The sequence below is a fragment of the Saccoglossus kowalevskii genome, chromosome 22, assembly GCF_978046115.1.
Source record: "Saccoglossus kowalevskii chromosome 22, keSacKowa6.1, whole genome shotgun sequence".
NCBI classification, from domain to species: domain Eukaryota; kingdom Metazoa; phylum Hemichordata; class Enteropneusta; family Harrimaniidae; genus Saccoglossus; species Saccoglossus kowalevskii.
The window spans coordinates 23,300,308-23,361,255 of NC_140662.1; the positions used below are offsets into that span (position 1 = coordinate 23,300,308).

Sequence of the window (60,948 nt, forward strand, 5' to 3'; positions counted from 1 at the left end):
CATCTTTTCAATACGCGTAACTATGAGTCCCAAAACCCATGCGTGTTCAATCTTGTGTTAAACCGTTCTAAACTGTCAGAGATGCACAATTCGAATAGTGATCAACAGTAATGAAGTTAGTAATTCTACCAAAGATACGATACAACAGAGTAAGGAAAATTGTTGTACCATACATATATAGTTCCAGAGTTTCAACTTTTACTCATGCTTGTTAAGTGGTTCTTGAGATACATATGGAGCAACTACTAATTGCTTATTAATATACGTAATTAAATTATTGACTTACATTAATAATTAACTAGTTCCACATGGCATTTATTGACCAAAATGTCTTTGACAACCACCTAATAAATTTCGAATTAACTGTTAACTGAACTTCCAGTTACGGAAAACATAACACATTAAACAAAATAAAAAATCTATGTCACCCGTAACTCGAAGTTACAATGCCTGTGTGGCACCAGTAGTTACTAAATTATAATAATGGTCAGCATTATATAATTAAATTGAATACTCTTCCTAATAATGCATGTAATACAAATACATTGATGAAACCAATATATTGTTTTACTATCATACCTGTACATGTTCATGTTCATGTTACTGATACATCTCTAATAATCAGAAGATACATGCACTGTAATTTACATATCAAGTATAGTTCTCTGCATCATATATCTCATATTGCTGTCATCTCATTTTTACAGGCGACTTGTGTGGCATCCAAATAATAACACATGGTAGTTTTGTATTTTCATGACTCGTTCATACAGGATCGCATTGAATACTTGGAGAAAGGGTAACACTATCGAGTATAGTATTTGCAACAAAGAAATAGCTATTGCATTGCATAATCTAGTGTTGGTGTTTCATGTTCCCATACACGATCTTGCAATTCTGTTGCAGGTAATATTTCTGTTTATAAGCTTGTGTAGCCTAGTGTGTTGCTATGATAGGTTCGAGCACATGAACATTGCTATGTTATGACATTAAATAGCATTCTTAAATGTGTTTTATGACGAACTTTCTTTAATTATAAAATAACAGCCAAATATGTCAAAGAGCATACATGGACAACACTTAGGTATTGTGCTATGTTGTGTATTTCCGGTGTTAATTACAGTTTATACATTAACATGTGGCTCTCAATAGTATGAGATGGATATATACATAGCACAGATGATAAGTATCAACTGCCGATACATTATACATGTACATCTATTTAGCTTTACATTCATCACTGCTTGTAGCGTAATGATTTAATATTTCTTTACATGAGAAGTTGAGATATGCTGATGCTGGATCACTTCTTCTTCATGACTTATCTCTTCATGGGTGTACCTACATCCAATAATACAAATTTTGTGGCTATGTGTATAATATTGGAAGAATTTTCGATGAATCTACTGCGGAATATGGATAAATTATCTATCTTTAATTCACAAAAACTGATGCCCATATATGGTCCTTTAGGTTAGGTTAAGTTAAAGTTCGCAAACATAGCATGTCAACACAAAATGCTACTACCACCACAACTGAAAAGGAGAACGTTTTCACTTGCAAGCTCTTGTGATGAAACATGTATTTAAGTATGGTACACCGGCACTACATATTATACTTCACTGTTGAATGTGTGATGAAATTACTAAGTCTTACTAATACTTGATGAGCGGTGCGTGTTCCAATATAGTATTTCATTTCATATAGCTATTCATGTGAGAGTATCCTGTACCAAAAATGCATGACTGTATAAAGTAAAATGACTACCATGTATTATATGTGAATGTCACATAGAAGATTGTTACAACAAGATCAGCTAGCTGTGCACTAGCATGTATTTAGTTTTTATTGTTTGAACCAGTATATTTTGTTATTATAATATGTTATTGATTGCTTATTATATATTTATGCTAATAGTCATGATTTCTACAAAGAACATGCCTGTGACTGTGAAATGCCAAACCACACATTTACCGTTTTGTGTTTGTGTTCCACTGAAATAGACAATTATTGACTTTTTTGGTTGAAAATGATTATTCGTATCTGAGTAAATTTGAGATATTTCTCTTGTTGTAGCCATGCCCACCGATCCTGAAACAGTCGACTGTTTTCGGCTTTCCGACTCTAGCCGAATTAAAAGTGCTCCATCAAACGCCAAAATATGAGAGGAAGCCATGCTCTTGTACTATAATTTTATAATACTGCGTCATTTAACAATAATATTAACGATATATATTTTTCGGTCAGCGTTTTTTTAAACGTTATAGTTTTGGCGTAATGGTGTGCGAATTTACGCGTTTTCAAACGATCCAAAGTTGTAACATCAGTATACGAAAACCCTAAAATCAATGAGAAAAAGTTGGGATGGACATTCTCTTTATACCGTCATACCATAAACCCCCACGCGAAACAATTGCCCCCATTTATAAAAGAACAACTTGGACAAATGTTTTGGGATTTTGGATAACATTTTGAAGAGACCATATAGTCTGGAAGCTAAGGCCAAGAATTTGGAGTTTAACTGCACCCCACGTCAAACATTGTGGAAACAGACTTTTCTTATGCAAGATGTTCTGACTTTTTCAAAAATGTTTGTTTCCAGAACAGAAATGTCCTGAAAAGCTATGTAGCTATGGCTACATGAAAATATCATGAAATCGTTAAAAGATCTATATTTTCAATACATATGAAAATACAGAAGTAAGGTTGGTATCAAAATGTTGATCGTGGATTGGCCCGATCATTTAAGACATCATATATGCTAATTAGGTAATTTGCATATTCAGAAATTACCAACAAACCTGTTTTTTCAACGAAAATTGTATATATTGCGTGTTTTGTTTTTTCAGGAACATATAGTCTTCACAACACTATTTTTGCTCAATATTATTCTGAAGGTTATCATTTTATTTTCTATAATTATAACATGTTATAAATAAGACAATACAACTATGAACATGGCAATCAGATTTGAAAAAAATAAAATCTTTATTTATACAAATTATTTGCATACAGAACTAAGCACAATTATGCGAAATGAACAAGCTTTATAGCAAACTATTCACCATATCATGTGTCTTGGTTTTACATGAAAACAGTAATGATAACTCTGAAGAAAGTGTGCATCTGCACTGCAGCAAATTGTACAAATACTTCAAATTTATGTTCTGTTACTTTACAAAACTAGTTTTGGGAAATCATACAAAACCTTCTAAGATTAATACATGTCCAATGTTTTCAAGGTGTTTTAAATCATCATTAGTCATAATCACTGTCTGCATCTGCCCTGAAATAGGTGAAGCTCTCGTGACCTTGCAAAAAACACCAATTTGCAGAAAAATTAATGTTCTGCCTTGATGATTAAATTTCGCCCCGTAACTTTAAGTTTACGTTTAAAGCTTCTGTTTCGATAGCGTTTCAAAAATGTATGCTTCAGCAGACTCTGATGATTCAGCTTTGATCAGTCGACATTCCACAAACTCTTTACAAAGTTGATCACCATTCTGTTGAGTAGTAGAAACTTCTCTGTTTTATCTTCTGCTGCTACCCCTGTTGAAATTGAAGTTAACTTCTCTGATTTAGAAAATGGATTCAACATGCTGGCAAGGACCTTGACTACACGTCTCACATCTTTCTCATCTTTTTTTTTATCCGGGAGGGTCCTGCCTCTTTGTAGAGCCACTTGCATTCATCTGACATACCAGCATATCTTCTGATGTTTTCAGTTATCTATGATCGGTCATCTGTTATTTCAATCCATTTCCCAACTGCATCTTGATTTCTGCTTTTTCCAAGAATTCCTCCTGGTATTTTGCTCCTCTTGTTTATTGTTTCCTCAATAGATCCTCTGGAATCTTCGCAAATGGATTTTACTTTGATAGTTGAAAACCAAACTGACCATTTAGTTAGTATTCCCCACACCTCGCATAATGGTCTACAATCACTTTCAGCTTAGACTGTAATCATATGAATGGCATTTGGATCCCTGGTAATAAACATGATTTGATTTTATTATTTACCAGGGATGCAAATGTCATAATCGTGATCACACTCTAAGCTGAAAGTGACAATAGAATGTTTCTGAACAATTTTGCGTAAGGAACAACTGTTTATGAAATGTTTAGTATCAATGAGACAAGGGTACATAATTAAGTGTTAGTAAGTTGTAAGTCATGAAACCAAGATCCCATGAAAACATTCTCTCGTATTTTGACATGTAAAAGAACTGAATGATTTGGCGATTATCAATCCTGTTGGACATTAAATATCAAAATCTATGGTTTGAATATTTCACTGAAATATATACCTTGTTTGGTTAAAGAAACAACTTCTCCCAAAGCGGAAATTGTATCAATCGCATTGTTGTTAAAGCGTCCCGGGTTCTTTCACATTCCAAATATCGCAGTGTACGAGACGAGATTTCCGTGGGATCTTAGCTTCATGACTACACACAATCCTATGGATTTCGATAACCCCTAGTTATCTATTTCCGATAAGATAAATGCTTGTACATGGTTAACTTAATTGCAATGCTATTTAAGTAATATGCAAATTAGCTAATATGCAAATTAGCTTAGATGATGTCATAAATAATTGGGCAAATAGTGTTGTGAAGACTGTATCTTCCTGAAAAACCAATCACGCAATATATATAATTTTCTTTAAAAAGACAGTGTTGTTGCAAATGAGCTAATTAGCATATATGATGTCATAAATAATTGGGCCAATCCACGATCTACATTTTGGTACCAACTTTACTTCTATATCTTGATATGTATTGAAAATATAGATCTTTTAAGGATTTCATAATATTTTCAGGTTGCCATAACAACATGTCAATTTTCACCACTTTTAGGGCATTTTCCGCCCTGGAAACAGGCATTTTTGAAAATGTCAGATCATTTTGCGTAAGAAAAGTCTGTTTCCACAATGTTTGACGTGGGGTACAGTTAAAACCGTTTTTAGAAGGCTTTTGAGAAGTAGCTTCCAGACTAATATAGTTCGTGTTATGTAAAAGGTAGCAATGACGTGACGCGAAAACCGGTGCGTCAACAGTAAATCACGCAGAATTCACACGCAATTGTTTTTAATTATGCTGTCTAAAATTTTCTGAATTGTTTTGTGATTGGTGTTGATTTCACACTTCTGTGATCTTTTCTTGCAATTTGATCTGCGTAATAAGTGGACTGTCAATATTTTGCGTCCACGTATTCTTTAATGTGATGTCGTAATTATGACAATCGCGATAACTCAAGTCGACATAGACATGGCGACCGTTGAGAGTTGTACGGCAATAGTAGTCGACACTTCAATCGACTTCATCGACCACAATGCAATTGACTGTGATTGTACAGTACACGGTTGATCGCGGCGACCAGGCGCGTCAGAAAGGATATATTTTGTATCTAACTCAACCCTGTACGATAAACTTATAACGATAATATGTGGTCTATATGGTCCACTCATCCTCGAGAAACAAATACCTGAGTAGCAATTCAGTCAAAGACAAGAAAATTGAATAAGAAATGCGTCTTACATAGATTAATGGCAATGTACGCTGACCAGCAAGTTATCATTCATATGTCAAAAAGGATATTTGAGTACTAGTATGCAAATGAGGAGTTAATGAAGAGCCTCGTTTTAAGATACATTAAAATAACATTTTAAACCTACATTTGAAACCAATTTTTTCACTTTGAAATTTATATTATACTTAATAACGTAAAAAATACTGATATTGATGCACCAATAAATGATTTTGGCCAAAAAATAGCAGGCATTTCACAAGCACTTTAATGTTATTATATGCGTATATTATAGCCATTCAAATTATAAAAATCACGCAGGAATTAAACATACCAATGATACAGATTCTTCTCTTATCTGACAAATACTAGACTAATTTTTGAACTAAACACAATTCTAATGGAGAAATTAATAGTATAATACTAAGGCGGTTATCTTGGAGTTATGCAAATAAGGAATGTTAAAATGATCACATGATTCGCTCAAGAGACATTCTAGTACCTTTTAACAAGAATGTCGCTTTTTAAATCACAAACAAATATTAATTGGAGGTGTTGATATGCCGTGTTATGGTATCGTGATGACCATTTCGGATTTATGCAAAATTAGAAAAAAATACCCAAGGATGATGTCATGCCACCATACCGATTCATCACGTCTATCGTCCCAGGAAACAAAATGCATCAAAATATTTTGTATTGACTCCAAATACAGGTCCAGCTCAAAAACCCATTTGCCTGCCGGGCGATATATGTCATTGAATAAATTAGACGACCACCGAAGATGACGTAATTCATCGCCTAATGAGATGGATTTAACGTCGCTATAATCAGGAAATAGTTTTATGTATATGATGTTTAGACATCATTCATTCAGTTAGCAACTGAATAGCAACTGAATCAGCAATAGCCTTTGTGCGTACTTCAAACAATGAAAATCGTTTGGCGAATAAATAATTGAAATTTACTACATATATTCTTCATCTCCTATGTAAAATAAAATAAATACAGTGACGTAGAGAGTGGTTTCTGCCATAGTGGGCTCTAAATAATGAGGAGAGACTTGTCTATAATGGAATGACAAGATCACTTGGCCAATTAAATAATTGAAACATTCAAAACTGTTTGAATATATTGTATTAATTATATTTAATAGCTCCCATGTCAATTCAAGTAAATAGAGCGACGTTAGAGGGTGGTTTTGGTCATACCGTCCTGTAATGGAATGAAGACCGACTCGTCTGTAATGGAATGACACGATCGCTTGGCCAATTAAATAATTAAAATGTTCAAAACTGTTTGAATATATTGTATTAAATATATTTAACAGCTCCCATATCAATCAATTCAAGTAAATAGAGCGACGTTAAAGGGTGGTTTTGGTTATACCGTCCTGTAATGGAATGAAGAGCGACTCGTCTGTAATGGAATGACACGATCGCTTGGCCACTTAAATAATTGAAATGTTCAAAACTGTTTGAATATATTGTATTAAATATATTTAACAGCTCCCATATCAATTCAAGTAAATAGAGCGACGTTAAAGGGTGGTTTTGGTTATACCGTCCTGTAATGGAATGAAGAGCGACTCGTCTGTAATGGAATGACACGATCGCTTGGCCAATTGAATAACTGAAATGTTGAAAACTGTTTGAATATATTGTATTAAATATATTTAATTGCTCCCATATCAAATCGAGTAAATAGAGCGAGGTTAAAGGGTGGTTTGGGTCAAACCGTCCTGTAATGGAATGAAGAGCGACTCGTCTGTAATGGAATGATATGATCGCTTGGCCAATTAAATAATTGAAATGTTCAAAACTGTTTGAATATATTTTACTAATTGTATTTAATAGCTCCCATGTCAATTCAAGTAAATACAGCTACGTTAGAGGGTGGTTTTGGTCATACCGTCCTGTAATGGAATGAAGAGCGACTCGTCTGTAATGGAATGACACGATCGCTTGGCCACTTAAATAATTGAAATGTTCAAAACTGTTTGAATATATTTTAATAATTATATTTAATAGCTCCCATATCAATTCAAGTAAATACAGCTACGTTAGAGGGTGGTTTTGGTCATACCGTCCTGTAATAGAATGAAGAGCGACTCGTCTGTAATGGAATGACACGATCGCTTGGCCAATTAAATAATTGAAATGTTCAAAACTGTTTGAATATATTGTATTAAATATATTTAATTGCTCCCATATCAAATCGAGTAAATAGAGCGAGGTTAAAGAGTGGTTTGAGTCAAACCGTCCTGTAATGGAATGAAGAGCGACTCGTCTGTAATGGAATGACACGATCGCTTGGCCAATTAAATAACTGAAATGTTGAAAACTGTTTGAATATATTGTATTAAATATATTTAATTGCTCCCATATCAAATCGAGTAAATAGAGCGAGGTTAAAGAGTGGTTTGGGTCAAACCGTCCTGTAATGGAATGAAGAGCGACTCGTCTGTAATGGAATGATACGATCGCTTGGCCAATTAAATAATTGAAATGTTCAAAACTGTTTGAATATATTTTACTAATTGTATTTAATAGCTCCCATGTCAATTCAAGTAAATACAGCTACGTTAGAGGGTGGTTTTGGTCATACCGTCCTGTAATGGAATGAAGAGCGACTCGTCTGTAATGGAATGACACGATCGCTTGGCCACTTAAATAATTGAAATGTTCAAAACTGTTTGAATATATTTTAATAATTATATTTAATAGCTCCCATATCAATTCAAGTAAATACAGCTACGTTAGAGGGTGGTTTTGGTCATACCGTCCTGTAATAGAATGAAGAGCGACTCGTCTGTAATGGAATGACACGATCGCTTGGCCAATTAAATAATTGAAATGTTCAAAACTGTTTGAATATATTGTATTAAATATATTTAATTGCTCCCATATCAAATCGAGTAAATAGAGCGAGGTTAAAGAGTGGTTTGAGTCAAACCGTCCTGTAATGGAATGAAGAGCGACTCGTCTGTAATGGAATGACACGATCGCTTGGCCAATTAAATAACTGAAATGTTGAAAACTGTTTGAATATATTGTATTAAATATATTTAATTGCTCCCATATCAAATCGAGTAAATAGAGCGAGGTTAAAGAGTGGTTTGGGTCAAACCGTCCTGTAATGGAATGAAGAGCGACTCGTCTGTAATGGAATGATACGATCGCTTGGCCAATTAAATAATTGAAATGTTCAAAACTGTTTGAATATATTTTACTAATTGTATTTAATAGCTCCCATGTCAATTCAAGTAAATACAGCTACGTTAGAGGGTGGTTTTGGTCATACCGTCCTGTAATGGAATGAAGAGCGACTCGTCTGTAATGGAATGACACGATCGCTTGGCCACTTAAATAATTGAAATGTTCAAAACTGTTTGAATATATTTTAATAATTATATTTAATAGCTCCCATGTCAATTCAAGTAAATACAGCTACGTTAGAGGGTGGTTTTGGTCATACCGTCCTGTAATGAAATGAAGAGCGACTCGTCTGTAATGGAATGACACGATCGCTTGGCCAATTAAATAATTGAAATGTTCAAAACTGTTTGAATATATTGTATTAAATATATTTAATAGCTCCCATATCAAAACAAGTAAATAGAGCGAGGTTAAAGAGTGGTTTGGGTCAAACCGTCCTGTAATGGAATGAAGAGCGACTCGTCTGTAATGGAATGACAATATCGCTTGGCCAATTAAATAATTGAAACATTCAAAACTGTTAGAATATATTGTATTAAATATATTTAATAGCTCCCATATCAATTCAAGTAAATGGAGCGACGTTAGAGGGTGGTTTGGGTCATACCGTTCTGTAATGGAACGAAGAGCGACTCGTCTGTAATGGAATGACACGATCGCTTGGCCAATTAAATAATTAAAATGTTCAAAACTGTTTGAATATATTGTATTAAATATATTTAATAGCTCCCATATCAATTCAAGTAAATAGAGCGACGTTAGAGGGTGGTTTGGGTCATACCGTCCTGTAATGAAATGAAGAGCGACTCGTCTCCAATGGAATGAAAAAAAAACGCTAGACTAGTTAAATATTTGAAATGTTCAAACGATAGCAAGGCATTGTATTTTATATATTTTATAGCTTTCATGCCAAAGACATGAAATACATAGACGTCAGTAATCGGTTAATGGCATGACATGGGCGCGTTTCACTCCGCCGCTAACAGTGTGAGTGCGTATGGTGCCAGGAAAGATTGTGTAAATGAACAGTGTATTGACCAAGGCTGTCGCTTTTACAAAAACGGTCTTCGAACGAGCAAACTCTTTCGTAACGGTTCGTAAATTCTCTAAACATAACGATATTTTCCGTTAGAGCGTGTATCCAGCACTTGTCAGGTGATCACACGTCACGTGACCGCTCTCTAATGGAACGCTCTCTAATGGAACGGACGCGCTCTAATGGAATGGCTCGAGCTAGGTCTATTCGGGCTAAGACGAAAAACATGTGACAGTACGATTATGTTCGTCTACTACATGCCCCGGGACTACACGTTCAAGTATCCAACTTCCCAATACAATTTTTTTTTAGTATCAGCAATAATTTCTAGTACTGCCTGGATAATTGCGTATTATTAGTTTACATCAGACATAACCCTGTACAGGATTTTTTAACAATGTCTCAAATTTCCGAAAGAATATTCAAATAAGTTGGGATGAATATGAATTGAATGTCCATCTTTTACAAATCAGCTATTAAAACAGTTCACCACCACGATTATGGTGAATTGGCGAGTTATCAACGAAGACGACGGGACGTCTCCAATCATGAGCTGGCTGGTTCGAATTTATCCACTTTTACAGTGATGAATATTGCATTCGAGTTGAGTTACTTGTAATTACAAGCTTGATTTACATTTTTCTTGGGGTGTTTTTTGTCAATGTATTAAATATAAGTGCGTTGGGAAATAGCATAATTATATTGCGTCAGTGAAAGAGGCTGGTGAGACTGTGTCACAACGCGTTCTATTTATTGCCAACGCGCGTGGTCGGCGCCTCTGATTGCGTTTATTTTGTATTTTTATTTTCAAAATGTATCACTGGCTGCATTTTTTTTTGTTACGTCTCGCAACTGAACGTCCAAGCTGACTTTGTATTGGCTGTAAGAGCAATCCCAGTGGAGCGGATCGCCAATACCATGTTCATTTGCATATCGACCGTGAAAATACCGAAAACATTATTGCATGGGTGATATGCAAATTTAATAGTTTTAGTCAAAATAAGTGACTGCCTAGAAGTACCATTATTCTTGTTCAAATTTCATTTCACTCGGCAAGTATATCCATGTACCCAAGCGTAAAATATCGTACTTCTAAATATTGTTTATTTCTGCTATGTTTCGAAAAACGCTACTCTTGAAAGGACTAATTTGTTTGCTCCAAGACCTCATTTGCATATGTGGTGTGGAAATACCGATTTTGATTTCAGGGACGAATCAAAATAAACTGCAGTACATATGTAATAATTCACATTATTACATATGTACTGCAGTTTATTTTGATTCGTCCCTGAAATCAAAATCGGTATTTCCACAACCCATATGCAAATGAGGTCTGAGAGCAAACAAAGTAGTCCCTTCAGGAGTACAGTTTTTCGAAATAAATAATATTTAGAAGTATGATAATTTCCCCTTGGGGTACATGAATATACTTGCCGAGTGAAATGAAATTTGAACAACAGTAATGGTACTTTTAGGCAGTCACATATTTTGGCCCAAACTAATTTGCATATCACCCATGCAATAATGTTTTCGGTATTTTCACGGTCGATATGCAAATGAACATGGTATTTTCATTGGCTACCGAACTATTTTTATTTTGTAAACACATTTTCGTCTGCTATTTTTATCAGATTGCGGCTGGCGACGTTGCGGCGTTACTCAGTTCCAAATAAAAAATACCAACGCCAAAAGAGCAACATTTTAACCGGTAATCAAGACTCAGTCAATCCACGACCAGCAAGCAACATCACACACGAATTTGTAGCGTGCAGCTCAGCGACAACCGCTGTCAACGAAAGTCATCTCGTCAGTGGAGTACCGCAGTTGCACGGCATGTTTGCCAATGCACAATTCTGTGGCGGTACTTTTAACTTCAACATAAACTGTGTATCATAGTCGTCCAGTTCAAGTTCTGGTTCTGCCGTGGTCCCAACTAAACGTCAACGAGTTATTTATTCGGACAGTGACTCAGATTAGACGTCTGATTTTAATTTAAAACAAACAGTGACACGCGTTCTCCGGGCGCGTTCTACACTGACACGCGCTGCAAGGGCGTAACACTTATATTGGAACATATTAATGGGCAATGGGGTTCCCCGACCTAAATTCCATCGATATCCCGGTTTGCACGTTCTTTCTTTAATACGAAATAATCAAGTATGGAACATATGTAATAATAACAGAACCCCACACCCTCCCCGTGGCTTTCGTTGCGTATTGAAGTTATTTTCACTCGAGATGCGGTGTATTCTGCTGTACTTTCACTCGCTTCGCTCGTGAAAGTACGGCCGCAGGATACACCGCATCACTCGTGAAAATAACTTCCATACGCAACGAAAGCCACGGGCAGGGTGTGGGGTTCTGTCATAATACTTCATTTTCACTGTAAACATTTTTCCGCTAAAATAAATTCCAGTGAAAATGCCATTTCCTACATACCCCATTGAGACTTGACACAGCACAGTGAAAATTGGATTCACACGTGATGTTTGAAAACGAAAATAATTAAGTGAAATTCTATGTGACTTCATGAGAGTTGGAAATGAACAAATTATATGACACCCAACCCTACCATTCCATACACAGTGTAAACTACACCCCCAAAACATCCATTCACCGATGTATTCTATTTGACTTCTCAGGAGAAATTGAAATAAACAAATTATATGACAACGAACTTAATTATAATTTCAGCTTCTAGTTCAGCACTGGTTAAATAAACTATGTCGTCTCTATGCCAACTTGAAGTTATTCATTGCTTACACCATTGACTTCAAAGTCTACGTTTCAATCCGAGGATTAATTGCATTGAAGTGCCAGTCTTTTATTTTTCTATTGTAATGTCAATTTCTTGCGATTACTCGGAACATGAAGCTGTAACCAGACTGTCTATGTTCTGTAGCTAAATCCTGGTATAAGTACCGGTTAGGCAGGCTTGAACTATGTATTTGAAGCCAGCTGAGAGGTAAATCCAATCCAATAGATTTCTCATTGTTTGGTAACTATTTGCTGCAAATGCAACAAAAATCAATATAAAAATATTACCCACACAGCCTTCCACAGGTTACTTGTCCTTACTTGACTTTGACTCATTTGACCCCCCCTAAGGCAACACTCGGAATGACCTATTCAAAAATAGGGGTGTGAAATTAAGCTTATGGAAGGCATTGAAGTACGTTGGAGATTTGGTTGTGAGACTCATAACTGCATGGTGTTTGGGTAAATAACAATCTGATTAAAATAAGATCCTAGTTTTTTGTTTGTTTTTTCGTATATTTATTATATTTTATTTTGATCTAGTACTTATGTTTTGAAGTTTTGGTAATTGTGAAAAGCCAAAAAAAATCACAAAATCAAAATCAAAATCAAAGTAAAATAATAAAATAAAAAGGCATTAATTACAGAGTAATGAAAAATTAAATAAAAATAAGTTTATGGCCAAAATAATTAAAGCCCGTACACTACATCAGATTTTAATCAGATTGGGTAAACCAAAGACAATAATGTCTAATGTCTTTGGGTAAACATTTAATTAACAGTTGCCGAAATAGGGGTTCAAAGTTGTAAGCTCACGCTACTACTTTAACAATTGCTCATTTGTCACCCCAGGCTCATGTAGTCAAGTTTGGTGAGGGAGTTTGTGATGTAGGTTTGTCTTGGACCAGTAGATTTGTTCGGTATCCAGATATTTTCTTGGATGTAGAAAATCTAGGTTTTCCACACACATCTGTACACGTTCGAAATTTACTTTGCAATATCGCAAGCATGCCGCGAACCACGTTAGTACTATTTTTAGTAAAATCGTGTAATTTTAAAGATATATGGGTTACAATATACTGTGTCACTACTGACGTCATTTGAATGACATATCGTTGTAATTTGCATAAAATGAATGAGTGTGGCGTCGTGATTTCTTTACCTATCCAATAAGCATGAGAACATTGGAGATTAATACAGCACACAGTTTAATTCGTGAATGAAATGTACAATTTAATATAATATGATATAATACAAGATAATATAAGATTGTAATTCTATAAAATATAGATTGCAACCACAGTGTTTAATGTGCATATAGATCAAATTTTATGTAGCCTTTACCCCGAAAAAAAAAATTGTAAATATTTCAAAAGATTTTTAAAAATTTGTAAATGCACTTCAGTGATGATAACAAATATTTAAACATTTATTACAATGCGCTTATTTGATATGGAGGAATGCAGTTTTTTTATGCATTGAAAAGTTACATATTTTGTTAGTCTCGTTTTGGGCTACCCATTGATATGATGTGTAAATGTTACGTTAAAAATGGGTTGAAGAATTATAAATTTATATTTTTTTTTTATAATACAATTCACTAAATTATTTCGAGCTCATTTTAAAATAACTATTATAATATTTTTTTACAATTTCGTTATAAGTAAATGTAAAGTTAAATGTATTATGGTTGTCATGTATATACATACTTGAAATGAATATAATCTGTCATTTTTAAATGTGTATACATTTCTCAGTCTTCGTGATTTGCGAGGAATAAAAATAATAATTAAAATATTAAAAAATAAAAACTTTAAAAATTGCCATTAAAATACACTTCTTGTCTGAGTTGTTTTGAGTACATACATCAGTACTGTACATTATCACATATTGACAGTTAACATCACTAAGTCACGTGAATGCGGATCTTGGCTGTATGCACGAATTACCATATATGGATATTTTCACACCGCCAAATCACGTGATTGCAAATCTTGATTGTACATACAAATTCCCATACAATTTACAACCTTGAAAGAAACTGACGAGCATCCACTATACAACGGTTTTGTTGGTAGTGATTTACAAATGCCTTCCACATGCTGTGAGATTGTAAAAGATCTCGATTTCCTGCAAATATAATTATAAAAATGTTGCTTATCGCAATAACATTATGACCACAAATAAATAAAGAATGGAAATCATTTATTTTGGGGATCGTTAATTTCCATTTTCTAGTTTGCTTCACATCTTCTTCCCCGGACAAGGTAGATTCTGTTTTTAAAGCGCGGTGGTTGTCGCGCCGCGTCGTGTTCGATATGGAACTAATGTATTCAACCCGTATTGTTTGCTTACACGAAATGTGAACACACGCTATGCGACGAGCACCGCTCCTTAAGTTTTGAATCACTGGGAATTCGGAGAGCTTGAACAATCTTTTTCTTCACTGTCTGGTACAATATTAAAGTACGTTATGATATATTTGGTTTGAATGAAAAGTCATACTCTTCATACCCATTTCTAAATATTGCAGTATTATAAGTTGTTCAATGTACTGTGTTTTTGATTCTAGACCCTAGCTCAGATATAATTTCGATCAAGACTAACTGTCACTGTGTCAGTTGTATAAATTTCAATACTCAGGTAATATAGTTCTTGTTCAGACTCCCCAAGTAATATAGTTCTTGTTCAGACTCCCCAAGTAATATAGTTCTTGTTCAGACTCCCCAAGTAATATAGTTCTTGTTCAGACTCCCCAAGTAATATAGTTCTTGTTCAGACTCCCCAAGTAATATAGTTCTTGTTTCAGACTCCCCAAGTAATATAGTTCTTGTTCAGACTCCCCAAGTAATATAGTTCTTGTTCAGACTCCCCAAGTAATATAGTTCTTGTTCAGACTCCCCAAGTAATATAGTTCTTGTTCAGACTCCCCGAGTAATATAGTTCTTGTTCAGACTCCCCAAGTAATATAGTTCTTGTTTCAGACTCCCCAAGTAATATAGTTCTTGTTCAGACTCCCCAAGTAATATAGTTCTTGTTCAGACTCCCCAAGTAATATAGTTCTTGTTCAGACTCCCCAAGTAATATAGTTCTTGTTCAGACTCCCCAAGTAATATAGTTCTTGTTCAGACTCCCCAAGTAATATAGTTCTTGTTCAGACTCCCCAAATAATATAGTTCTTGTTCAGACTCCCCAAGTAATATAGTTCTTGTTCAGACTCCCCAAGTAATATAGTTCTTGTTCAGACTCCCCAAGTAATATAGTTCTTGTTCAGACTCCCCAAGTAATATAGTTCTTGTTTCAGACTCTCCAAGTAATATAGTTCTTGTTCAGACTCCCCAAGTAATATAGTTCTTGTTTCAGACTCCCCAAGTAATATAGTTCTTGTTCAGACTCCCCAAGTAATATAGTTCTTGTTTCAGACTCCCCAAGTAATATAGTTCTTGTTTCAGACTCCCCAAGTAATATAGTTCTTGTTCAGACTCCCCAAGTGACATAGTTCTTGTTCAGACTCTCCAAGTAATATAGTTCTTGTTTCAGACTCCCCAAGTAATATAGTTCTTGTTCAGACTCCCCAAGTAATATAGTTCTTGTTTCAGACTCCCCAAGTAATATAGTTCTTGTTTCAGACTCTCCAAGTAATATAGTTCTTGTTTCAGACTCCCCAAGTAATATAGTTCTTGTTCAGACTCCCCAAGTAATATAGTTCTTGTTTCAGACTCCCCAAGTAATATAGTTCTTGTTTCAGACTCCCCAAGTAATATAGTTCTTGTTTCAGACTCCCTAAGTAATATAGTTCTTGTTTCAGACTCCCCAAGTAATATAGTTCTTGTTTCAGACTCTCCAAGTAATATAGTTCTTGTTCAGACTCCCCAAGTAATATAGTTCTTGTTTCAGACTTTCCAAGTAATATAGTTCTTGTTCAGACTCCCCAAGTAATATAGTTCTTGTTCAGACTCCCCAAGTAATATAGTTCTTGTTCAGACTCCCCAAGTAATATAGTTCATATACATAACATTGTAATAGCATAATATGGATGCATACAATATTATAATATAATAATAACTGGTGAAATGTTTGTTTAAACAACTTTAGTATAAACTCACCGACAAGAATCAATCCCAATTTAGCTCTAGTGATTGCCACGTTGATTTGATGTTCGTCTGTTATAAATCCCAGGTGGTTTAGCAACCAACCACGTGATGGTTTCTCCTCAATTTGATTTTTTGGAATAGATCTCACAGTGGAAAACAAAACATAATCCCACTCACTACCTGTAAATAAACATATCTTACATAAGGTTACTAGCTTATGTTGAGAATATATCAGAGTGTCTGTGCTAGTCAAATGGAACGTAAAATGTTAGCTATTTAATCATATTTCCAAATAAAGGGCTTTTGCATCTTACCTTGGCTTATAATGACTGTGCTGACATTGATTTCTGGGTATCCCTTTTCTTCTAAACGTTTAGTGATTTCAGCGCATTGGGCTCTGTATTGAGATAATATTATGATGGATCTGGATTTGACCTTGTGACGTACAACTAACGTAATGGCAATGCGCACCTAGTGAATGTAATGAAAATGAGATTAGTTATAAATACAAAGGCGTATCTCAGCCTAGAATAGTGAACTTGATTGACACATATTAGGCATATAACAATATATGCTCACATACCACTTGTTCAACTTCTAGTGAATTACTTTTAGATTCTTCACCCCCTTCAGCAGTAGACACAGTCAAGGACTCTTCTTTCCCAATGATATGACAGAAGACAGTTGGTGTATCTTGGTTAGGCCAGATGTTAAGTCCCTGTGGTCTTTTACGAACACATTCACCAGTTACTAGTTGTCCATTATAGAATTGAGTAGATGGGAATTTACATATACCCTGGTGCTGAAAGTTATAGAATTCAGAATTCATGTGAAAAATATCAACCTAAGTATATTTCTTTCCCTCTGTGCAAAATTTGTAAAATAATTACATATTCGACTGTGAAAAAACGCCTTACTGTTTTATTTATTTGCGATAAAATGGACAAAAAAACCTTTTCAGAATAATTTGAAGGGGTCATTTCCAAAACGTAAATGATTGGCATGAACAAATACTAGAACTAGTTATATTTTTTCAAACTAATGAATTGTTGGGCTGTACTTGTCAGTCACCGTCTTTAGTGTTATGCTAATACACTAAAAATGTTACTAACCATTCTATATTGGTCCGTTAACATTACAGCTTTCATCTGATACTGTTCCAGTAGAGATATCTCCATTCCTAACTTCTTTGCCATCGATTCAGTGACAATTGGACGTAGTTGACGATGGTCGCCAATAAGGACTACTTGAAGTGGCTTAGATGCTACAAGAGGTACAACAACTTCAGGTTCAGTGCACATACCACACTCATCGACGATACACTGTTGGATGTTGCAATCAGCAAGTCGCCTTGAGCCTGCTGTACTACATGTACAAAGAATAACGTCACAATTCGTTAGCTCCTCTGCTTCTGCTTTAGAAACTGTGGATTTGTATTTCCCAATGTCTTCTCGAGTCGGCGAATAATTCTGGTCTTTGAAGAGTCTATCAAATTCCCTAATTTCCTCACTGAATTGATTTGATTTCTGTCTAATCAAGTGATGTAAAGATACACATTGATGTTCTGGAGGCATTATCACGTCACGTCTCTTGCTCCTCTGCTGTGGAGTTCCAGGAATTGGGAATTCCTTCTGCTCAATATTGTCGCTGTATACTCGGACTATTTTCATACCAAAGTCCCCCAGAGGAAGTCTTTTCAAATAACCTGTGTGTAGTGTACAAACAATAATAATTACTAGGCATCCAATCTATTTCGAACCATCCCAGATATTTTTCTTTTTAAAAAAATGCAAAATACATTCGTTCAGGATATATGTAAAACACAAGAAGATTAAAACACTAATTTAATACGTTTCAATGTCATCACTATAACTAGCTGTGATAATGCATTCAAAATTGTTGGTAAATAACTGCGCTTGATAACAATTTAGGATTCTGACTGAGAATTAGCCAATGAGAATGATTTAATTTCAACCAACTGACAAGCTCGTTAAACCGTAAAGACCTATCAGCTTGTTTCTCATTTCGCCAATCATGTACAAGGCCATATCCATTGTAACCAGTTATGTACAAGGCCAATATTTACTTGAAGTAGGAGACGAAACGACTTATCAGGTGTTCGAGTAACAGTAATATCCTAATAATATACATATAACTACTATATATAATATTATAGCTACTTACTTGTAACCACATCAATGGATTTATTAGATGGTCCACAATATAACAACTGTTTTTTTGCTCCACTCATTTGTTTGTTCAAGTGATTAAACCAATAGGTTATGTGTACGCCAGTAACAGTTTTCCCAGTACCTTAAATAAATATATATATATATTATTGTAAATTTGTTGGCAAAAAAATAACATACTTTTGAATAAAAAATAATATACTGTCCAACTATGTTCTCATGTCAAAAGTCTTATGTCAATTGCATTCAAACATGATTTACCTGGAGGGCCTTGAATTAGTGTAAACGGTTCGCGTAGAGCTTTTTTCACAACATCATCTTGCACACGATTTAACTTATAGAATGGATGAGATGGCTTAATTTCTGTATCCTTTACCAATAATGCTTGTTTATTTTCTGAAATAAAAAAATAAAATATACACAAATAAAATATAGTATAATATTATTAGCAAAATGAAAATACACTGTAGTGATTGTGTGCAGCTCTTTACCTTCCATAATGATTCTCTTTCCCATGCATATGTTTTTCACTAATTCAGATGTATTTGCAAGATTACGAATGGCATTCTCCATGCGACTGTGAGAAAAAAATACAATTTATTTAAGTATATAGTATATATAGTATAGTATATATAATATAAAAACAATTTCTGTAACTGTACTTCATTACTTTCTCTAGTGAACAAACAAAGATGACACTCAATACTTAGTAATGTTTCTTGCATCTGTATTTGATAACAAATATTCATAGGCTGTGTAAATAATTCAGCTTGAAACTCACCTATCAGAAGATGCCTTTGGGATGACTTCTACTGTACATGGGGAAAGATGTTCTGCTGGTTGACGCAATATATTATCCGGCATCTTCATTACACTTTCGTGAACCCGCAGACGAACCTCAATGAAATTCTCTGTCTCTTCATCTTTTAATTGAGTAACAACACAATGACCTATCCACGTGTTTCCCTTGTTTACTCTGTCAACCGCCCGATTTCTGATAGATGGGTATCTTACACACAAGAATCCATACAAGTGAAGTTGTCTGTCCACACAAAACTGAACTGGTAACCGCAGTGTACCAATAATTTCCTTTTGATCACCATTCCCAATTTGTGACCAACATATCAGGATATTATTGAGTATCAATTTCTCGCCGCTGTGTACTGCTTGGTGAGCAGCTTCCATAGCAATAATTCCTTGCCAAATATTCTGGTATGAATGAAGATTGTCCCGATTCTTCAAAATTGGCACTCTTTTATTTGCAACTGCTGCAAAGCAATGCACTGGATTTCGGCGATGAGCAAGACATACATCTACTTTAGGGCTTAGATTGAAGAGTTGGATCATGGGAGTCAAAATTCCACGTTTCATTTGGGATGAGAGTTGCACTTCCACAACTTCTCCACAAGAATATGTTCTTTCGAATTCAGATGAGTGTTTTTTGGGTCCACACATTTCGACTTCTGTACAACTTGTAACGTTTCTACAAGTATGCATGTAATTATTGATGGCAGTGCTCAATTGTGTGCCATTGCCTGCAAGTACAGCAGATACAATACGTAACCAAAGTTGAGATGGTATACATTTCACAAATCTTTGTGTTGATAGGACTACAGTTTTATGGGTTGGCTGGACGTTATGTGCATCATTTGGAACATCAACAGTATTATCATTAGCATCATAAATCCGTTCTTTCCACTTCAATGTAACTGGACTATTGTCACTTGTAATACTAGGTTCAGAACATGGCTGCAAGTGATTAAAGTTTGCTACACGCTCAGTCAGTGCAACCTCTTTATACCCAGGAAGATTAAGACATATTTTCTTCTCAAATGTGGCATCTACTGCAGCTAGAACACACTGAGGTTGATCTCTGAGGCTCGTTGCCAAGTATAAAGCCCTGGTGGCACGTTCAAATTCGTTAGCAGTAGCTGCTTGCTGATTACATTGTTCACAAATTTCCATGACTTCTGCACTCTCATACGGTGGTTCTTGTGACATTAAATGAGCTATCAGTAGTCGATGTACAACTATATCTATATATCGCCGTATGGGCGATGTGAAGTGGGTATATCCTTCTGTGTTCAGAGAGAAGTGGGTTGTGTGTTCTTTGTTTATATTGTTATTTGAACTTGCATACACTGCTCGTGATTGTATTTGAAAGTAGTTATTTGTCATAATGGATAACTGGGGATGATTCTGGTCATTCAGAATTACTTCTCGTAAGTTGTTCACATCTCCATGTTGACAGAGCATTACTATCCTTTCCCATATATCATTGAAAATGTTGACATTTACATTTTCCTGGTCATTTTTTGATAGGATTTCCTCCATATTCAGAAGTTTTGCTTTTGCAGTCATGCTCACACTATTTCGTAAATGATGTTGGTGTTTTTCTTTCCAGTTCTGAAGAGCATCCGGATTTGGGGGCAGCTGTGTTCGGAGAGGAGTACATGATGGAAAAACAGACATCAGCAATGAGGCTACTTGCATATTTGCCATTACCATCATTTCCTCTATCATAGAATGAGCTAAAGGTGAATTCAATGTATCTTCATCATCATAGTTACAGACCAATGCTGCACTACCAAGACGACGTTCACGGCATTTTGTTGCTAAACGATGAAGTATCAGTATACTTTGTTGCACAACAGAGCTTTTTCCATTTTTCTTTATAATGTTTTCTGCTTCAATATACGTTAGTCTTGATGTGCTTCTAATTATACTACGACTGACCTCTGGAGTCTTCAGTATATTTGCTTCGTCATCCATAATGACTTTCAGTGTTATGACTAGTCTGTCTTCATTGGGTTGCAGACTACATAGATTGGCGCTTAACTGTGGTGGCAACATATGTACAGCTTTCTGTTTATGTGGGTAATTGGATGTTGCTCTACGTCTAGCCTCTTTATCAAGTTCACTCCCAGGTGGTATGAAGTAGGAAACATCAGCTATGTGAATCCCAATTCCATAAGACTTGTCTGGTAAGCATTCAACACTAAGTGCATCATCCAAATCAGTAGACTCTTCAGGGTCAACTGTGAATGTATGTAAATTGCGAAGGTCTGACCTACACGATATTTCACGTGGAGGTATTCGCCAGGAATCTGGATATAATCGTGCTACTTCTTGTTTTGCTGCCTTTGAGTATGTTTCTTTCACTCGATATGCCATCTTTAAAATTCTTGTTCCGTTGACCAGTGTGTCTCCAGGAGGAAGAACTTCCATAACTGCACAAATAGGATAGCGGTAATGTGGATCCCAGCGGAGATATCGAACCACAAACACCTTCAAGTGACGATCACCCAAATCAATTCTTTCAAACCTTTCAATTTTGAAATGCCCACTTTTTGATAATTGACACACTGGTATTGCATGTTTAGGCCTTTCCTTACGTCCAGGACAAATCCATATCATTTTTGGCAGAACCTTAGTGAGAGGCACCATAAGATTAATAGAAAATTCATCAATAACACATGCAATTTTCATCAGCCTTGGCTTCACAGCTCTCTTCAATATTCCAACCACCTGTCCATACATTGCTCTTTCTTCATCTTCTTCACAGTCAGTTGGCAAGATTTCAACAACTACTTCATCATTGTTCAGGGCCCTCCCACATTTCAGCCTAGTACTGATTTTAATAGTTTGGTCTTCTGAATTCAGCTCCACTGCATAGTACTTATACGATTCATTATGAAAAATACATCGTTTGTATGTAGCTGGTTCTTTTTCCAACTTCTTTTCTAATAATTCAATATCATATTCTTTAATCACTGAATTGTCATCTGTTGTCAGTATTTCATCTTCATAGGGATTCCATACATCATCCTCTTCAGAATCATACTCATCATCATAATCTGCACCAAATCTTTGTTTCTTTCTTTTTTGCTCTCTGTCTGAAGCAATCTGCCATAAGTTAGTATTGGCACCATTTCTCACTCTTTCATTGTTGCGTTCATCTGTATCTAATATATTATCAAATTCTCTGCCTTCTTGGCGTTTACGTCTGGTCTCTGTTAGTTGCCGGTCTAATTCCTGTAGTATTTTATCCTGGTCTCTTATTTCTAATACCTCTTCTTCATCATCTGACTCCCAATCATCCCACTCAACCATACTACTAGTGGCTTTATCATGTGGCAACCTGTGCTTAGGAGCTTTATCACCTGTTTCACTGAACGACAGTTCCGTAGGTTCTTGCCAAGGTCGTCGCTTGTTTGGCTCACTCATGGGTTCACTTGATGCCATCTTCTCAGGCCCTTTATCTATGTGTCCTCTTGGGATAAACTCACTGGCCTTAGGATTGAGTTTCATTTTTGACAAAATCTGTTGCTGTATACTTTCTATCGTTAGGGTATCAGGGTGCAAACTACTGTGTTTCTCACACTCTTGTATGTATCTTCGCCATGTCCTAGCACAGTCCTCAATAGAACACAAGGCAACAGGGTCTCCAACAACTACAAGCATTGACTGTGCACGACTTAAAGCTGTGTTCAGAAGTTTTCTATCTGTGAGAAATCCTAAATTTAAGTTTTCTGTAGATGATTCTGCAGCATGTGTACGAACAGGACTGATAAACAGTGCACGGTACTCCTTTCCTACAATAAGAAAAACATACATATAAATCATGGAAAAACTCATGCAATGATTAATAAAAGAAACAAATCTGCATGCTTATTTCAGAGAGGAAATTGCAGCGAATCCATCATTGAAAAGGAACAGCACAACACTAGTTGAAGTTTGTACGAAGCCCTCAACAATTTTGCTCTGCAGTGTTTTGAGATGTACACACCATATTTCATGATTGTTCGTTATTTGAATGCAGATGTATGGAATATATCCTTCTTAAACACATTATTTTTTACCTTGGACATTGAAAATACGGTCAACTGTGACTTCAGTCAGATATCTTTTTCGTAAAGATTGCCGGATTTGTTGTACCTGAAACATCATTACAACAAGATTTTATAACAACTATTACAACAGATTTTATAACGACTATAAACAAAGTAATTTGTTCCATATATTACATACTACAACAATTTCGCACCTACCTGAGTTGAATATGGGGAAATTACCCCAACTTTAGAATAATCAATCTTTCCCCAATCCTTGGGCCAATGTTTGCATAAATGTTCTACTCTGTCAGAAATCTCCATAACCTGTATTGAGAAAAAGAAATATATACATAAGTGTCAGTGTCAGTTTCATGTAAACTGAAATGAATGATCATAATTGCATTGTAAATTAGTGCATATAAAATAATACATCACAAAATTTAACACAAACTCACTTCTGCCATGTTGCAATATGATGTGTCAACCTTCAATTCACTGCCATATGCAGAATAGAATGACAAGGGGTGAATGTCTGGATGCCCTGGCTGTGGTGGGTTGGACTTTGCTATTAACCGACTACCATAGAACGACTTGGATATAAATTGCAGTATATCAGACTGACAGCGATAATTATCTACCATCATTATACGATAGGGTTCAGACTTAGTTCCAATATCAATATAGTAGTCACAGATTCTTTTCAGGATCGACTGGTCAAACTTGAGATTCCTGGCACATTTGGAATATACCTGTATTATAGATAAATAACAAGTGATGAATGTCTTCCTCAAAACAAAACGACTTAAGATATCATCACGAAATAAACAAATCTGACAAAAGTCCACCCATGGTACCTACATATCAAGTGTCAAACTAATTGGTCTGGTAGTTTTCATGAAGGAGTCAAAATAGAATTGTTTATGGATGGACGGACGACAGATGATGATGGACAGTCACCCATAAGAACAGCTCCATTCTGTCATCTTTTATGACAGTGGAGCTAATAAAAACGTGAAATTAAACAATCATATACCATCATCAGTACAGATTAGTTAGAAACATGGTCGATCCTACATTAATGGTATATTATAACACTCATAACAAATTATAATAAATTTGTTACCTCTGGGCTCATCTGTTGATGGTCCCCAGCTAAAACCACCTTGGTGTTCTCTGTTGCTAGTGTCAGTGGTGTTATCGCCTCACACTCTAAAGCCTGTCCTGCTTCGTCTATAATGATATGGGTGAAGTGCCCTTCCAATCCAATCCTCTTTAATGCAACCGAGTTGGCCAATGTTGTGACAATAACCGAGTACTTCTTTATTTGGTCTATATCATCCACCATGGGCATGTGCACACACTCAACACCTCTTCTCTCTTTTATTAGACAATATTTAAGGACAACCTCCGGAATAGACTGAACACGTATTGTTTCTGCATGAATACGCAATGGTTTGATCTCATTGATCCCTTTTTCAACCAATGGATGTAAGTAATCTGTTATATACAAATCTGCAGCACTGTACAAATAAGCACAGAAAAATATTATTTATTGGTTTGATGTAATGCATTGTACATATATCAAACTTCTGTTGTAGTGAAGTGTAGTGCAGTCTAAACAAGATAAGAACTAAATAATCTAATCTAAATAAATTCCCAATCGTTCATTTTAAATTGTAAAGATATTTTCTCACCTATTTGAATGTGTACATATTAACACTTTTGCTGTAGGCTGCTTCTTAACCACTTGCTCCACTGATACTGCTAGTGTGAAAGTCTTTCCAGTTCCGAATGGCCCATATATAATCAAAGCTGGTGATACTGTCTGTTTTGGTGCCAGTATCGAAGCCACAGCCTTTAGTTGGTTTTCGTTCATTTCCCTTCCTGCCACTTTAGGAACTCTGTGTGACTGAATTGGTAATCCTGGAACAACTGGGAAAATGATGTCCAGTTTATCGTCACACATGCCATCAATTGCATAATGCTGGCGACAGAATGGCACTCTGTTCAGCTTGAACTGAATGCTTACTTTAATTTTGTGGCCTGGTTTTACTGTCAAGTCTTGACAGAAACGACTACTTAGTTTGATAATTAACAAGTCTTTTCGTTTACCGCCTTCAGCTATCGCTCTGGCTTCGTAAACTGTATCCTTTGTTTGACCTTGAGGCTTAATTAGTATGTCTGAGACGCTTCTGATGATGAGTCTACCAGCATCATAGTCTTCAGATAGTTCTCTCTTCAAGAAAATTTTACTGTATAATTGGCCTTCTGGTGCATACAGTGTTGTATTCGTAGATTCCACTGAATCATACACTTTAATTGTAGTGTCATAACTTATGCTGTGAATAGAAAAGAATTAAGATGGTTTATTACACATTGTATGCAATAGACTGGAATTTTACAAACCTATAAATGATAAAGAATTTGCGTGGTCTACATTGGCAACTTTAGTAGATGTAAATGCATACCTTTGTAACAACTGCATTTGACTAAGTTCCTCTATGTTAAGAAGTTTATGCATCTGATGTATGTAATTTCTTTTGTTAACTTGCTCCTCACGTATGTATGTAACCTGCTCAGCAAATTCTGAAGGATCTTTATATTTTGTTAGCAGTTTACGATCAAAACTGTCAATAATGTCATCATCTCCATAGTCAATAATGTGGCTATTGGATGGATTCCATGCTTTCACATTGGTTTGTTGTCTTCGTTCTTGTAGACTGCTTACATCAGCATGATTACCAACATGCGCTGTTATTTTTTGCACTAACACAGGCTCAGACCCGAAATCAAACACTACCCACTGATGGAAACTTCCATAGGTAGTGGATTGAAAGCTAACAGTGATTATATAGTCTCCATTTTCAGTGATAAATCCACTACCTGATGCAACTTGCAGTTCATCACTACTCGATGATAGGTAGAAGTGCTCTCTGTGAATGTCATGAAGCAGCCCAACTTGTTTCAATTGTAGCTGTAAATGAAAATTTACTTTAGTGATAACAAAGACAACTCACTCACATTGGTGACCTTCACGATTTTTGACGAAAATGTACAGTTGAATATACCCACAAAATCACCTACCGTATTTGATGTCAATCTAAATTCCCATGTCCAGGTTGATTGCTCAGTAATATTTTTCTCTAGTGTAGTGACTAGTTCAGTTGAACATTCACAGCTAACATTCTGTAGGCTCTCTCGCATCTAAAAAGAACAATGGCATAATTTATTACTTCTTTCTTAAAATACTTCAATATTGTAAAATAACATTAATCATTTAAACCAGACTTACAATATTATTTTCATTCAAGTACTTCTCAAGGATTTTGTCAACAAAAGAATACAGATGAGTTTCTTTTGCTCGCTTCATTTTCATTTTGCGATGGTCTTTTCTTTCACGCCATTCTGCCAATTCTTCTTCACTATGTGCATAACCACACTCTCCATATGGGCATGAATCTTTGTGCTTAGATTCTCTGAAAATACAATATATTTATGGTTTAATTAAATTTCAAAAACAATTTGATATCTGCTGGTCGTAAATCATATCTTGAATAAATGTGTGCATTTTTAGCTGCATTTGTAATAAAATAAACAAGTTCAATGAGTGGGTGCTGTAATGGTTCATCAGACACTCACTGTTTTTGCTATGGAAGACAAATATTTAATAAAGAAATATTTTCTAAAAAGGCAATCTTCAGTATATATTAATCAAGATGTATGTTTCACTATACAAGAGATTTAGTTTCTACTACTATTTGAAAGTAATGTGCATTTTAATGCTGCCTGTGTGACCAAAGAACAGTCACTTAGAGACTGACCATTTTTACAATATGGTGTAATAAAATGAAATGTACCTTGGACATATTTGAAGGTTTTTTGTATTCCATGGTGGTGGTCTATATTGCCATTCATGTTCTCTATCTTTATCGGTCATCACTCTTTGTTTGTGTTTGGAGGACGTACAGTGTTGTTGAAAGTTGATTTTAGTATCACAGCTTTTACCACAATAATCACAGTAGTATGCACTGATCAAATGTTTGTTAAGATCTAACTGAGTCTTGATTTGATGTGGTAGCATTTCATTCTGTTCATGAGTTTTTGTCTGTTTCACTGGAATGTGCATCATCTTCTGTAAATCTTCTCTTTTAAGTACTACAAAAACAAAACAAAAATAAAAACAAAATAGTGAATTATAACTCACGAAGAACATTATGTAGGTCACAAATGCACTCCGATGCTAAACATTGTTGGTGACCTACCATCATACTTCGCTTGCCATTTCCATAAGGTCATCTCTTCATCACTATGTGGATTCATGCAATCTCCTCCTTTTAATATTTGATAATGATCTTTTCCCAAAGCTGCATGTTTGCACATCGATAACAGTTGATACTGCTTAGGAATACTGTTAACAGCTATCCATTTCCTCTTCAAGTTTAACAGTAATTCCATATTACTAGCTTCCCATTTGTGTAGACCATTGTCACAGTGGCCTTGCATTCGGCTGCTTTCGTCAACTAGTTTTCCATTTGTTTTCCAGCATTCTTTACATACACACTTCAACTGAAATGGCATATTCTTTCCATCTCTGTGCTCATCTTGCGGGGCCTGGTACAGGGATGCTGCGACAATATGTTCTCGTGTAATATCTGAATCAGCCTCCAATTCCCATACCAGCTTCTCTGCAACTGAGTGAGCGAAAACACACTCAGACTTTTTATTGTCAATGTTTTTGTGAAGTATGCGACGACATAGTTGAAACTGTTTGTTATGTTCTGCTTTTGGGTGCACCGTCCCAATCCTAGAATATACAGCTCCTTGTTCAGTCTCCACCAAATGCATCATCATTCTGTTTTGCTGCAGTGAATGACTACATTGACGTTTTCTCTGGAAATCTTGTATGCAAATCTTGGACGATTCTTCAAAACATTTTTTACAACAGAACAGGAAGTTTCCCTTGCAATGCTCAAGGAGAGCTTTCACTCGTTCTTGTTGTTCGTCGGTCAATTTTGGCACAAGTGACCTACCAACAGTGTTGTGTGCTTTATTTGGCAAACATACTTCATTAGCAACAGTCATCTCTGAAGCAATATTGCGGTTACGGTTAGCGTCACCCATCTCCAGCTCACATGTCCTGTGGTTTGGCAATGTTTTGAGATACTCCAGTAAAATTCCTCTGTCCAATTTGTCATCTCTTTCTCTGGTCCAAAACTCGATTTCTGTTTCTCCATGGCCGAAGAAACATTTGTTTTTGGGAACTGCACATCTTTTTTTACTGCAAAACTCAAGGCAAGGTCGATATTTGCCAAGATAACCATTCATTATCCGTGCTCGAATTTTATTCCAGTAACGAAACTCTTCATTTTTCTTGCAAGATAGCAAGGTGTTCTTAGCGCAATTGTGGGGATCTGTTCTTGCATAGTGAAAGCTTTCTTCTCCATATTGGCCTGGAGATTGTACGAAGCATTTGCTGCATGCCAGGGCGAAATCGTGCGTCTTCAACATGTTTTGAAATGATGGTGATAGCGATTCCAAAGTTGGTTTCATAATTGGCAACTTTTTATTCTGTTCATGAATAGATAAAGCATATTTTATATATATGAATTAAGTCGTCACAGATATCCTTACTCGAACAATACATTTGAGAATTGTTTGAATTGATTTTTTTTGCATGTTCAACGTAGTTGATAGAAAGTTATTATACCTTCATATTCGCTCCTACAACTTTCCATTCGTCATTACCATTGTTTGAACTTACAACTGAGGATCTTGGCAGTTTTTTGTTTTTTGTATTGTTCACCTCCAACGGTGTTATTGGGTGTTGAATATCAGGTTGATATTGCTGAACTTTGTCTTTGGTCATTGTCGGTATCTGCTGCCTTTTCTACGAAAACATTCAATTACCTTTTTTAATAGCAGCAATGCAGATTGAAAGTGAACAACTTTTAAAGCGGGAGGGTCGTCACCTGCACACGCGCGGGAATTGAGTCCCAAGCGATGATAACACGCGCTAAAACGCAAAGGCTCATGGGTATACGCTTGTTTGTGAACAGTGACACGCTATGGCCACCTGACGCATGCGTAGGTGACGACCATCCCGCTTTAACTAATGTAATGCATTCCGTCAACAAAACATACATTGTAACAATGAGCCCACTACTGACTATTAAATGATAGTGATTACATTGGAGGATATGTTATTAATATGATAATATTTTCCGTACAGTTCAAGTAGAACACTTTAATATTATCCGCATACCTTTTGCGCTGTGACCATTTCCCAGCCGTCACCACTATCATCAATCTTTGTTTTCGTCTTCTCTAATGGCAATTCTGCTTGATGTCCTGGTGAAAGTAATTCATTCGCATTTCTCATTGGGATATTCAATTCTGTATTATTGGCTTCCACGTTGGGATCCGGAGAGTTTGTTGTGGTCGACCTCATCGGAATGCATTTATTCTGGGACGTCATTGCATCCGTTTTCTGTGAAAATGACAGTTGACATCAAAATGGAAAACATAGTTAAGAGTAAAGATTATATCAGTGGCCTACGAGGAACATGACGTTTTTAATGTCGTGGTTTCAAAATTGTTGAATAACTCAAATCCATTATAGAAATATGAATTCCTCGCCAGGATCCGTAAAATAATATTTCACAGAAGAAATCATTGAGTGTTTGCATGTAATAATAGTTAAGAGTGTAATATAAGTCAATAGAATATTGATATAAAATGTTATCCAATCTTCAGAGATTATATGAAAAATATTGAAATACGTACACGTTGTTTAGAAGCTACAACCTTTAGTTTACTCCTAGTTGGAAGCAGATTGGGGATTATGTCCGGTTGAGGTTTTCTTTGAGGTTGAACAGATGTTTTTTTAGTACTGGCCCTTTGAGATGAAGAAGAACGGCGTGTGCTCACATCTTCTTTCTGTTTGCCAATACCTGGTGATGGTGCAGCTGTACTTGGCGCTGACGAGTGCCTTGTCCTTTGTTGTTTGGGGTCAGATTGTTCTGAACAAACAAATAAATAAATAAATATTTTTCATGAATAAACACTGGGCAGTGTGAAGAAAAGGATGTGGCATTCAGTTATGAAAGCAAAAAAGAGAATTTGTACATATAATCTATCGTTGGGTTAGACAGTTAGGTTGTTTAATATGGTGGCCCATATACTATACAATTGGCCTGATACATGAAAATCGCTACTTGAAAAAAAGTCGGTCGGGTACTTGAAAATTGCTCGGCTACGTGAAAATTGCACGGCTACATGAAAACCAGTCGGCTACTTGAAAATCGATCGGCTACGTGAAAATCACGGTAACAATTTTTCAATTTTTAAAGAAAACAAACGAGAAACAGTCGACTGTATGCAGCCCAGTGGGCTGACGATGATGCATTTGTGTCGGTTATTTTTTATGGTGTACTTAACGGTATTGTGTTAAAACTCATATGCATGTTTACATGAAAGCTTGCACCACGTAAAATGAGGAGTTGAAATTTAAATCCAGAGCAATGGTTTACATAAACACGGAGCTCTTCAACTTAACAACGTTGAGACGAAATACCTATACGCGTGATGATTTAGACATGTTTTTCGATAACATGCAATTATAAATTTATGTATTATTATTACCAACAGGGAAGGATTCATGTGTTCAGTTGGTTTTGAACTTGGGTTCTTCACCTGGTTTGTTTCTACTATACGATGTAGTACAACTTGAATATATCTAGTACTCGAGTACCAATCTGATCTATGCATATATCCTGTTTGGCAATCGAGATTCTGTCATCGTTTTTAATATCCAAATTACACGAATGATTAGTTTTTGTGCATTCTTAAGTATTACAAATTATAATACTTGTATAGATTTTTTTTTTTATTTAAAATAATGTTTAATGTTAAATAATGCGTCCTGTAACTGAATTCTGCCTTCTCATTGGTTAAGGTTAGTTGGAGGGAGTCGTGACTACCACACTCGTGAAAGACTACATTCCCAATTCTGAACATTTTAAACATGTGGAATTTTTCAATGTATTCTTTGGTGCTATCGCCTCAGCTTCGACAATCACGCCGATTTCTTTTTTCAAGAATAAGTCATGATAATTGAGAGCAATTTACATATATGAACTTTGCATCACCAGTAACCTCGTAACTGAGGGTACGTGGTTCACCTGACTTCGTAAGCATACACAAGAAAATCGTACATGGTGTACAGTACAGGTCGCATGTTACCTCGCAACATGCGACGCGATTTTCCAGATAGCCGAGCAATTTCAATAAAGCGGCGCAATTTTTAAGTAGCCGACCGATTTTTTTGTTCAAGTATCGGACCAATTGTTGCTGGCACATCGCATTGTATATTCACAAATGATGGACATTCCTTATAATCGTTAATGGTATTATTCATAGTATATTACCTTGGCGACGTGTTGGTCTTGAGCGATGTTTCTTTTTCTTAGCTGGTGATGGTTTCTGGTTTTGCATCTTAGGAAATAATTATTGAGATACAAACAATGACAATAAACAATAAGGCAATTAAAGATCTTGTAAATTACTATGGATTAAAAACAGATTATACTGATTATACTAAAAAATCAAAACAACGAGACGCGTGCAGAAAAATATATACCCCATCTCTTGAAACAAATATTTTGATTAAATAAACATTTAAGAAATAAAAGATATTCGACCTCGAGTTTAATATCAATATGCTATGGAATATGGCATTCAGTTGTTAATTACACATGCTTAAAACTCGATTCGTCAGAGTGTGTACCTTTTTGCTATGAGCCAGCACTTCTTTGGGAAGCCACTCCTCCTTGACCTTGCCGTCATCTACGGGTGGCGGGGCTACTCCTCCTGTGTTTCCCATTTCTCGTCGTCGAGGGCGCACTCGTTCACTGTACCCGGGGTAATATCCGTAATCACCGGGTAGTGTGCTATACGGTCCTCGCTGTTCTTCATAAACAAACGATGGTTGTGGAATCAACCCTTGTGCCAAGAAAAACAGCGTGCGGGGATCAATGTACTCAGGCTCGTTTACAAACTCGTAATTTCCCCTTGTCTGAAAATATACATTCAGAAAAAAAAAGTAAAACATCATAACGTGATTCGGGGTTGAAACAATGTATGTTAAACTTATAGAAGTCAGATGACTGCGCACTAAATTGACAGTAAATCTGATTTCACTTACTACTCAATATCTAGCATGGATCAGACATAATTCTAGTGTAATTGACTGCTGTCTGTTGTCATCTTCGGCTCTAAATAGCACATAAACCCGGACAAAAAATAAACATATCGGCTCTGCCTTTATGTTTATTTTCAACCGGGTTTCTATAACTTTTACGTAGATCTAATCCGCGACCCGTATAAGCCCAGGCTGTTTATTCAGAGACTGGTCAGTGAGTAAGAGTGATTAGCGGACATAGTCCTAATTAAATAGAATTCTCCTTTTTTAAAAGTCAGTCCATGCCTGTAATCCCTCATTATCGATCTGAATTTAGTTTCCAATAGATGAGTATTACCATTTGTCATGAACGGGTCATAATTCAAATTATTGTTTCGTTCAAGTCCATTGGATGTTTTGATTGAACAGTCATTTAACATGTGTTCCTATTCAGAAGGTAGCAGAATGCAATGAGCAGAATCACGAGCGATCTGATTTTTTATTATTATTATTTTAACTAGTTAGAGGTGCTTTTTAAAAACTGATTAACGGCAAGTAAAACTAAAAAAGCTAAATATACAAACAAAAATAAAACATAGTTGAACTCTGGTGACCTTGCCCTTTGTTATAATACAATTCCCTTTATCATAGTTTGTTTCAATATAAATATGCATTGTCATAATTAATTTTGAATACAAACAAGTTTTGGGGTTGAACCAACAGTGGGGAATCAGTCTACCGAATGTCCTTAAAAGATGTAAATATCTTACAAAAACATTGGTGTCTTATTTGTTTAATTATTTTAAGGGACATAATTTCAAGCTTTCTTCAAAGTAATTCAGATATTTTAGTATAAAAACAAATGTCTCATTGAAAAAAAAAAGTGCTGCATTTAGATGTGAATAGATTCATAAAACATGCAAGATAACAGAAAATTTTAGCTGGCTTTAGTCCAAGTATTTTGTACAGGTGTCTGTCAAAAATTAATGATTCACTGAGACAAATATGAACTGCCTCATTGTGTGACTACTGTATTATATGAAAAGTAAAAAAAAACACCCTTTATGAATAGCTATCATGTTGCAAGCTCTGCTTTGTATGCAAATCAACTTAAATAGTTAGTTGGTGTCCAGTGGAGGGAGAAGTCAACAGTACTGTTGCCTCCTGAGAATCTACATCTTCAAACACTGCAATCTTTGAAGTGCGTTTTTAAACTAGTATTATAAAAACTCTATCATTCTGTTTTAATAGCTGAGAAACATATTCCTGTGAGTTTTCATTTGTCGAATGAACTGTTTGTCAAATACAGAATACATATATTTTAGAATAATTTTCTTTTGCTTTTAATATATTTTTATGTATTGTTTTTGATTTGATAACTTTGAACTAAACAGATTTTCTATTAGCTTCAGATCTTGATCAAAGTTAGGCACCCAGTTCATAGGAGTGCTTATATTGATTTTCTGACATCTTGTTTTCTGTATAGATTTTATTGGTAGGTTTGCAAATGTGTATCAGACTGTACAATCTCTGCATGAGTTGGTTTTGAAACCCAGTATGGGATTCTGAGATACATTACCAAGGATATTATTACAAGATAAATCATTTGCTTCATTGAACACATACAACAATGCATATTTTCACTGAGATCAGTGATCTTTGATGTGTATCACCAGTGATCAGTCAAGTAGAAACAGTCAAAATATTTTATCAGATTTTCTCAATTTTTGCATGATGTTTTCACACAGGACATCTGTTGTTCAAACTCGGGGAAGACTTTATACTGATGAATAAGGTGACTTATATATTGAATATTCAAGAGTCACACACGATCTTGTTCGCATTTGCGTTACTTGGCCTCAGGCCGGCTGAATACCCAGGTTGACCAGTTATCGTATGTTGACAGGTCGAAGAATAAGAGTGCAGTAATTCAATAATGGGTAATGTACAGTATTATAATAAAAGTTAGAGTTGACCATCACAAACTGAATATTTTGAAAATTAATTTGCAAGGGAAATCACAACACAAAATTATATGATGCAAATTAAACACTAAGTGAACGAAAAGAAAATAATGTTTGCACATTGTTATCTTCTCCTACACTTTATAACGGTCATCCCTTGGTTTAGATTATATTCCGGCGCAGCAGCAATTTCATTGTTTTTTTAGAATGATCCAAAAACAAACTTTTCAACTACCCTTCCATGTGACAACGTGCCCATCTGGTGTGACGTCATCCATTTACTCACTTGCATGAATACTATACATTTTTGGAATGGACCATATATTCCAGGAATTTCGTCATTGTAACACATTTTATAATCGTTAAATGATTAGCATAGATCCAATGTTTAATTGTTTCGCCAAAAGATGAAGAACACTAGCTATCCTGGGGCTGTTCTGCAAAATCTAATCTGTACCAACAAAATTACCAAAGGAAAATATTCGGTGTTTGTGCGAGTCCGGAAAATTACTGGGCTACACGAAATAAAATGAAAGTGACCAATTTGAGAGTCGTGCATTTAATGAAATACAGTGACCCCTCGCTAAGACGCGCCTCGGTAAGTCGCGATTCGGCTAAGTCGCAGGTAGTTTGATGGCTCCCAAAATTTCTATTGTGTCTTGACGGCAGTTTTGAAGTACAGACACTAATGTTTTGTTGCATAAAGAGACAATTTTACTGTCCGTCAATTACTGAGATGTGAATGGGTGACGGCGGCCTTACTCAAGGTGTCAACAGGGGTGTCGAGTAGCAACTGTACGTACATGTACTTCTCGGCCGCCCCTTTGGTATACCTCTATAAAACTCGCTACAATGAGTTGAATTCATCATTCTGATCTCTATTTCTCAACTGAGCAGCATGTCTAAGCGAAAGCTATCCAGTCTGTCCGTACGCCATAAACTCACAGCGATCGACCGTGTCGAGAAAAGGTGAAACCACGTTAAGGGTTGCACGTGATCTAGCAATGGGTGAGCCCACTATTCGTAGTTTCAATATGATACGACATTTAATTACTATAGTCTTTTGCATTACCTGCTGTCCATGGCCATATCCTGCGGCACCTGCAGTAACTATCTCGTCCTCAAAATCTTCTTCGTCGTCTGATACCTATTTAAAAGGAAAACATATCACTAAAATCACTCATTAAATTAAATTTAATTTATATTCTAAGCACATGGTGTTGCATAACTAACATGGCGTGTACAGTTAATGGTTAGACCCTTTCATATTGATATTTAAATTGAAATTATCACCACACACAACTAGTAGTTTGGGGAGTACTAGTAATAAACGCTAATGCGCATGCGCTTTTAATTACTGGTACACACTAGTAATCAAACGATCAAACGCGCACATCTGAATTTTTCATTATTGTTTATCCAGCATACTAATTACTATATTATGTTACTATGTATTGGTAAAAAAACATAAAATCGCTAGGTTTTCTATATTTCTTCTTCAATACGTTTTACCACGATATAAATTAATTGTTTACCACGGTTCAAACCAACAGTTTAACACGATACAAACTAACAGTTTACCACAGTTTACCACGATACAAACTAAATGCACGACATAAAATAGAACGCACTGTGTTTGGAGGCAACCACTGCATTGGTGAGTCACGTCTTAATCTGGACTCATGCAACCATAACATTTATTGAATAGAATCGAAGGCGACCTGGGCGACCTTGTTTAGAGCGTGGGTGAAAACAATTCTTCAATAACTTTACTTTGCCATCTATATTGTCCCTATACTGTCGTTATTAGATTCTTCCCAATTCATGGAGACTGTTGCGTGTTATAATCGAGTAGCGAGCGTGTTATTTTACATGTAATACATAACATGGTGTCCTTGTGTGTGTGTTTTTTTCTATTTCTATAATTTTCAATATAATTACAACTTGCAAAAATGAATGAATATTCTTAGCATACTAATAATATGAAAGAAAATTGGCTGGCAGTATAATAACCGTCTTCTTACCTTCAAATCTTCTGATCTGCAGTCGAACGATCTAAAACACAGAAATGAGACTTGTTTAGCTACGTGTGTCTCTTTGTTATTAACTTGTGCGCGTCATAGCAGTTTCGGTCACGTGGGACAGTCTAGTTACTTTTTCTACGAATTTGCGAGGAGTACAAGGAATTTGTGGGAAGATCGTTGATTTAATCGTTTCCCCGTAAAATACCATCAATTTTTCGACTAACAATAGTAATGTAATGTGAATCACGCCAGGGTACGTGGTATTTATTTATTTTTTTTACGCTCTTTTTCCCAGGATCACTTATATTACAAAATGAAGACGAAAAAGTGAGCACTGAGGGCCTGTCAGTGTGCACTGGGGTATAGATCGGCTCCAAAGGCGAGACAGTAAAACGTTGGTTCGGGCATGGTTTACAGAGTTTGTTGCTGTTGAGGGGAGTATAACATTTTGAGCAGATCTCCGAAACCTGGGATGTTCGATTCTCTGGTGTACATGTCTCCGTGAGGTCATACACACAAGAGAAAAAAAGATGGTTGCCCAATACCGATTAACAGGTAATAACAGGTCATATTAATTGGAATTATTGTGGTAAAAAAGCATTTAGTCCGTGTTCAAAACACATTTTTCTACCATCATGCATTTCGTTCTATGTCCGTTCGCAAAACATTGCAAGAGGGTATCTCAACACATGAAACAGGGAACGAACTTAGACATTCGTGTATTTCATGATTGTAAGCTTAGATGGAACTTACTAAAATTTAGTTCTTACAGCCAGCTTCTACGCCGTTTAAAACGCTTTTAAGGAGATCAGAGTTGGTCATGCTTATGTGTGAACGCGATGGTGACATACCCGGATGAACAATTTTAGCAGCTCCGATTTGCCTATATTTGGCTACAGCCAAGGTGCTACAGCTCCGTGTACAGAATAAACTCACGGTATGGCTACGTCGAATGTTCTCAATTAGTGGACATATAGTGAGACAATTATATTCGTTCTCTTACCACGGAAATATTGCGAGTAATACTGCTTTACAGTGTATACACAGGTGATTGAACTTTGACCTCGGGTGGGTAATTGCAAACTTAGTCGATAAACGGCCGGAACAATATGCCAGTTTTCGATCAGTAAAACATTCGAACGCTGTAACTTTGATTCAAAAATTACTTTATTTTATGCTCAAAATGTTTTCAACTACGTTTTGTCGGTAATAAAATTGGAGTTTTTTTAAGGTGGAATTATTTTGTGATAGCAATGTTCCATCACAGGGAGCCCAGGAACTATAATCAACTGTAAGCCGTCTCTATGAGCGGGGGGGGGGTGTCGACTGCTATCTAGTATAAGAAATAGACAAGGAATGAAGGCTCCAGCCAGCTCACATTTTTAAAACTGGCCATGGAAAAAACAGACAAAAAAAATGAAAAATAAAATCCATAAAAAATACCATGTTTGAAGAATATTAGTTGCTCTTTCAAATTTCGCCAAATCTTTGCCTATATTTTACCGATATCTTCAGAATAAATCAAGAAAACTACACAAATTGACATTTACGAATATTCTAACGGTTAACGGAATGCTGGCACAGTTGGAGGCATGGCCTAAGCAGAATGTGTCAAGAACCAATCACAAGACTGGTTACGAACTGGTTCGTAGATGGAGTCATTTTGTGTGGGCTCGCCGGAGCCTTTATCCCTTTAATTTCTTACACTAGATACCCCCGTCCCCGCGTTCATAGGCTCAGTTGATTATAGTTCCTGGGCTCCATGTGGTTTAATGTCAAACGCATACTAAACCTATATATTTCGATAACTGTTCTTACAGACAAAAAGCTCTATTCTACGAACATAAGAGACAATCAAACGATACACAACAAACACATTCACTGTACAAAATAACAGTACCATAACATAAACTAGACAAAAAAGGTAAAAATTTATTTTTCAAAAGTAAAAATGATATCGATAAAATCAGTGGAATTACTGTAATCATTAACAATGCTGTTAAAATGCCCACATACACGTGATAGAAAAATATTTTTCTTAAATTAATATTGGAAATCCCCATTTCAAATACACGTTCTTTATGATGACTCGTTGAAAATTGTGAGAGGGATTTTGTCCCAAAATGTGTCGTATACTAGTATGTTATATTTATTTCAAAATAAAGGGATTGTTTTTTGTTGTTCTTTTTTTTATTATTTATTTGTAATATCTTTATGTGCTTCTCAATACTGAGTCTCGATTCGAAACCATTCAGAAAATATTCTACAACACTCATTGTACTGTGAAGTCCTGTTAATAGCTGCTGTGGACACGAATTGGGAGCCATGTTTATTATGTTCTATACGTCGCTAAGCAATCCCTGGTAAGGGCGGGGTCAAGGTACCTTTTTGTTACTGATCTATTCATTTTTTCACCTTTGGTTGGGGAGCGTGAGTTGGGGTGAAATATGGTGTCATGGATATTGGGTGATAAAGATTGTTGTTCGTCGTCTTTTTACAAATAAACTCGATGTGATTGTAACTCCACGGCGCGTATTTAGATCTCCGTCACGTGTTTTTTTTGTTTTGTTTTTTTGTTTTTGTTTCTTTTGTTTTTTAAATATCGTGGGAATAGATCATTATGCGGATCAGTAAGCAAGTGTTTAGATTACGGTAACAGGTGACATCATCAAACGTCTCCAGGTAATACACTAACGACATGGCGCATTTTTTTCAGATAATTATAAAGAAATATTCTATAGTATTTATATGCAAATAAAAAAACAGTAAAGTAAGACATCGGGAAATTAAAGCGTCACTCGAGCATATTACGCAATGGGTCGTCGACTTACCTTGCCATGACGATATATCAGTTTCGTTCTTATGTCCTAGTCAGAAATACCAATGTCTACCACGTAACAACCACGTGTGATCTATTCAAAAATGTAATCGCTTATGAGATCAGAATCACCTAGAAAAAAACATGTAACATTGTTATTACAAATACATATTCTATTCTCTTTGGTTGCAGTCAAATCTGTGCTACACAAGACTGTCAAAGGGCAGTTCAATAGTTTCATAGCAACGCATGCGTCATTGATGATGAGTTTTGAAATAACCCACCCTACACAAACACCCCTATTTATATACATACACCCGAGAAGCCTGAAGGGGTCGGGCATTTTCAAATAAATTTGTCCACCTGAAAGTAAAAACCTGTGGACTATAGTGGGGGATGTGGTAAGGTTGGTTGGGCATAATTTATTTAGTGTCTCTAATGATTTTTCTCTTCCCCAAATATCCCGAGGGGAGGAAGATTGGGGTTCATATTTATTAGTGTATAAATAGGCAAGTGGTAGGTGAGTAGAGTGGCCAATCACGTTAAATGACAATCAGTCAGTCATTCAGTCGAAATATCGAAGTCGCAAAACACAGTGGTCGTTACCTGACCGTTTTTTTTTTAGTGGTCGTAATACAAGTCAATATACCCATCGAAACCACATCGGAATTTGCTTCCTGTTTTTGCTGTTGTTGTTTGGATTCTTTCCTTCTGTATAACAATGTCTGTCGACGGAACTAAAAACCGTGGTCTGTCCTAACTTCGCAAGTTTGGTTACTATAGACTCTCTGTTAATATTTAATCGGTAGTCGTACCATACTTGGTCACACGACCTCTTGTCCTGATTATGTCACTAACTCTACACTTATTATATCTTCATGTAGATTAGTAATCAGTTTTTTAGTATATACATATTAGTAACACCCACAATATTGGTACATATGTGTGTAGATTGGTAACACTTTTATCATACGTAGATTAGTGAATAGTCCGGCATTTCGGGACTTATTTTACGTTTTCGTCAGTTTGTCGTAGCGTAAGTCGTTAATCGCAAAAAGTGCCCGCGGTTTACCAGTTAATAACCCCAACTTTATTGTCATTGTCTTATAAATGTCACAAATGATTAATTAACTGGTCGTTCTCATAGATCAATATTTAGTGCACATCGTGCAAAATTTCCTCGTAGAGTATAGTAAACATATAAGAAAAAATCAAACATGATAGAGGCCGTCGACTGTGTGGTGCAGGGGGGGGGGGATTGGCACGAGAGGGCGCCATCCGATCTGAATGGAACGTTTCGACGTCAGTCGTCCGTAGCCCACCGTCAAAGCAACAACGTCCCGTTTACGAACAGATGAAATCATTTCAACAATTTCTTTACAGAATAATCCTCAACAAAACTTAGAAACATTTCATAGACAAATACAGGCTCCAAATTTATGTCTATTGCAAAACAATTCATTCGACAACCAGTTTGATGCCACAATTTCTTGCTGGAGCCCGAGTTCTACCACAGGGAGTTGGACAAACTTATGTATTTTAATAAATTATTAAATAATAAAATGTTATATAACTTTTCTTTTACCCCCCCCCCTTCCTGGTATCGATTTTATTATTTAATAATTTATTAAAATACATAAGTTTGTCCAACTCCCTGTGGTTCTACGCGTGATTTTATTGCGTTCAAAACTGTTCCATTTCAAACTGCGCATGCACACACACTGTGGTTTCTCGAAATGCATACTAATTAGGTAACTTGTCACTGATAAAAGTCACCGAAAACATTTTGAGCAATTTTGAGCAATAGTACTAGAGTGAAATATAAACGTGCCTCTGCATTCTCCATTAATTTCGTAACTTGCTATGATTATGGTAAAGAGAAAACCTGTGCTTACTTTCAACAGTTAGCTGAAGTCCGATCGAAAACGTGTCTCAGAAAATACCTTTACATCATTTTTCCGATAATTGTTTTCAGCTCGTAACGATAGAATCAGTCAATTTAGAACTAACATGTATGCTATCGGAAAGCATTTTGGCACAATTTTACTGAAAAGACGAGTTTTTCATTGCTCATGAATATTAATTTATGCAAATAAGACGATTATTTTAACCAATCGTGTCATGCAACTCCCCCCCCCCCCCTGGTGTGGTGGGCGTTAACAATATTCGTCTAGCCATTGAAAACGTATTCTTTAGATAGGTGATTTTCCGTACAATTGCGAGATCTCGCGAGATGCATGAAAGACGCGCGTCGAACGTCTGCCGCAAAAATCGAACGATTTGATTTTGAACTAGAATTTCTTTATTTCGTAGCTTACATTGACCGGCCGATCTTCGACAGAGGAATTTTGCTTCCGAATACCCTTACTTAATTGAAATTGTCTATCATCAAATCTGGACAGCACATTGTTAAGCATGGAAATGCCCCCAAAATACTTTCGCGTTTGTCGAATCCCACGCGATGTTTGACGCGACTACGACACTATGACCTTTGTTTGTCCTGTTTTTACGTTCGATTTCACGCATAACGCGTGATTCTCGCAGTGTACGGAAAATGGTCTATTCACCTGTATTGCAGACATCTTTGAATGACTATTATTTTCCCTTTTAAAGTTAAATAATTTTAGACCGCCTTGCGAAAGCGGGTATTTTGTGTCCCAGTCGTATATCGTATTTTATCGTCGATGACAAAACTCGACTTGAACTTGACCTGAAAAAACGCAAAAAATAAGGAAATGCTACCATGGTTCATAACCAAAACCGAAAGCAAGCAACTGAATTTTATAGTTTAACGTTAAATATTTTCTGCGAATTTCGTGGTCATCCAATGTATTCATAATTTGAATAACATGGTAGGTATATTGACAGGCGTGCAAGATAATGTAGCGTAAATGTTTAAGGATGTAGTAGAGGTTATTGCTATTGCAATTGCATAGCACATTTCTGAAGTAACATATTCTTTGAATACCATCAAGTTATATATTTTTAGAAAGCTTATTTTTCAAATAATATGAAATAAATATTGCAACAAAAAAATGGTACCCTGTAATCACGCGATCACTGTGCAAATAGAGAGGTGTTATTTTCAAAGAAACCGAAATAAGGCCACAGAAATGATGTTCGCGGAATTCAGAGATACTATAGAAGGTTTGAATTTAATTTCCCAGTATGTCTACTGTTGCGTGACCTAGCTTTTTACCTCATAACGCTTTTTAAAAACATCAACAACGTTGTTTTGAAATATGGTACCCTGTTTCAGAGTTCACATAGGGGAGAGTTGTGTCGTATTTTCTAAAGTCAAAGTGGTAGACAAACTATCTTTGCCAGATTTCATTAGCAGCTATCAGAGAATACCTATGCCAAAAATCACCATCGTGGAGCAGCTGGGAGTCGAGATCAACTCTCTAGACTAACCCTAAATACCAATGTTCACTTAAGCGTGAAAAATCACAAAAAATATAAAACACATTGTATCTCAGATTTATTCAAAATACCAATGTTCACTTAAGCCTAAACCATCTATACAATTGTTTTTTCAAGTTAAATGCATGCTTCATATATTCGTATAAGAGAATATGGGAAAAATAGTAAATTTGATATTTTCAAAGAAAAAACCTCTACTACATCCTTAAAAATAAATACGAAATGTAACACTGTGTTAGCTCGCACAGAACACCACAGCGCGAGAATGTGCGTACACTGCGCGAGGTCTGTACACTATACTAGGAGTACCATTTCTCCATTTCTCGTCTCTGTGGTGCAATTTACTGACTACGCAATAGCTCCAACCAGCCGCATATATATACCGGATTAATGCCAACTCGTATTTTACTCACCCAGTTCCGTAAATTATTGTCTATGTTGAAAAAGACTTGGCCTTACCTGTGTCACGCTCTGTCATTTAATCCGTGCTGAATTCAAGTTCGTGCTCCAGTACCAGAGGCAGTCGCATCAATTCTACTACATTCGCTGATTGCTATACTAAAAAAACACGAGTATTTTCTACGAAATCGCTTGCCCAGGTACAACTCACTGCTTCATTGTATTCACCCAGCTGACAGTTTCCGCACCATTTGGCGCAGGTTTAGCTGTTGCCGATCTGTTATTGTTACCTTACTGGTCACGTGACTACTTATTCCAGGTAATTGTGACTCGTCGTTGCTCGCCCGCCGGTTCCAAGTACACAGGATGAGCAGACAAATTGATTAAGGTGTTCATGTGAAGGTCATGTGATTTTCTACGTAATCGTTGACTAGTACACTTCTGTTTACATTAGCTTTTCATCAACGTATATGTTATTCGTGCCCGTCCAGTTTGTCACATTCGGTTGAAATCAAGGTCACTCGCCGTTGTCTTACCGCCGTTGTCTTACGGGCCGCATCCCTCCTATGCCCCATGTAACACAATGGCATACGCCTGTGGCCGCCTACATGAAATCACGTTTATTTTTAGAAATTACGTCACGAATAAACAGATGATAAGACGACTGATCGAAGGTGAGCCTGCCTTCATTCAATTCCGGTTCAAACCAAACACTGAGGACAACACAGTATTTTATTTCCCTTTGTAAATGATGTCCACGATTATTTAACATGTAACGCTAAATACATATCGGAGTGGGTCATATTTTGGGTTCTTGTCAATATCGTGAAATATCCTGCCGGGCCATGTAATTAATATTTGACCATAAATTATACCAACTAAAAATTTGGAACAAATAATTTCTCCTATAGCGACCAATGAGTAAACAAATTATGTATTTACATGTAATACTCAAACTGGATTCCTTTATTTTATTTTATTCTTCGTTCGATGTTTTTCCCTGTATATATTATATCTGCCCGTGCAGAAATTATAATCAATGTATATACAAAGGCCCTTCCAGGTCAACGACACAGTACTTCACGCGGAATAGAAGATTTACAGCAAGAAACCAAAGTCCAAAACGCAGAGTTCGAGCCGCACTGATCAAATAACACAGCTCATGGTTAATTCACTGACACTTCCGTACACATATTTGTATATTTGTTGGTGTTTTCATTCCTTGAAAGATGACAAGTTTTGACTATGGATAATCAAGACGATTTTAAATGAATTTTAAAAACCTGGATGCAAATAGCTGACCGCTATATGGGACGCGTGTCCCAATTTGAAGCTATGCAAAATCCTAACGTTTAATTTTGTACAATAATAATGCCACTTAACCGGCTTGTCTATTTGCAGACTTTTTCAGTCGCATTTCACTGTCGGTGTTACTAATTACCTCGATCTTAATCATCTCTGTATCCTTGCACATAATAAAGGGCGCTGGTCGTCGCTCCACGCATGCGCGAGATACAAGACTCGTGTGAACAAAGATGGCGACTTTGACTGTTGCGCAGGCCATGGAGGTAAAAAGATGCGCAGACCAACAAGTAAAACTCAGTGTTGCCATAGTTTATTTAGTGATTGGAACTGGGAGGGGGTCTCTGAATAAAATATGATACGCAAGCTGAAGTAAAAAAAAACGCTATTATTTAGTTATTTGACGCGTGTACCGTGTTTAGGATCGAATATTTCAAAATATATAAATAAAGGGTCCACTATCACTTGTCTTGGAAATACAACGCGTCTACTAAAACGGACATTTCTCAGGCTGTCACCCCACATTTTTTTTCCCGCAATAAACAAACAAATCAAAGAAAGCTTAGAAAGAACTCCCATGTGCTGAGAGTATTGGAGACACATTAAATATAATTTGAAATTACTTAGCTGAAAACTAATTATGCAAATCAGAAAATTAACATGAACAGATTTGATTGTAAAACTAATGAGGTCTGCGCAATGTAACAAAAACTCTATGTACCAAGTTTAATTGAAATGTGATTAGAACCAAAAAATTATGAATTATTATGCTAATTGGGGAAATAATATGAACAGAGTTTTACCCCAAACTAATTAGGTTTGTACATTGTCCTAGTGCATCTTTGTACTAAGTTTCATTAAAATGGAAATTAGTACTTTAGATATCAGTGTGAAAGCTTAAAATTTGTTAATTATGCAAATTGGGTAATTAATATGTACAGATTTTAACCCACAATTATCCAGGTCTGTCTATTGTCCTACAGCATCCATGTATAGACATTCATTGATATGTGATGATTACCGTAGTACCTGAGATATCAGTGTGAAAGTTGGAAATTGGTTAATTATGCAAATTAGGTGATTAATATGCACAAATATTTACCAAAAACTAATTGGGTCTCTGCATAATTTTAGATTCATTGAAATATGATGATTAGTACTTTAGATATCAGTAGAAAAGCTGAAAATTAATTATGCAAATTAGGTAATTAATATGCACAATTATTTACCCTGAAACTAATCAGGTCTCTGCATAGTCCTAAAGGATCTATGTACCAAGTTTCATTGAAATGCGATGATTAGTACTTGAGATACCCGTGGAAAAGCTGAAAATTAACTAATTATGCAAATTAGGTGATTAATATGCACAAATATTTATCCGAAACAATCAATCTCTGCATAGTCCTTGAGTATGTAAGTACCAAATTTCATTGAAATGTAATGCTCACTACTTATATCAAAAGCTGAAAATTAATTAATTATGCAAATTAGGTAATTACATGTACTGATAATACCATAAAAACTATCAGGTCTGTGTAGTGTCATATGACATCTATGTACCAAGTTTCATTGAAATGTGATGATTAGTACTTGAGATATCTGTGGAAAAACCGAAAATTGACTAATCATTATGCAAATTAGGTAATTAGTATCCATGGATTATTACCAAAAACTAATCAAAACCTAGCATATGTTCAGAGCATCTATGTACCAAGTTTCATCAAAATCCAATGAGTGGTTGTTTAGATATCAATGGAACAGTCATAGAACAGCTAACAGCGCACACACACGCACGCACACACGCACGCACACGCACACGCACACGCACACGCACACGCACGCACGCACGCACACACACACACACACACACACACACACACACACACACACACACACACACACACACACACACACACACACACACACACACACACACACACACACACACACACACACACACACACACACACACACACACACACACACACACACACACACACACACACACACACACACACACACACACACACACACACACACACACACACACACACACACACACACACACACACACACACACACACACACACACACACACACACACACACACACACACACACACACACACACACACACACACACACACACACACACACACACACACACACACACACACACACACACACACACACACACACACACACACACACACACACACACACACACACACACACACACACACACACACACACACACACACACACACACACACACACACACACACACACACACACACACACACACACACACACACACACACACACACACACACACACACACACACACACACACACACACACACACACACACACACACACACACACACACACACACACACACACACACACACACACACACACACACACACACACACACACACACACACACACACACACACACACACACACACACACACACACACACACACACACACACACACACACACACACACACACACACACACACACACACACACACACACACACACACACACACACACACACACACACACACACACACACACACACACACACACACACACACACACACACACACACACACACACACACACACACACACACACACACACACACACACACACACACACACACACACACACACACACACACACACACACACACACACACACACACACACACACACACACACACACACACACACACACACACACACACACACACACACACACACACACACACACACACACACACACACACACACACACACACACACACACACACACACACACACACACACACACACACACACACACACACACACACACACACACACACACACACACACACACACACACACACACACACACACACACACACACACACACACACACACACACACACACACACACACACACACACACACACACACACTGCAAAGACTCCCATTTTGTGCTTCGCACATTGGAGTCAAAAACGAAAGAAAATAAAAAAAAAGTGTGAAAAAATTGCCGGAGAATCGTCAAGTTTGCGTTGTTTCGACGATTGTTTCCGATTGTTCTCCCGTCGGGCGTGCTTCCTGGTTTCACAAGTCAGCAACGTAGATTGATTACATTTGATGTAGCATAAATGTTGCAATTTTATCTTTTTTCACTTTTTATCTGGTTCTATTGTTAATAGTTGCTTGTAAATCCTATTGGAACTTGAAGTCGGATATAACTTAGAATATAGTAATAAAGTGTGAAAAAATGGATCTCATGAATTCCTGTTACTGTCACCGTTAAGTGACGTCACAGAAATCACGTAAAAAAATATTCTATTTCCAGTCGATTGGCCGTTGTAAATATCACGTGACAAACAAACGGCCAACCTGCCATTGGTCAGTCACCGTTAGGTCACGTCATAAATGTCACGTACCAATGTATTAAATTTTGATTGGCTGTTGTCATATCACGTGATTAAGATTAAAATGGCAGCCAGCCATTGGCCAAGATACCGTTAAAAGGAGGAATCGGAAAACCAATAGTGGAGATCCCCGATCCGCGGATCCCCACGCACAAAGGACGTCCCCGAGACCATACCCCTTTATGACGGATCTGTTCTGGTTTGGCGTTTTTCAATTAATAACTGAAACTCTACTTATTGGTCTGATCTTTGTCTTCAAGTGAGTCAGTTGATCCCCAAGTTTACTTCTCACACTTGCCAAGCGAGAAATTCCCCAACTTATGATCCGAACCAGGTTGATATATTACTTTCCTTTCGCCAAAAACTGAAACTACGACCGGTTACATTAGCTCAACTTGGAAACAGTATGATTTTAGTATGTATATAGGGTAGTCTATTTTACGTTTCAGGCTGCACTTGAAGGGGGTATAATTTCACAAAAATAAGTACGTGTTTAGAGGCTTTTTTTGAAAAGCTATACTTCAGCATGGGTACCAGGTCTGACGAGATTGGAAGGCATCGAAGGAGTCGCCGGCGGTAATTAGTGCACGTTGCATCCAGGTCAAACTTCATTATTAGATTGTGGGAAAAAGGAATCTCGGCTTCACCTCAGTTGACATTGAGCTCTTCGGCTCGATGAAACTGTATGTCCACCTCTGTTGGAGTCAACCTTTGTATATCGTCAAATTCTATCTACAATTAATAATGTTAGCATTTAGTCAACAGTATGTGAACTTTCTTAGTTCCCTGTCAAACTGTCTTTGGGGAAAAACTGTAAAATTAGATGCATAAAATGTCATTTCAGCAGTGGTTTCCATATACCACCGTGAATGAAAACATACTAAAAATATTGTCAGGCATCAAAAAGAGCCCCGTTTTTCCACCATATGTCGCCGAGCAAAATGTGAGATTGAGATATGTCCTTGCAATAGGAAACAACGGTAAAATGCTCCCAAAAACAGACAAGTTTTTCATCGTTTTTCTCTGAACCGAGTACGGTGACCCCAATTTTTTTTTTCATTTTCTTCATTCTTGTAACATGAACATGACATATTAAAGTGGGAGGGTCGTCACCTGCGCACGCGCGGGAATCGAGTCCCAAGCGACGATAACACACGCTAAAACGCAAAGGCTCATGGGTAGACGCTTGTTTGTAAACAGTGACGTTATCCGTGTTACCCTTCATACTACATTAGATTATTATCTTTGGGTCAGTTCCCCTCAGCTAAAACGATCAAATATAGTTACTATTTTTAAATCTGATCGCCCCTCACCTGTGGGTAATTATCGACCCATCTTCTACTATCACTGTTCTCAAAGACTTCTGAAGGTGTACGTTTTCCGGACAACCATGTCAGTGCAAATATCTCCACTGATCAACATGGTTTTGCTAACAGTGAATCAACTATCACACATCTAGTAGATTATACCGACTTTCTTTTTTTAGTGTTGAATACCAAAAACAGGTAGATGCGATCTACACAGAATTCTGTATAACATTCGATAGTGTTAGTCACCTCTTGCTTCTTCACAAAGTTTCCAAATTTGATATTTGCGGTAATTTATATTGTTGGTTGTCATCTTGATGACCGTCGACGGCATGAGTACCGGGAGGCAACGTTTCTGAGTGTTTTAGTGCGACACAGGGAGTTCCTCGGGGATAACTCCTGGGATTTATGTTGTTAGTTATTTATGTTTCACAGCTTAGTATATCTGACCATCTTATCAAAACATTGTTACCTCAACTCGCGATTGTGACAAGTTATAATCAGACCTCAACAAACTTGTTAATTTGAGCTGGCAACTTTCTCCTAATGTTTATAAGCTTTTCTACAAAGAAGAGAATTATTTCCACAAAGTGAATCCGTGGTGCACCCATTAGTAGAACGGGTATACGTTATTAAGTACCTTGGCATTTACCATCAGCAGAAACCTTAGTCACATCAATTTCATTAACCCCATTGCCCTAAAATGGATCTACATAAAAGCAAATCCGGTTATAACATCTATAGCAACATTTTTAGAATTACAAACAAGGGGGAGTGGGGCCATTAGACACTGGGAAAGTTAATATTTCTAGTTATTTCTAGATGTATAATTATATTTCCAGTAATTCCGATATTGATATTTTTTTCTGTGCTGAATAGTTTTAAATCCAAGTTATTTAATCACTTTACAATTTTACACATATACGTTTTTTTCTTTATAATAACTGTTATAATATACTTTATAATGCCCGTTGATCTGAATATTAAATAAAAATAAAAAGATATTTGCAAGTGCGATACCAAGAGTTGTGAGCCCAAAGTGAGAGTGAACTTGTTTTTTCAGGAGAGTACCTCTTGTACGTCTGATATTACAATTAAGTTTTATGTTTGAAAATGACCGTTAAAACCGAACTGTAGAGTAAGAATGTTGTATCTGCTAGATAGAAGACTCTGTCTCCACTTGAGGCGTGTACTACCATGGTAATATTATAGGAATGGGAGTGTGCCGCTACTACTTCCGTTCTTTGCTGTAGACCTCATTTTGCGTCACATTCCCATATACCTTTCCAATGGACGATCATGATATGTAATTATAACCAACATGCCCCTAAACCGTGATAGTCGTGATTAAAGCAACGCGGACATGTGTCCGTATCGGCGTCTTTTCCATTGAAAACACTAATCTTCGTTGTTCCCCAATTGGACTTCGGAGAGGATGGGGAGATGGCTTTTCACTGCTGCAGGGCAACTAGTTTCCGGGAGTAGTAATGAATGGTTTTGGGGGATTAATATATGTATATACTCGCTTGCAGGTTGAGGGTCTAAGCTGGAATTTTCACACTGACTCATTGTATTAGCCCTGGTTACAAGATGTGGTCAGAGTGAGCGTATTTACATTCGGTCGCCGGCTGCCCACTCAAACACCGCCATGGATCTTGCATTTGTGCCAACCCTTCCTCTAAAAGAAGTTTGTTGCATGTCTAATTGAACTAAAAACTGGCACATTTCAGTATTATTTAGGTATTTCATACACTCACTGTAAATTGGGAATAAAAAACAAACTGGCCATGTTTCCCTCCATGGAATAACATATCGACCAAACATAGTTTGGAGATCCATAGCGACAACACGTATCACAGCCACGATTACACAAAGATTACACATATCGAAAAGAAGCACAGATCTCTCAGAATTCTAATGGTGGTGTGTAACCTATAGACACCAGGGTATCCATTCATACTCGCCAAAATTACGGAACATAACTACTTTAAGATCAGGTCATCAAAAGAAAATAATGAGATCAATGATAAATATTAGTAGATTTATTGCTAAATAAGATTATTAATGATCTACACAGTAGATAATTGTTCATATTGTTCGTAGTTAAAAAAATACGCAAATCCATGTGTCAATAAAAAAGGTTCTTTGGTAAATAAAATTCAATATAGAATTCATTAAAAAATCTCACATCAAAATTGATGTAATGTAGTATTTCTCTATGAGAGACGAAGTAAATCTGATACGCGGAGGGATATCAGTGAAAAATAATGCAAGGCAATAGACCTTTGTGAAAGGTTGCGCCCTCTAGCGATGACGATAAATAAGATTGACCGTATAGCAAAAACGACATTGCTTTCACTTTTCAACATTTCAACGCCAGTTATTTATCGTAAAGGCACTTTAATTGCAGTGTGGTATATGTACTCGATTGCTTTCGCCCACCGGAAATTCCCGATAGAATGCGTTTGACTTAGGGTTGTATAACTGTGTTTCGCGTATTGCATAAGTTACTGAGGCGAGTACTTTTACGCTAACGGTGACGACACTGTTACATACTAGTAGCATACGTAAGATAAACCAGCCACTGAACTTTATACCCCCCCCCCATATGCAATACGTAGTGTAAATGAATTTTGAAGCGTTGAGTCTCTTTAACAGCCGCGAAGTGTTGTAAATATGTGCAGTTTTCGTCGGAGACAAAAGGGTATTCCTGGCGTCTGCCTGAAATGTACCTGGCTATTCCGATGTGGTGGTTATTTGTTGAAAAAGAGCCTTTTTTGCTCCAAGAATATTTCCTGTGCCTTTTGGTAAATCTTTAAGTCATAATATAAAGCATCAAACACCTCGGGGTCGGAATAGAGTTGTTTTCTCAGGTCTGCGACGATTTCATTTCTTTGTTTGTGCGTTCGTATTTCACCTTCGGCTATGTACGGGTTGTAATTCAGCTCTTGTCCCGAGCACTGGGAGAACGGTAACTGATATGCGCCCTCTAGCAGTTGCAAGGTAATATCGTATTCAGAATTGATGCCAATCATAGCGAACCAGTCTTCGAGATTTTCTAGCACGTAATCTAAAACATTCGCTTTGTCTACTGTCGTCATCGCATGGCTCAACATCAGTTCGTTCCGATACCAACACGGAATTTGTCGCGGGGCTTCTGGAATCCCTTTCTTCACTCTCAGGGCGTCGATGGCGCCATCGAACTTGTCCGTGCAGTACTCTGGATTGTAAATCAATTGGCGAAAGAAGAAACTCCCTTGAAACTTGGCCCATTCACGCAGACTGACTTTCGTTGCGTCTCGTATTTGGCAGTGGAGCTCATTTCGCACCTTACAATATTCGTATGATGATATCGCTCTCTCGAACGGGTCCCTTAAAATTGTGATATAGCTACACGCATGCGTGGTATAATCACATTGTCGAAACGTGTGTCCCCCTGCGTAGAATTTGTGAAATACCCGCACAGTCGCTGTGTCCATGCTTTGGTAATAGTTTCCAGCATTTACATCGCAGATGATAAACGGATCGTCCGCCCCGATACTGGGCGCCATATTTTTCATACACATTTTTAACGTGCTCCCGCCAGACTTCTGGTTGTGTACGAACGCGATGTAGGCATCTTGGTATAGTTGCTTAGAATGTCGCGAGGCGTTGCGTTTAGTGTAGAAATTAGGGAGATAATTTTTCCTCACCAGCCAAGGAAATCGTGTAGATATTTCTAATGAAAGGTTGCGTTTGGTATTTGTTGCACTGGGGATGTTTCTACCACGTGATCTTAATTCTTTGTTGTTGTCCTGCGATTCGGAGCTGGAAGATGAGTTTGGTGACGTAAAAGACAGCCGTTTTCGTTGCAATGGATGCAGATTGTCGGCTGACATTTGAGCATTCCTGTATATGATAAAAAAAATATACAATCAATGAATAAATGCATTAAAAAACTGCTGAGCTTGTACAAGCTTGTAAATTGACATGAATCACGACAGTGTTCTTGTGAAGTTTGCATATAGTCCAGGTAGCGCAGGCGTGGTTCACACACATACACCTTCGCCGAGTCATGTTAGAACTTGTCGGTGGGGGCGCAGTAATGCGCGACTTGAAAGAAAACATTCGGAAGACGGTAGACTTGCTTGCAGTCTGTTGCGATTCCGGTGAAAAGTTCTTGAAAAATAAATATAAATTACGTAAACGAGGGGTGAACGCGAGAATCCTGTAACCGCGAAATCCCAACATGATTTGCTGGTTTCAAGTGAATGTAAAACTGTGTTGTTCAATTACGTCTAGTAATACTGTAGCTGGGCTCTCGCTCGAATTGTGAACATGACGCGAACAGTCAGCCGCTCATGTTTACCCAAATTTGTACAAAGCTACTGCGCATTTTCATACGTTCATGGTTTTATATGTCCAAATTTGCTTGCAAACACTAATGGTATTGTATATCAAATAGACTAACATTATTTCACTTTCTCTGTAACAAGCTCGAAAAAATAGCAACTAACTACAAACAATGACGTCATAATGGCGGATAATTATGACGCAGTCGGACAAAACTACTACGTGGACACAGAAACGCGCAAATAGTTTACCCGAGTTTATTCAGAGACGTGTATGGAACAAAAACGCGTTTCCGCCAACTGCGAGATCTCGCGAGATGCATGAAAAATCGAACGATTTGATTTTGAACTCGAATTTCCTTATTTCGTAGCTCATATCGACCGGCCGATCTTCGACAGAAGAATATTGCTTTCGAATACCCTCACTTAATCGAAATTGTCTATCAAATGTGTACAGCACATTATTAAGCATAGAAATGCCCCCAAAATATTTTCGCGTTTGTGGAATCCCACGCGATGTTTGACGCCACTATGACCTTGGTTTGTCCTGTTTTTACGTTCGATTTCACGCATAACGCGTGATTCTCGCAGTGAACGGAAAATGGTCTATTGGATTTTGAATATGGGTTGCAAATTGAACCATAGAGGGTGCTTTGGGGATCTCGTATCTTTTCTATACTAACATCTACTTTGAAACTGTTTTCAAGCAATGTCACTAGTTTTTTTGTTTTTTTAATTGTGTTGTTATAATGTTGGACTGTCAAGTAATTTCAGATTTTACTGTTCTTGGCTTCAAGCTGTCTACCTATAAAAACCTTAAATATCTTCGGGGCGGAGCTACGTCACCAGACGTTCCACGTTGCTACGACGCGCACCACTGTACATGCATTTCTATGCGCTCTGTGCGCGCTGCTGTGGACAGCCGGTCGAGCCGGTGAAAATTCGAGAAAACAACACAAACTCAACTTTGAAGTTATCCTGGACAACCAAATTTATATATGTTACACACGTAGGGCTAATCTTGTTACACTGTTCAGGGGAGTCTCAACAACCATCCCAAAGTGCCGTTTTCTGCGAGTTTTTGGCCTTTGTTTTCACCGCGAGGGTTGCCACAAGCGGTGAAAATGCCCGGATGTCCGCCCGAGGATAGGCAAGGATTTACATTCATTCATTCAAGTTATGTTTTTTTATTTATTTTTCATATCGCAGCGGAAAAAAGTGTTGGTTGATCTTGTTTGTTTCGCGGTATACCGGACTTTTATTTCATTGAACAAACAAGAGACTGCAAGTCTAGGCTGTATGGAAAAGATATTTTCCAATGCGCCCTCTATGTTTCAATTTGCTATCCATAATCCTTAGAAAATCAAATATGGCGATCACACATTTCTGTCCGATACAAGAACACTCCTCGTATGTGAAGTATATACACACAAACACTCGTTCATATATAGAAAACACTGAATTTAGAACACTTGTGTTGGAAACCATTTTATTAATTTTTCAGAAAAAAATTGATGTTCTTTGTTTCTTTCGCAAATCGGATAAGATTTCAAAAGTATGACCGAGATAAAAGCATACGCTGGCACAAATCATAATACACCAGTCTTGGGTTTGCCGGTGCGCGTCCTCTTTTCAGTGAACACCATAAACAAACGTAGTCACGTACCAAGTTGTTTCACAGGCCGCACAATTCGAACATTCAAGTGCCAATTAGTGTATAATAGTATGAGATACATACCGCGATTGGCAATGAAGTAAGATGTAATAAATAGGAGGGGTGTGGTTATGTGAAAAAATACGCGACGATATCTACAACCAACGGTGTGAAACTGAAATTACGTGAACAAATATGTTTTGAGCGAGTTCGCAAGAGTTTTTTCGAGTTTGTGACAGTCATGGTATAGCTCGGACATTCGACCACGGTACAGCCGTGATCATTCGTAATTGCCACATATTTGGGAGCCCAGTTGACATGGGAACGCGACATCAAGAACATTGTGTTTTTATGTTCAACTTGCGACTGTGATGAATATGGTAGTTATCAGAACAGTTGATAATGATTTGTGAATATGGTAGCGCTGAGCTGCGCTTACGACAGCCTTTTCCAGTATACCTCCTTAGTGTACAACACCATGACATTATTGGCTGAAGTATCAGATATGGTGGCATAGAACTCAGTTAAATACTTATACCGCTTACATCATCAGTTTCATCCAAAATATTGAGAGGAAAGTTGTTTCCATTTTCATAAACTTTCGACAAAATTAGGATTTCGTTAATGTACACTCATTTGTATTTTGTATAATATAACGTAAAGTGTTTGTTTTTTCGATATTACTGGATTACGAATGATACTAAACTAAATGTAAATTTAGGTTGACATGGCGGCAAAATGATCACTGAACTCTTGGTTGTTCCTTTCCCATGATACTTTTTCAGGCATTCGTGTCCATCTTCTTTGTCCTATCATCTTACATGTTTTGAATAAAACCATGCAAGGCAAATAACAGTAAGCTCTACAAAATACAATAATGACAAGCGTGAGTTGCATCCCCGGGTTACGTCACGTGACATAAGTGACCAATAGAAAGTCATAAACGAGTATGTAAACAATATACTAGTATATAAAACAGGTATACTCACACAACGAGGGAAACACTCGTTTTGATCTTGTCCTGGCATAACTCAGATGCGATTGTCTGATTTAAGCAAGAATCCTTTTGTAGTTCCCGCCCATTGTAAGATTGGAGAGCCTGGTATGTTTACAGGTATCTTCGCGACAACAGTTACTTTGTACTTTGACGAGAATAAATTGCATTGCGGCAACGCCTACTCAAGGTCAATATTGGCAGCGAAGTACTCGGCGCGGCGTGATTTGGACTGACATCGCAGATATGGGTCAATTTTGTCAGCCAGTGTCATGAATAGAACTTGAGCTGTTATTCTGAGATTAAATACCATCTATGACGAATGACTTACGTTTTCTTAAAAATGATCTGTAAACCGGCCTCCTCGTTCTTTATCTCTATCTTCTGTCGCCATGGTAACGAGAAAACGAGGCACACTGTGAAGATGGCCATTATTACGCTAAAGTACTTGACGCGACAATGAGCCATCGTGGTCACGTGCCTCTATACGATACGATACTCCAAAAACAAGTCTACAAGAAAGAGAAAAGAACATCATAGGAGTATAATTATAATGGGAAACAATCTGAAGAACAAAATTGCCCGCGTCATTCAATATTTACGTCATCAAGAATCAATTTTCTGAGCCTTCCACAACAACCTATTTATTTTATCGTCAGCTAATTGGATGACAATACTAGTACACCTGTGTTGCAACTTGAAGCAATGTTGCCTCCAAATCTGATATTGCGATCTACTGGCTTCCTGAAAGCAACATTGCTTTAAATGCAGCTGTATTGCCAGCCAATTAGCTGACGATACTGCTAGTTAGAAGTACGAAACATATGCGCAGCTACAGTAATGATGCTATACACTTAGGGCAAGGACAGGGTATATAACCGACAGCTGTCATCGCCCCAATCAGACACTAACTATCGAAGCTAATATAAAGCGTTTGATAGTCAATCCACGGAGTGAAAAAGGCAGTTTATCTGAAAGCCATACAAGACGTTGGAGAAAAGAAGCCGTCAAATTGATTGATATGATTGTCGGTAATATCACCTTCACCCATGCCATTTATGACGAAACCTTTATTCGCCACTCGCTCACGGGATATGCGAGTATCAGTATCAGGGTTGTTGTCATGACAACAATTGTGCTCTTTATCAAATTTCTTCAAAGGTAGTGGTAATTTGTGTACACTAAATATCATAGAACCTCTGTTCCTCACCCTAATACTCAACCTCGTGCACCTGGGTCGAAAAGGTGCGTCTGAATATATTATATATAGTTGCAGTGCAAACAAAATGTGTTATGTATATTATAATTGTAAAAACAAGTTTTGTGCAAACGTCTTTTAATGACCAGTTTGCAAAGTTGCGACGTGGGTGTCGTGTTATGACGGATAAACATCTTCGCTTGGGATTGAATGTCCCACGATCGGAGTGTTGATTGAGTGGAAGATCTTTTTTCATGTACTCTGGTTAGAGTGCGACTTGTACTCTGTTTATTGGGTTGCCTGAAGTGTGTGTATTTCGGAAATTGAAAGAGGTTTTCTTTTCGGGTACCCCTGTCTCTAACACAAAGTCATTCGGAGTCGGACAATAATTCTCAGTAGAAGACATTGGACTCAGAATACAAAAGGAGCCCATTCAGTGTTTGTATGATTGCATCTTGTAGTGAATAAAACGCGAACGGCAGTACCGAAGCAATTCACATATTTAAATGAGATGTGGTATAGACCATGGTGGGTCTGAATAAAAGTCAGCACGGAGCTATTTATTCTTAAAGCCCATGTTGTCAGTAACTCGTACTTGGAGGTGTTATATAGGGTATATTCTCTATAGTCGGACATGAGAGCTAACGCATTTATTGTCACGCATTGCATTCTCTTTGGGATATGATATGTTATAACCTTTAAAGGACGGCAGTCGTCGCGCAGCGCGTGTTCGAATTTCATGTAAATAAACAATGTATTTTACACGCGTTGTATACGTCGCTATGAGTCCCATATCGAACAGAACGCGGCGTGCCGACCCAGGTTACTTGCAAAAAATACTGACGGGTGTGTGTAGCTGGTTGTTTAAAACCCCTAACCCTTTTCAGACAGAATTAAACTCGTATTGTCTACCCTGTTCCAGACAATAAGCATAAATAGTACCATCGGGGATGGACTTTGATGATCGAATTGAATTTACAGAAAGAAAAAATCAGCTTCATTCTCCTGATTGTTGGATCACTCAATCTCTAGAGACAGTCTTTGGAAAATATGGACCCCTTTTCAGAGAGAAATAATGAAAAAAGGATACCCCTTTTCAGACATATAAACAATGTATTTCTAACGAGTTGCACATGTCGATAAGAGTCCCATATCGAACAGGCCGCGGTGCGACGACCACCGCCCTTTAAAATAGTATGTAATTACACGTGTGAGTGTCAGAAATACTGTGATACTTGGAAAAGGTTCAAGTTTGTCTAGCTAAATAGACAAATCTCCTGTGCATAGCGTATATCGCATTACGACACGTACAGTTTTATCGGAATACCAGACGATACTATTTACAACACTGTTTTGATTCTTTTTAATGTTGGGCCCGTAACATCCTGTTAGTGGATGAGTGAACAGATATACAGGGACGACCAACAATTTCATGCCGCACTGACAGTCTCCTCTATCACATACACGTACGAACGTCGCACACTGAAATGTCGATTTGCCGACTAGTTTTGTTTATGTGAAAAATTTAAAATACTGAATTGAAATGGCGCCGTGAAATGGTATTTCTCGTTACCGCCATTGTTAAGAGACACTAGTTGAAAAAACACAATTTCATGTATTAAACATTAGTAGAATGAATTATTGTTGCAAATCGCACTAACAAACATAGTCTTCCTCCTAAGGAGTAAAGCTCGTGCCTAATGTTTACATTTTATAGCCGATACTGTATTTTAGAATTTATTCCGAGATGGACTGAGTAGAAAGCTCAAAACAATGTACAACTGTGCGTAAAAAAACATAGATGACACGTTCATAATCAGCTGTTCGAATCAATTCACGTCCACGTACGCATATCGTTGAAAGCAGACAGTCATATACGAGTGGTAAATGTCACTGTCAGAACGGCGCTTCACTGTGGGAATATTTAAACAGGACTGGAGAATGAACGCATGGGGTATCAGGGAATACAACGATACCAACAACTATGAATCAAAACTTGGTATTGTCGCGATTAGTGTAAGTGGCAGGAATATTTCTCGGGTTGAGCAAATAATAGTATCTCTAGGGTGATTTTTTTTTTTCTTTTTTTTTTTTTTTTTTTGAGGAAGCAAAAATCATCACATCCGTTTAAAACGCCGCTTTTAATGATAACTGTAAAGTCCGAATGAATAAACGCAGGGGACTGTTTGCGTTAGGTATCAGGGAATACATGGAGCACCAAAAACAATATCTCCAAAGTGAATATTCACGCGATTAGAGCAGTTAACCAAACCACTAGTAGGCAGTCACGGCATTTGCATTTATGGAAAAAAAATATTATGTACGGGGCAATCTTTAAAAAAAATCACGACGGCTGAAAAGTACTGGCATAGTCCGAACACGACCAGTGCTGCTGTCACGGTTTAAGCTAAGATTGAGCTAAGAATAGATAACATTAGCGTTTGGAAAGTAATCGTATAATTGGTCAAGAACTCGTACACGCGATCCGAATCAACAGAGGTGACGGTGTCAGCTATTTGGTGTGTGGTTCAATTATCCCAGTGTGATCGACGTGCTGTCAGGACTACGGGCTTAGCAAACCCGAGGACAGCAGTATTCGTGTCTAGCGACCCCGATTGTCTGTTATTCACTCAATTGATTGTTCTATGTACTGTCTTTCCTTCAATGCCAGAATACAACACACAGTGTACCTTGACGTAACGTCAACGGGCGGATGTTTCAGCGTCTTCTACACCGATAGAAGTGATTATCGACTTCCACTTGCGTCCTGATAAACACACATACGACTCGCCTCCTCGGCTGAAATGACCTACCTGTAACTTACAGTACTATATAAAAGACGACGCCTTGGTAGATACGTAAGCATGTAAACTCCCTGTCTTGAACTTTTCTGTTTCTCAACAACGCTTGAATGACGCATGCGTCGATAAGTTGAATACCAAGTAGACTAATAAGGTTTATCGTTTATTCAATTGTGACTGAACCATGCTGCTTGGTTATTGGTTATTATTATTTTATTTACATATTTATCATTTTACTAATCTATTCATAACGCTCAAAGTTACATGGTTGTTTAAATAGGTTGGAACTAAATTCTGCAACATACGATGCTATACTACACGGTCTATTGCCAGGTGACTGTGCGAGGCATGACACTATTTTGTTTCCATGGTTCCCAAACGAAACCCCCGGACGAAATATTGAAATTCGTTGCCGTTGAGCGCGGTCGTCATACTGCATGGAAACACGTAACTTTCGA

General features: G+C 37.0%; 2 protein-coding genes across 2 annotated transcripts; both read right to left on the reverse strand.

Moving 5' to 3' along the window:
• Window positions 1-13,720: 13,720 nt before the first annotated feature.
• On the reverse strand, window positions 13,721-43,748 carry LOC100369525 (3'-5' exoribonuclease HELZ2-like). Its single transcript, XM_006819170.3, has 28 exons — window positions 43,521-43,748; window positions 39,652-39,770; window positions 36,821-36,851; window positions 35,869-35,943; window positions 32,440-32,727; window positions 32,081-32,147; window positions 30,438-30,673; window positions 29,917-30,141; window positions 29,362-29,541; window positions 27,917-29,222; window positions 27,512-27,809; window positions 26,947-27,130; window positions 26,739-26,858; window positions 26,123-26,628; window positions 25,349-25,993; window positions 24,778-25,174; window positions 24,110-24,403; window positions 23,871-23,978; window positions 23,682-23,757; window positions 19,601-23,414; window positions 19,311-19,396; window positions 19,081-19,215; window positions 18,815-18,943; window positions 17,743-18,335; window positions 17,214-17,432; window positions 16,945-17,101; window positions 16,643-16,810; window positions 13,721-14,666 (listed from the first exon to the last, which is right to left on the reverse strand). The coding sequence occupies exons 2-28, from the start codon at window positions 39,657-39,659 to the stop codon at window positions 14,560-14,562; spliced, it is 10,452 nt and encodes a 3,483-aa protein (XP_006819233.2). The 5' UTR covers window positions 39,660-39,770; window positions 43,521-43,748; the 3' UTR covers window positions 13,721-14,559.
• A 7,791-nt stretch (window positions 43,749-51,539) lies between these two features.
• Window positions 51,540-60,601, reverse strand: LOC100369673 (uncharacterized). Its single transcript, XM_002736923.4, has 3 exons — window positions 60,503-60,601; window positions 56,823-57,003; window positions 51,540-53,400 (listed from the first exon to the last, which is right to left on the reverse strand). Exons 2-3 carry the CDS (start codon window positions 56,957-56,959, stop codon window positions 52,266-52,268), a joined length of 1,272 nt encoding a protein of 423 aa, XP_002736969.1. The 5' UTR covers window positions 56,960-57,003; window positions 60,503-60,601; the 3' UTR covers window positions 51,540-52,265.
• Window positions 60,602-60,948: the final 347 nt, after the last annotated feature.

Coding starts and splice junctions, on each gene's coding strand:
- LOC100369525 (XM_006819170.3), bottom strand. Junction 30,142..30,437: donor TTGTAGCTTCTAAACAACGT/GTACGTATTTCA, acceptor TCATTTTCACAG/AAAACGGATGCAATGACGTC. Junction 29,542..29,916: donor AAATGGTCACAGCGCAAAAG/GTATGCGGATAA, acceptor ATGTTTTCGTAG/AAAAGGCAGCAGATACCGAC.
- LOC100369673 (XM_002736923.4), bottom strand. CDS start 56,959: ATGGCTCATTGTCGCGTCAAGTACTTTAGCGTAATAATGGCCATCTTC. Junction 53,401..56,822: donor CAGATCATTTTTAAGAAAAC/GTAAGTCATTCG, acceptor TATCATATACAG/GAATGCTCAAATGTCAGCCG.